We start from the raw sequence: 72,089 nt of genomic DNA, 5'->3' as shown, positions 1-72,089 counted from the left end.
GAAATTGTACCACCCAAAAGTAGACAATGTATCATAGTTTAAGAAACCTTGATATACTATCCTCATTTATTTTATAAATCAGTATGTATTCAATTAAAATGTTTCTTAATTTTTTTTTATTTCAAAGAAATAAAGAGAGAAAGAAAAAAAAATCATAGATAGAAAAAAGTAAGACTTGCGTATTTATCTACGGAAAGTTTAATTAATTAATAAGTAAAATTCAAAGGAAAAACGCTCATGCAGATATTTTTCGATTTCGTGCTTTTAATAAACAAAAACAGTTGAAACAAACTCGGGATACTAAAAAAACTTTTGATTGATATGCTATGCACTTCATCTCCCGCTTCGCACGTGTTATGATTTGCAAGTTTTTTTTCTGAGGCAAAGATTTCCTCATTCATCGGCAGTAACTAACCCGCTATATTACCATTATTTTATCACTTGAGGACCGATAAGTAAGTTTGTTTAAATTGTTACATCTTTAATTGTAATCGAGATAGTTTTATGGTTGGTTTCTTGATAAATTTAAACTTCAATTTCTAATAGGGATTCAGGTGCTATTCTCGCCATCTGATCATGGTTCAAAATTACAAGATGCACTCTATAATAGCACTCCTTCTTCTTCAAAATGTGTTTTAAATTATAGCTAAACTAACAGATAACACTGTAAGCATGTTTCGAAAAGTTGCCTAATAATTAGATAAATTAAAACAAAATTTTACCCCTTGTTAATTAATGGAAATGCTAAGAAATCAAAAATTATTTCTAACTTACGCTTGATTCAAAACGTTATCTATATTTTATAAAAATGGTCATAATAAATGGCAGAAGAAAAAAAAAAAGATGTTATAAAAATAATAATAAAATACCAAATTCAAAATAGCTTTAAATAAACTTTAAAAAGCAATTATAATGTTAAGAAATTACATTACGTAAAAACGTAATAAAGCATCGTAACGTGCGTTATAAAGCTTACATAAAAACATATCATAATATTTCATCATATGCAGCACCACGAATCTAAATTTTGAAATATTTGGAAGTAAATAAATTTTTCTCAACATATGCCGATTTTTTTTTTCTCATCTGGTATGAATATATGACCGCATGTTTATACCAGAAATCGTAAGAGCAATGTTCGTTATTGGTTGTATCTTCCTGCTCTAAAATTTGCAAAATTGAGATATATGATGTGGCTTTTTAAGCGACGATAAATGAAAATAGATCAAAATACATTATGTAAAACAAAAACATAAATAAAGATATTCGTTTAAACATTGAGCATGCGAATTAATTTATCGAACATGCATACCCTTGAAATATAGAATTAAAAATCAGATTTAAAAAATCTAAATAAAATATCAAACGACGGCAACGGAAATTTTTACCGTCGTGTGTGTAAACCTTCGATTTCTATGAGCGGTAACGGTAAAATATCCGCAGCGGGAAAAAAACGCTGTGTGTGTAACCAGCCTATGACCGCATGTTTATACCAGAAATCATATGAACAATGTTCATTATTGGTTACTTCCTTCTCTAAAATTTGCAAAATTGAGATAAATGAAAAAAAAAATCAAAATACATTACGTAAAACAAAAACATAAATAAATATATTCTTTTAAACATTGAGCATACAAATTAACTTATCGAACACGCATAATCTTGAAATATAGAATTAAAAACGCTGTGTGTGATTCAGATTTAGAAAATCTAAATAAAATATCAAACGAATCTATAGTGTTTGAAAAATTAACCCTGAAAGATATAAGAAAATGAGTAAGAATAATTTATTATTGAAATGATGCTTTTAGCATAAATTAAATACTTGATCTAATATATGCTAATGTACTAAACCTCTCATTGTTTACTTTGTCGAAACTGTAGTATATTTATTTGGAGGTAAATTACTTAGAGAGTGAAAATATGTTATTGACAAGTAATGAATATTTTTTTTTAACTTTTCTTCTAGCAAAGTGACTTAAGATGTGTTTACATAAGAATGTGAAAGTTTAATGAAAAAATTTAACTGTTGCATTTAATTTTTGTATGTCGAAAATTAAAGCGTGCCGATTGATAATTAGTAACTGATTTCTATTTACCTGCACATATTATTTCAGAATATCAAAATATATATATACACATCAAATCATTTCTTTACTTTAAAAAATGAAAACCGTTATGCATTTGAATGATTAAAATACCCGTGCTTTACAAAAGAGACATCAGGGTTGTACTATGGCTACCTTGTAATAGGTAAACAACTTTGTAACCATATAATTTTCATATCAATGCAATTTTACCCGTGTCTTTGATTCTTAAAATAAATTAATACCCAAATGCGGTTTGAATTTGAAAACAATTAGTTGAATGTAATTATATCCCTGTTTCAAAACATTAACATGGCTTTTAGACAATGCAAAGTAACTAGGGTAAAAGAAAAATAAAATACTATTTTACGAAAGAAAATATTACGGTGAAGTACTTCTAATGATAAAATAATTTAAAAAAAGTAAATGTTAGAAAAAGGTAAGTCAATGCATACTTGATTAAAACCGTTTAGTAGGAATAAATTACGAGCGATCGTCCAGCTTTCGAATACCAACTATGTCCGACAGATTTAGTGGATTTGTTTACATTCTGACGCTGCCATCTGTTGAACGTTAAGGGAAGCTATTATAATTTATATAACTATTTTTGTTCGTCAGGTTTATTTGTAGAGTTTAGCATAAATGTTTCCAATTAGCCTGAAAAGCGATGCAATTGGGAGTTTTTTTTAAGAACATGAAGAATATTTAATAAGAATATCAGATCGAAAAATAGTTTGATAAAAAAGCGGAAAGATATCATGTAGGAATGGTTCTAATGTTCGTTACGTTACGTCATTTCCGTTTTTCTTCTAGTAATTTTGAAAAAACGTTATTTCTGAGTTTGATGATTTTTTTTCATTGTAAACAATTCAGACATGATTCATTTGTCTTATTTAAAGTATTTTAATATTTTAAAGTACAGTTAACGAACCTTAATTGGCGTTATAACAATACTATACGAATGAGAATACTTTGCAAGAAAAATTAAGTTTGTAGTAATTAAGAATATATATACTAAAAAACACAAAATAATCTTATATGAGTTTAATTTAGTTTATTTAAATTCATGTATTGGTTTATTTAACTAGTTAGACATTTCTGTCATATATCAAAAATGTTACTCTATAAATAATGGCATTTTAATATATATTTAAAATTACAAAACATTTTCAACTTTTATTTTTGAAAAATTTGTTGCTCATTTCTGCATTTCCCTTTCTTTTATGATTTTCCTACACAACATGCTGAAAGTTTTTATTTATAATTTACCAGATTTTATTAATTAAATGCTCTTTCCGTAATTTTTCCTTACCTAACATAGTGCCTTTTGTATGTTGAATTAATATAAAAATTTTCTGAAGAATAGTTTATAGGACCCAACCAAGGGCTTGAAATTGACCAAAATTTTCAAAATAGTCGATAAATGGGTTTTGTGATTTTTTCGAAATTATCTTTTTACTAATTTTAATCCCGTGCTAAAGTTTTCAAATTTCACACAGAAAATTTTTTCTTAATCAAATTTTTCACTTAAATTGAATTCCTAAAGTATAAGGCATCAAATGAAACTAGAAATGAACAATTTTGGCTCGAATGTATTTCAAAACTAAATATTTAATGATGGCTCCAAATACCGAGATGAATACATACATATATTATTTATTTATTTAAACAATGATTTAATGTATAATTAAAATTTTCATGAAGTTTCTATTGCAGCCCTCAAAAGAAGTTTCTGAATTTCACACAAAAAATTTTTTTTGACAGTGTGATTCTTGATAAATCCTAAAGTAGCAAAGTTATTGAAGTATCTAGCTGTCAGTTACATATTTTTTAGAAAGGATATGCATTTTTTAGATCTCCCAGCATTAAATCAAAGAACTCATATACTGATTATATAAAATTGTATTGTTGTGAATTGAGAGGAGGTAATAGAACAGTATTTATAATAAAGTTATATTCAAAAAAAATTCTAAATCAAATTTTTCAAGTTTTTCTTTTAAAATGTAAGTTAGTTATTGTCATACATCCGTTGAATTCGAAGAATAACATATCTGCTAGTTATAAAATTTGAAAAAAAAACTTTACTGTTGTAAAATATGCAGAAATTACACTTCCTTAAATGTGAATTAATTAGCTTGTTTCTCGTGTTAGAATGTCAGAAATTATAGCAAAGCAGTCAAACAGAAAATTTTCACTGTTCATAAATTCAAAGCAAACCATTCTCTAAAATTTACAAAATTGAGATAAATGATGTTGTTTGTTAAGCAACGATACTTTTAGCAAAATACATTATGTAAAACAAAAATATAAATAAAGATATTCGTTTAAACATTGAGCGCACGAAGTAACTTATAGAATGAAAAATCAGATTTTGAAAATTTAAATAAACTACCAAATGAATATATAGTGTTTGAAATAGTTAATCTATAAAAGAAATAAGAAAATGAATAAGAATAATTTATTATTGAAATGATACTTTGAGCATAAATTAAATACTTGATCTATCATATGCTAATGTACTGAACCTCTCATTGTTTACTTTGTCGAAACTGTAGTATATTTGGAGGTAAATTATTTAGAGAGTGAAAAAATGTTATTGACAAGCAATGAATATTTTTTTAACTTTTCTTCTAGAAAGTGACTTAAGATGTGTTTACATAAGAATGTGAAAGTGTAATGAAAAAAATTTAATTGTTGCATTTAATTTTTGTATGTCGAAAATTAAAGCGTGCCATATATATGTAAATCTACCTCAAATCATTCCTTTACTTTAAAAAATGAAAACCGTAATTCATTTGAATGATTAAAATACTTTTGCTTTCCAAACGAGACATCGGGATTTTGCTATGATTATCTTGTAATAGGTTTACAACTTCGTAAACATAAAATGTTCACTTCAATGCAATTTTGTCCGTGGCTTTTATCCTTAAAATAAATAATTACCCAAATGCGGTTTGAATTTGAAAACAATTACTTGAATGAAATTATATCTGTATTTAAAAACATTGACATGACTTTCAGACAGTGTAAAGTAAATAGTGTAAACGAAAAGGAAAAGACTATTTTACGAAAGGAAATATTACATTGGAGTACTTCTTATAATAAAATAACTTTTAAAAAAATAAGTGTTAGAAAAAGATAAATAAATGCATACTTGTTTGAAACCGGTAAGCAGGAATAAATAACGAGCGATCGCCCTTGTTTCGAATACCAACTATGTCCGACAGACTTAGTGGATTTGTTTACATTTTGACGCTGCCATCTGTTGAGCCTTAAGGGAAGCTATTATACTTTATATAACTGTTTTGTTCATTAAGCTTATTTGTAGAGTTTAGCATAAATGTTTTCAATTAGCCTGAAAAGCGGTGCAAACGGGAATTTTTTACGTGTATGAAGAATATTTATTCAGAATATAAGATCGAATAATAGTTTGATAAAAAGCTGGAAGATATAAGATTTAGTGGATTTGTTTACGTTTTGACGCTGCCATCTGTTGAGCCTTGAGGTAAGCTATTAAAGTTTATATAACTGTTTTTGTTTATTAGATTTATTTGTAGAGTATCATAAATGTTTTCAAGTAGCTGGAATAGCGATGCATTTAGGAATTTTTTTAAAGTATATGAAAAATATTTATTAAGAATATCAGATCGAAAAATAGTTCGATAAAAAGCGGAAAGATATCATGTAGGAGTGGTCCTAATGTTCGTTACGTTATGTCATTTCCGTTTTTCTCCTAATAATTTCGTAAAAACGTTATTTCTGAGTTGAGGATTTTTTTTCATTGTAAACAATTCAGGCATGATTCCTTTGTCTTATTTAAAGTGTTTTAATATTTTTAAAGTACAGTTAAAGAATTTTAATTGGCGTTATAACAATACTATACGAATGAGAATACTATGCAAGAAAAATTCAGGGTGTCAGAAAAAAAAAATTATCACTTATATTTTACTCAACTGTTTTCCTGTTTAATACGAGGAAAAATTTTGTGAGTTTAGTGAATTTTTGAATTTAATCTCTGGACAAATGTTTCAATAACTAACATCATAATACAGACATTAAGCCACTGAATCCCACTAGAGCATGTTCATTAATAACTGCATTGAATAACAGAAATAAACATTATAACGTTTTCCTGATTTGTAACTGCGAAATCAAACATATTAAAATTATTGAATAACAATTTAAACTGATATCACCTACAGTTGGCTTGGAATCATGTTCTTGTCTCTTAACATTCTTACCCATTTCAAAATAGTTTCATGAACCTTGTCAAATTTTAAGTATTTAAATTATTTCTGTTCCTTCGAATTTTCTCAAAAGTTTTAAGTACACCGAATCAAGATTTTTTAAGACCCTTGATATGTCATTTAAATGTCATACTTTTTTTTTTCTGTCCAATCTTTATTTTTCATCCAATCTTTTGTCTCCTTTTAAAAGATGAAATTTTATTTCATATTTAAATATTTGCGTTTAAGGGCCGTCTGTAAAAATCTAAAGCTAAATTTAATTTTAAATAAAAATGCCTCGCTAAATTAGGAAAGATTTTTTTTTAAACAGAAGCGAAGAATTATATGACTGACTGGTAAATGTTTACATATTCGTTATCGACTTCCTGTCTTCCGAGATTTTTATCTTGCTGTATGAACTATTGAAGAAGTATTTTTTTTCTAGTATTTATTTATTTCTTTTATTTTATTTCTTGTGAACGAAATCTGTTTCTGCTTTTTCACTGCATTTGGTATGCGTAATACTTTATTATTTAAATCTTTAATCCGGATTTTAAACTTTTACTTTTTTAATTAATTTAGTGGGAGCTTTAGGTAAATTGCGGCCTTAGGCTGTGCAGATTATGAGACCTCTTTTTTCAATAAGCTGATCAATTGAGTTTCATATTTCAACCATTTTTTAAGGAATTAATGTTTTATTGTTCGTTATTTTTTATTTTATTAAATTTGTGAAAATGTATGTTTTTAATTATCCTTCATGCACCAGACTGATAGGCATCCTTATACACATTATTTTTGAAATAGACGTTTGGTGTATATAAATATTCTAATAATTAAATGAGCCTAAAGAGATATGTAGAATCTTGGCCAATTATATTTAATAAAGTGTTCATTTTCACTAATATTATATAAGTCTTTGTTAAGAATTTGTATTTTCTCTAAACATATTTAATTGGCAACAAGGAAAATAAAGATTTTTAATTGACCTGCTTGCGGTCCTAAGTAAATGCCTAATTCAAAATCCGCCATTGTTTGATGTAAAGAATATCTGTTTTCCTATATATATATATATTGTAATGTGTAAATATACAATATGAAACTGTAATTTTGTTTGTTTTCCTTTAATGATCTCTACAAATTAAAATGAAATAACTGATTCATAAGTTGCATAGATTTAAAAAAAGGTATCTATACCTTTTATATTTCATAATTTGAAATTGTAAACATAATTTATTCAATATATACTAATTTGAATTTCATGTTCTTTCCTCTGAGCAAATGAAAACATCAAAGTCTCAATATTAATAAAAATCATTACATAAGAAAAAAATTTAATAATTTTATTAGTAAGCTTTAAAATATTAACTTATCTAAGAGTAATAATTTATTTTGAAAAAGAACTATATTTATAAGATTCAACATTCAATAATATTTAAATAATATGTAAAAATAACATATGTAAATTTTGAAAAACACTTCCATAATCATTTGTCAAAATGTATCCTTAAAAAAAAGGGGGGGGAAGGATATGGGAAAGGAAAGAATAAAGCAGCAGCAAACGAATTAAAAAGCGACGTTAATTAAGTATTTTATGATATTCGTTCAACGTAATTTTTATCAATATAACTTTAGCATTTAAAATAAATTTCATTAATGTTCTGCTTTAAAAGTATATTGTTCAACATTATGTTTTTATTGGTGATTAAAAAAAAAACTGTTGTTTAGTATCTAGGATGTTTCTGTTGAATAAAATTGATTTCATCATTTACATTGACATTCTTGTCATGTTATATTCATTTTCTTTCTGTCTACAAAAATAAATATTGATAAATAGTAAATAGTTTTTTGAATTAGTGAGTAAATTGAAACATCCATTTGATAATATTTTTTCAAATAATTATCATATATATAATTTATCTATATTTCTTTGTATAATATAAATAAAAATTATGAAAGCATAATTTTGTTTGTTTTCTTTTAAGGATTTCTACAAATTAAAATTAAATAACTGATTCATAAGTTGCATAGATTAAAAATAAAAAGGTATCTATACTTTTTATCTTTCATGATTTGAAATTGCAAACATAATTTATTCAATATATACTAATTTGAGTTTCATGTTCTTTCCTCTGAGCAAACTGAAAACATCAAAGTCTCAATATTAATAAAAATCATTACATAAGAAAAAAAATTAATAATTTTATTAGTATGCTTTAAAATATTAACTTATGTAAGAGAAATAATTATTTTCAAAAAGAACTATATGCGTAAGATTCAACATTCAATAATATTTAAATAATATGTAATTTTTCAAAAACACTGCCATAGTCATTTGTCAAAATGTATCCTTTGGATAAAAAAAAAAAAAAAAAAAAAGATATGTGAAAGGAAAGAATAAAACAGCACCAAACGAATTAAAAAGCGATGTTAATAAATTATGCGGAAACAATAATTCCATTGAAAATACTAATTAAAATTTTAATATAAGAAATAAAATTATATAACTACGAAAATTTGGAGAAAATAATTCAAAATAATATCTTTAAAAAAAATCAGAAGTTTTTAATAATTGATCGGCTAGCGTAACATTTATTAAACAAAGGTTTCATCAACGTTATCGGCAGACATCCCGACATGCGCAGAATGGTTGAAAATTGAACAGAAACGGTTTGTTTGGTACCTGACACGTGACCGTGAATTCACCCCTTTACTAAACACATGTGGAGGTCAAAATAAAACGCAATTTTATTTTATTTTCGGCTTTTTACATCTTTAAAAGCTTTAGTTTTAAATTTAAAAAATTGTAAGCAGAATAATTTTATTTTATTTTGCACCAAATTTTAAATTGATAATTTTTTAAGAATCTCTTTGGAAAACCGCTGGCGAATATATTTGATTCACTAATCTTGATTGTGATTATTATAGATTTCAATTCAATATGTTCTCAAAATATAATTTAGCTGACTTAATGTAAAAAAAAAAAAAAAAAAAAAAAAAAAAAAAGCTAAAATGCAAGATCACTGGGGACTATACGATTTTATTCAAAAAAGAAAGTTAACAAAGCATTCTGAAAAAATGTGTTTAAATGGCATTTGGATGGACACTAGGGATTTTTTATTTGCTTGGAAACTCCATTCCAAGTAGTGATATTAATTATTAAATTTGTCGGTTATCGTATAATTACCATTTGTTATAATTTGAATTTAAATTCAGCTGTACATCGTATAAGATTCTTAATTAGTTATTATGTTATTGTAAAATGAAATTAGTCTCTGCTTTATTTTTAGGAACACAAAAGAATATATACAGGGTGTTGCCGAATTCAACCGACAAATTCAGAGAGGTGATAGTAGGCATCAAAGAATTACCATACAGCATGGGGTCCCAAACGTCGTTTAGGGGCTGAAAATCGCAAAAATGTAGGGAGTCGTAAAACTGTTGGAAACTGTAAAAAAATAATAAAAAAATAACTCATGGTGTTTCAACTATGAATTATTTTTAAGTGAAAGCACATTCTTAAAGACAATTTTTCATATAAGTAACATGCTGATTTGATGAACCAAGGGGTCGTATATTATTGAAAATGAAAAAGTAGTTTAGAACCCTTATCTGCAAAAATATTAAAACTTTAAGAAAAATAAAAGCTTGAAAATATAAGGAATTTTATACTCTTTAAGTCTGTAGTGTGAAAACTGAGGAGGCTTTAAAATATTCAAGAAAAACTAAAATGTTTGCCTTGAAACATCGCTGCAACATCGGCACCAATGTGTACAGAAGGTATTACAAAATTCTGTCGAAAAATTCTGAGGAATAATAGCATGCATCAAGGCAATAAGAATTTTCAAAGAAATATAAAGTCGCAAGTGACGGTGAAAATTTATTTGCTGGAATGCAGATACAGCATACATTTACAGCACATACATTTTAACATAAGAAAGGAGACGATGAGAAACTTTTATAAAAATTGCTCAATGTTGCGGTCGCGAAAGTCATTACACAATCGACACCAACGTTTAAAGAACCACCGGACGCGCTCAAACATACCAGGTGTGCTTGCGATTTCCCCAGCAGCGACGACGATCCGTGCTACGAGATCTTGCAATGTATCCAAAGGTGTCTGATAAACAAGAGATTTCATATGGCCCTAGAAGAAGAAATCCAGGGGATTGCGACCAGGGGAACGTGGAGGCCAATCAACAGGTCCTCCACGTCCAATCCATGTCTCAGTATATGTATCATCTAGGTAGTTACACACATAATTAAAAAAAAATGCGCTGGTGCACCATCATGCATCCGGAAGGACTTGCTTCAAGAAAACAATGTACTTTGTGACACTGAGGCGTTCGAACCCTGCATTTGGCCCCGTTGTTTTGAAGGATTCTGTCTCTCGGAACTGTCTATTAATATTTGCAAAGGTTCTGTGGTGTGGACAACGCCTACTTGGATATTGCTATTTGTATATTCTGTGAGCTAGCCGTCCATTACCATCCGCTCGGTCGTAAATTAAATGCATATCCGGATATTCGTCATTCGTGAAATCTGATATGTTGTTTGCGAATGAAACTTATCCACTTTCAATTCTGCACTGCTCTTTAATGAATACAAGCTGCTTTTATATTCCTAACCATCAATTCTGCAATGCTCGTTGCTTTTATATTCCTCGAATGCATGGAAAATTTAGATACCAGAAAGCTTCTTCTTCTCGACTACCCAATTCCAAATCCTTGCATTCTTAGTGCCATTCTCTTCACCAGGCTAATTGTCTCTTCGATGTCTGTTTTTGCGATTTTCACAGAATAAACATCTCCTGCAACCCTATGTTTTTTGATAATTTTTCATCTCCTTAATGCCTACTGTCACTTCTCTAAATTTACCTTTCGAATTTGGCAACACCCTCTGTAAACATCGGTACCGATGTTGCAGCGATGTTTCCTGGAAAACATTTTAGTTTTTCTTGAATATCTTAAAACCTCCTCAGTTTTCAGACTACAGTCTTAAAAAGTATAAAATTCTTTATATTTTCAAACTTTTATTTTTCTTAAAGTTTTAATATTTTTGTAGATAAGGGTTCTAAACTACTTTTTTGTTTTCAACAATTTACGACCCCCTGGTTCATCAAATTGGCATGTTACTTACATGAAAAATAGTCTTTAAGAATGTGCTTTCACTTAAAAAAATTCATAGTTGAAATACCTTCTGTTATTTTTTTTATTAATTTTTTACAGTTTCCAAAAGTTCGCCGACTAATTATATTTTTGCGATTTTCACCCCTTAAACGTCGTTTGGGACCCCATGTTGCATGGTGATTCTTTTTCCTCTTGATGCCTCCTATCACCCTTCTGAATTTGTCGGTCGAATTCGGCAACACCCTGTATCTTCATTTAATGGCAATGCAGCAGGAAATTTAGCCCATAGAAAAATTGTGAAAAAAGTTCAAAGCCTAAGTCCTTCTACGGTAAAATTGCAGATTAGTGTAGTAGAATAAGACTATTAATGAAGAAAAATTTTAATATAGTAAAAATCTTATTTTTCTGGAGGTTACGAGAAGCAAACATAGTATTCGCAACATTTTAGTGAATACTATAAAAAATGCAGTATAATAAAAATTAATAAAAATGCAGAGTAAATAATTAAGATTTTAATTCAATAATGGCTATAAAATATTCTAACAATGTTATTTTTCCGATACCATGAAATCAAATCAGTTCTACTTATTCTTAAAAATCCACATACACACACACACAAAAAAAGAACAGATACAAATATTTTAATAGCAGAACAAGAAATAAATTCACCTCATATAAAATTTATATAAATATATACACATTTTTTTCAAGAATTAAATTTTTCTACCTAATTTCGAGAAATAATTTTACAATTCAATGTAATAAAAATATTTTAATAAGTATAAACATTTTTTTAAAAAAATCATGAGATCGGGCATGAGATTGTCAAAGCAAAAATTATATATATATGCGTAAGTTTTATGCAGTGTTATATGAAACAATTGAAAAACGATTACCAATTCCCCCACAGATTTGCTGCGTTTTGAAACTATAAGACAATTTAAATTTTTCTCAAAAATCGAAAAAAAGAAGGATCTATTCTTCTCACAAAGCGAAAATTTGGCGTGATAAGCAACACCGACACTGATTTCGAGTGGCTGGGAATTAATTAGCATTCCTACTGGGCGGAAAATCTGCAGAAGGGGAAAGCAATATCTTTGCCCATAATTTGTAACACTTAAAGGTAGTAAACAATGTAGCAAATATTAAACAATGTAGGAAATGGAGAAATTCAATTTTAAAAGATTCGTATTTCTGAGTAATGCATAAATATATTACGTCATCCATTCTTAAAAATTAGATTAAAAAGACATTTAAAAAAAAAGTTTATTTTTTCAAAATACTTTTTAAAGAATAAAAAAAAACCTATAAAAGAAATATAAAATTAGTTATGCTTAGAAAAGTCCATTCATCTAATGATTCTTTCTAATTGTATAGAAAAAATGAATGATTTCATTTACAAATATCTCTGAAATAACATCCATGGAAGTATGCATTTTATATGAGAAATATTTACACGATAAGATTTTTTTTTTTCAAAATATATTTAACTAAAAAGAATATAAGACCTCTTTGTTGTACAATACGTGGAAAATAATCAGCTTTAGAAAAAAAAAATTCTTTTCACTTTATTAATATAAAATTAATCATTCTCAGGTTAATGTACCATGAAACCTCATGATAAACACTAACAATGCTTCGTTATAAAAAACAACAGAAATGAGATAGAATTATCAAAAACTGAAAATACAAATTCAAGTAAAAGGAATTTCAAGTTTTCTCAGTATTGATATTTTTAGCTTGAAATACTGAAAAATGTATTAAATAATTATTTTATTCATAATCCTTAAAAATGTATACACGACCGATCATTCTTAGGTGAATGTACCAAAAAGACATTGAAGGAGTCAGTCGATTTCAATTTTATATATGATATTATGTAAGATCTTAAAGTCAGCAATAGACAAATATGTTGTAAGTGGAAAAGGAATAAAAAGATACGTGGATCCCTTCAATCTAAAACCGCAAAGGAACAACTCCCCGTATTGACATTACACTATCAAAAGCGGCCTGAGCCGACATTTTTGAAAGAAAAGAAGGACTATCGGCTGATCCCCGTTCCTCCAGGGGGAGAAAAGGAAATCCCAGAAACACAAAACATTTTTCTCTTGTGTCTCAGTGTCCCATCCCCTTAACGGGAATAAAGGGAAAAGGAAAAATCTGTGAATGGGTTGAAAAGTGAACGGACCGTTATCATTGGAATTATCGTATCGTTGAATTGTATATCACTGAAATTTATTAGAGTGGTGATTTCACTGGAAAGTGTGAATTCACCTCTCCGCTTAATGGTAGCGGCCTTGACTTTCCGATATTCGCATTTGACAATGCACTATACCATAAAGATAATTTTTAATTGCCTGTGACATGATTTTCTGATTACATATATTTTTCGCTACTGACGCCATATATTGCTAGAATATAGAACAATTGGCGAACCAGCCGGTTCGCCAATCTTAATGTTCGTTAAAATTTTAATAATTAAATATTTTATGCAATTCCTACTTTAATAGCTTCTTCATAAAAATATTTTAAAACTTCAAATTTTGATAGTCATACAATTCACTCCTAATATTATAAAGGCCTTCAGTCATAACGTAATATGTATCTCTCTAATTTTCTGTTAGCTCCCGTTGAATTTATGCTTTAAATTAAAGTGGAAAGGATTAATATGAAATTAATATAATTATGTTTTTTTACTGAACAAAGCATTTTTTTATAGTATGATTACTGAAAACAGAGTCACTAAGCGTTTAAACTTTATGGGCACTAAAGAATATCTTTCTTAATTTATGTAATATTCCAAGAATTTGTCAACAAAATTTTCTCAGATTCATTATGAGCAGATCGATTCATTAACAACGTTTAATTTTAAATGTATCAAACACTAAGAAAATAAACAGAATCGTTTAAAATAATCGGTCGAAAACAGGTTAAAAAAATACTTAAAAAACGATGTACTTAAAACTATAAGCATATACAAAAAATATATGTAAGTAACATAAATACAATGTAATTACAAAAGTATACAACTAACCTAAAAATAATTTAAATCATGTCCGCATCCGTTGAAAGGAGTTGTCAACAATCAGAACACAATGCGCATGCGTGAATTTTCAACACCAGTTATGGTAACGCAAATGCCTGAATTTTTCTACGCCACTTGATGTAACGCTATGCAGATTAGAAATTTTTAATTTCCTTTATTCTGTTTTATTTTAACTCAAAAATACTTCAGAATGAATCTGAAAGATCGATTAATTAACAATGTTTAATTTTAAATGAATCAAACATTAAGAAAATAAATAGAATCGTTTGAAATAATCGCCCGAAAAATGTTAAGCCTAGCCTCATTAGTGTGGGGGGAAAACTGAAGCCTTACTCACTTGGCGGTGGGGAAAATGAAAGGATTTTTTTGGCGGGAAAATTAGTTTTTAATTAATAATTTTATTTAATTAATAATTAAAATTCTAATTAAAAATTCAAAAAAGGGACCCCAGTGCACATTCCCGACCTCCAAGGTATACATGAACAAAATTTGGTAGCTGTAGGTCAAACGGTCTGGCCTGTAGAGCTCCAACACACACACACACACACATTGAGCTTTATATAAGTATAGATTTATTTAAGTTATCTGTGTCAATGCGCAGCATTGATACGCCAATGCGATTATCCTACGCCCAGACCCCTTATTCTCCAGCAATATCAACTTTAGTTCCTAGATAGAAAAAATAGAAAAGTGAAATGGCGTGGGATTTTTTTTTTAATTTATTGAAACTGACACAATCAGTACTAGAAATGATGTTTATCGAAGTTGTAGAGCATGAAAATGAATGCAAAATAAGAACTAACACTGTATATTCTTCTACAGATGTATAAATACTAGATCTTATTAAAGCTGTGATGTTTTTTAAAAAAATTGAATTAATTAATAAATAAAACTCATTAATTTTAAATTAAATTTAAAATAAGTTTAATTAGTTTTTAAAGTAAAAAATGTAACTAAGAATTTCAAAAATACGCCTTTTTTCGAAATATAGTGCATACAATCAAATAAGTTATGTAGTTAGCTTATAAAATAGATTCTTGTTACAATTTATAAATTTAAATTATTTCATATCATCTTACATTAAATTCATGCTATTTATCATTAATATTTAAATCCACAAATTCTGAAAAAGAAATTTTTATCGATTTTAACGAAATAGAGAAATTTTGTAAGTTAACTTTATTGTAAAGATAATTAACAACAAAGAATGCTTTTTTTTTCAAACAATTTTGTAAGTTAATTTTCCTGTAATGATAATTAGCAACGAAGAGAAATTCCTATCAATGATACGACCATATAAAATGGAAATTTCGGAACAATCAGAACATGATGTCGCATTATGTAATAATTTTTAATCTGATCAAGCACAATTGCAATAAGATTTTCATATAAATATATTTATGAAAGTTGGTGATGTTTTCAAATTGACTTTCAAAATGCAAATGTTAAAAGAAAAACAACCACGTAATGAAAACTTTAGACAACAGATAATATTTGAGATATCGAATAGAATAAGAATGAACTTTAAAATAAAGTCAAATATTCAACGAAAGGACAGCCGGAGTAAATTGAATTTAGAATTGAAACTCCGTATTCGTGCCTTAAAAAAATACCTTTTCCAAGAAAGTTATTTTATTACAAACCATCCGAGCAAAGACATCTTTAATTTCCCACGGTATATCATTTCTGGGGGAAAAAAAACCTATGTTAATACCTTTCTCTTTCTCTTCTACTGCTTGAGGATTTAATTTTTCGGAAGCATATTTCTCCTGCTTATCTAAAAATATTTCCTTTGACCAAATACGGGCGATTAATCAAATTTCAAAGAACTTTTAAGATTTACGTTTCAGGATTTTATTCTTTTTCTAAAGAATTATTCGTAAAGATTGTAAATATAGAAACAGGCAACAAAAGATAAAACTCTTCACTGTTCAAAATGAGATTTCCTTTCAAACCTATTAAATTTTCAACGAGGCTGATGTATATCTTGATCTGTATCAATTATTTTTATAAGATGTTAATGTTCCTAGATATGTGTGAACTAGTTTGGCAGGCATAATGTTTTTGAAATTATACTGTTGATATGATAATTGATTATGATAAGAAGAACTCTCATCATTACTATTTTTTAGCCGAAAAGGTAAAGTTATTTCTTGAAGTTTCACAGATTAACCATAAATTTAGTATTTAAAATAATAAAATCATTTAATTAATTTATTTATTTTATTAATGTATAATTTATTTTTATCCCAATATAGTATTTTTTAACTGAAAAGAAAATGAGTAAGATATGCATGAATGAATTCTGAATTTTCAATAAGCATATGATTACAATCAAAATCCTATGTTTGTTTGTTTTTTAAAATATCGCATTGATTATTGATTTAATTAACTCTACATCACATCGATGATGAATATACGCATTCACTTACATTTTTTTTAATTTAATCTTGAATAATTTTATTGTTACTAAAAAAATAGTTTATGTATTCCATTTCTAATGTTAATGGCGTTAACGAGGAAATTATAGCAAAAAAAAATGTTAATTAAGCATGTACGATTACATATTAATTCTACTTATTTGATTATTTAGCTTTGATTAAAATTAAATTCAAATTTGATTTTTTAAGCATTTTTCCTGTGTATTAAGCTACACAAACTTAAACATTTCATACAAAAAAATTATGCAATGTAAGCTTGATACTCCACTAAATATAAAATGTTTATTTAATCACGTAGTATGAAATATGAAGGGCCCGTTTTATGTAATAAAAGAAGATCAATATTATTGTTATTCAATTACAAAAATATTGTTTTTGTTTTTAAAAAATGTAGTATGTCTTTTTTATTAATAATAAATAAAGTTATTTCCTCAATTTTTCCTAGTATTCATTTTTTTTGACGCACAAAATTTAATTTATAATTCGAAATCGCTCTTACTAAATGCTGATACTTAACTAATTAAAAAAAAAACTGTTGTATTCGAAAATTTCGTCATTTCCCATTCAATTTCATTTTTATTTTTATTTTTTTCTAATCCTTCTAATCCTCCCAAAAAATGGTGGGAAAAAGTTTTAAGCATCTCTTTTAGTGTCACTGACAAGACGATTTATGCATAAAAAAATCATTAAAAAAGTTCTGAAATAATCTGGGAAGTTCCTAAAATGATCGAATTAAAATAATGATGTCGATCATTAAAATGTGTCCATTAGGTGCTAAAATAATCTCTTCCTGGGGGAAATCAAGTGCCACCTGACGCTAGTTCAGTTGCAATTTTCATAACACTGCGATTAAAAGTATAATGTAATGACTTCCGGAACATGTGAGATCTCTTAATGCTTCTAAGAGTACTTTTTTCGTATATCTTAAAGTTAACTCCTTATTATTATAAAACGGAATTATTTTTAATGGGACATTTCTATCCCTCCTCTTCTGTTAGACTTCTTTGATATTTAAATTATGTTTTATCCATTTATTTACATTATTTACAAAAAGAATTCAGCTGAAAATTTCGCTAAATTGGTAACTTGAAAGATTTATAATGTTCTTTTTAACAGTTTGGCTGTTTACAGATCAGGTCTGAATAATTTAATTTAGTATTTAGTTTTGAAAGAAAGAATCTAGTACAGGAGAAAATAACATCTCACTCATGATCGTCAGGGCTCAGCACTGTATAAAAGCCACTGTTGCTAAATGGGAGATAACAATTTGATCCCTCTTACCAAAGGTAATTTGTATATTGGGACTGAGGAATTGCAGCACCAATAACTGATTTCAAAGGATAAGTTGAATCCCTCAATTTGTTTTTACACGTATTATCTAAATCCATCAACAACCTAGTCTTTCGATGTTTTCTTCTTCAGCTGAAACGTAAGGGGGAAAAAAAGTTTACTTTGGAAAATTCTCCTCGTCAGCTGTCTCCTCATAAGATTTTTCCCTTTCCGAGTACCATGATTTCTCTTTTCCCAACTTTCATTCTAGTGTGCATGAAAATTTATAAGTTCTTTTCATTTTTTTTTGTTCTATTAAGAAGATTCCTTATAGGAAGACTACCTATGGCAATGTTTCTCATGACTCGACTTTGGGAAAATTTCTGCAGATCTTCACCGATCATGGTAACTAGAACTCAAAACCACCCTTCGCTTATAGATATATATAGTATTACAAAGTGGTAAAATGTATCCCTGACATGCCAATCTTAACGACAAACGTTGGCGACTTGGCGGGAAATTTGGCGATCATGGCAATAAAAGTTGGCGACAAAAGGAATCTTCTAGAAGAATCCAGATGCTCTGAACATTGTATCAACCGAGACCAGTTTTTCCCTGAAGCTTGGAGAACGTTCTGGAACTTTCCAAAAATTACATCACTTCCTGTGGAGAGACTATAAACGATATAATCCTGGCCCCAAAATCAAAAAAAACCCTTAATGTACTCTTAATTTAATATAATCAAAAAAATTTTAATTCATCCCCCCCGCCCTGTGTCTGTTTTTCTCGTATACCTGAAATCCCACAAAGAATAAATTAATAATAATAGTTATAAACACTGCAAAATCAAATCCTGAAAATAAAATTCTATCCGGGTAACTCACTCTAATGCAAGCAGCCAATGGGAAAGCAGATCAATGCAACCATCCTCACCCTACCCCTCATACCACTAAGAGGAGATAACAGTCAACCACATACCAAAAGCAAGCTCTTGATTCGCCCACTTAGAACAATAGTTTATCCACTACAAGACGCCAAAAACTGCTAAGATCCTGCTAACCTCACCCCCTCCCACTCGTCTCTTACTAGTCGTTTCTGATTGGTCGCCGCTCAACTTCACCAGTCTTCACCAAGAGGTGAAAACAGTCAAAGTCCGTCTAGTTCTCGCCATGCCTTCGTTATATAAGCTTGCAAGTCAAAACTATACCCTATGATGGGTAAAAGGTCCAGCCTTTCTCTGAAAAATAAATTACTGCTATACAAGACCCTCATCAGGCCATTAATGAGCTACGCGTCACCAGTATGGAGGGCGGCAGCCAAATCCCATATAAACAAACTTGAAACAACGCAAAACAGAATAACCAGAGAAATAGCCAGAGCAACATGGTATATAAGAAACAAGCAAATACTCAAATACAAACAATAACGGATTACTTCAAAAAATTAGCATCCAACATTTCCATACAATAAAAAATCATAATAATCAAGCAATTGTAAATAACCCCAAATATGAGCCAAGAAACCCTAGGAAGAAAAGAAGACCCCGGACGCTCCTCCTTGATGAATGGCAAAGGCAAATGATCAATGACCGTACATGCCCTTATCAGGGCTAACAAGATCATTAACCGTGCAGCGCTTTTACTGGACCAGACAGATTCGACGAAGACGTGCAAACAACAAGTAAAACAAACAACTAAGCAATCACCCTATTAATCCAAATTATTTTATCCAAATTATATTTTGCCTTTATTTAATTATTAATTATGTATTATTGCTATTATAATTACTATTGTTATTTCTATTTATTTATCTGTGTCTTTTTTTTCTCCAATTAACAAATTCCCTTACAGATCAACAGCTAACCAGGCAATAAAATATTTAGGTTTAGACAATTTTTCTTTAAGCAAGGTTAAAATTAAATCAGGTATAAGGTTTCGGAGATTAAGGACCATCAAGTCCAGGTGCTCCGACAAAATAATCATCACGTCGTCATGCCTTCGTTAACTTCAGCAAAGTCTGAAGGTAGCCCATCTCGGGCGGGTACTTCATCAACCTTGTCATCTCAAGACCGAGGGAGTGGAGTATTGGACAGCAAGCAAGCTGCAGAGCTAGTGAGTGAATGCGCTGTGTTATTACGATTGATTGGCGAGATTTCTTGTTGTCTGATGCAAATGCTCTTGCTTTGTGCTACTTTAGAGTTTTTCTGGTAGAATTCGTTAAAATAAAGAGTTTTATTTTTGTAAGGTCCTGCTTATTGGATTGCCTCAAATACACCCACAAGGAAAATTTTGTAACAAGTGTGTGTGTGTGTGTGTGTGTGTGTGTGTGTGTGTGTGTGTGTGTGTGTGTGTAATGATATTTTTAAATCTTAATTAATTTCCTAATTTGCATCTTAATTTAGTCCATGTTAACTTCATTCTACAATGTTTTCCCTTTTCCTGATCCAATTATTTTTAACACGAGCTTAACAAAATTGCTGACTCAGTCCGTCCCACTCCAGGAACGAAATCCTTAATGTTTACAACATTCTTTTAAAGATACGTAAGATTCCCTTGCTTAAATTGGCACATGGCAAAGAACCTCTATCAGAATCTCATAGAAAATAGCTGAAGGGACAAATTTCCATCTCTTTGGCTCTTGTGTCGCGATGTAGACTGACGCGTCTCTGATCGCTTTTTCTCTGTTTAAATTATTCTTCCAGTCTGGAAATAAATCGAAGTTGAAATTCCAAAAATTCCATCTTTTCGACCACCCACTGTTAAAATATATTTACAATTTAAAAATTGACAGGATTCGAACCTATGCGGGGAACTCCAATGGATTTAGTTTACGAAAATAGGATTTCTTTATTCGAAATTAGGAAGAATGCAATTCTCAAAAGAACATCAATAAATGCATTTATATTGAAAAGCACTACAGCATGCATATAGATAGACAAAATACTATAAATTAATCATTTTTCTTGTTTCTCCAATTCGAAATCTGTAAATAGAAAGTAGAAAGTCCAAGATTTATACCAATGGCGTTTAGAATCTCCAATAATGCTCTAAATATTTTTTTGACATTTTAACATTATATCCAAAGCCAAACTATTATAAACATATGAGGATTCAATTTCAAAATATACTCCATTTGAAAAGAGTATTTGTGCAATATAATGATGTAATCACATTATTCAGAATTTGGAAGTTCAAAATACTATTTCGATCAATAGTATTATCTTCTTCTGATAATATTGAATGACTTTTCAATTTTGATTTACTAACATTGGAATAACAGTTAACTAACAGTATTAATATTACCCAAGCTGGAAACAATATTTCCATATCTATTTTCTCTGAACTTTTTCTGTGAACGACTCTCTTTTATATTATTGCCCATAATAATAAGAAATACGGATATTTTGCAACATAGGTAATTATAGCACAATTCTTAATTAAATAATTTGTCGAATATCATCGAAGTTGAAATACAAACGTCAAACAAATTTTAAAATAATGTAAGAAATAAGAAGTTGCTAAATTAAATAATGAAAAAATCTGTTACCACGCTTTTAAATTATATATGAAAACTTTACATACTTTTCTGAAAATGCACTAATACCATATTGACTCGAGAAAGACATTTTAAAAGAATTTTTGACAGGATTTTGCCTTTTTAAATACCATCTTCCAATTATTTAAATAACCATTCCCGGTTTTCAGTTTCTGATAAAATAATAAATGTCTCGACTTCTAATTAACGTAGAGACAAAAGAAAATATTTTTTTAAATAATAAATGAGCAATCCAAAACAGTCTCAAAAAATTGGGCATTTTGACAGAAAGTCAACTTTTCGACGTGTTTGGATACCTTAATCAAAATATTTGACATAGATTTATAATTTTGATGCAAAGATCATATTCTAAAATATCTCATCTGACATTTTGCACTTTTTCTCTTATTATACTCACGTTCATATGATTTGACAGATCGTCAACACATTGAGGTTTTTGATTAAAATTTAATACAGATTTACGATTCAGGAAATAAAATAGCATGTCGAATTTCATTCGTCTAGCTAGATGTATCTTTGAGATGGTTCACAAGCAACCGGACGGACAAATATACAGACTTCTCGCGGTTATATTTCATCCAAAATTTCATACAAGTCTGCAATTTTGGTAAAAGACCAAATTCCAAATTTCATTCATCTAGAGCATTCCATTTTAAGTTATCGTTCCGTCAACAGACAGAATGAAATAATTAAATAAATAAGACTGTTTCGAATTCAGGCAAATCTTAAACGCGGTTCCTTCAAAATCTCGAAGTCAAATTTCTTGACAATTAAAATACACTCTCTTTAAATATTTCTGATAAAATCTACAACTACGACTTTTATTACTCTCAACAAATAGGCAATAATCAATTTTTAAAGACTCGATATAAAGGATAAAATGTATTAGATCATCGATAATTTTAAATCATACTTGGCTGATTGGCTAATTCTAGTTTAACTGAACTACAATTTACGACTGTCATTTTGATCGGATCCTTTACTACCCACTTCACCCTGTATTAAGAAACTGATATCAGATCGTTTGAGAAAATAAGGCTTTCTCTTAGAGTAGCGGTACTTTCATTAAAGGAAATAGTTCAAAAGAAGAGATTTGATCACCATCATAAATGGGACAACAAAATCGCATCGAATGAAGCGCAAGAATATTTCTATAACTAAAAATTCTATTAAATATTTTCTTTTATTTCTTCCCTAATAATCCTTAATACTCTTCATTTTATTAATAACGCTTTATATGAAGAAAATATGGTTAGGATTATTTGAAGGACTAAATAGGATCATTGAAAGAAAGTAAAAAGGATTTTATTCGTAAATTTGAATATCAATGCCTTTATGCATATTTTAATGTTTAAGCATGCTTTTTTTTTTGTAGCACGGTGGAATGATTTTTTTATTATGTTTGAACAAGATCTTACAATATTTCATGATAAAAAAAAACTGTTCGTTCCTTTTTCTGAAAAAAACTTTTGCACATAAGCAAGCTTCATGCCGCTTTAGAATGCAGCACATTATCCTGTTGTTTGATGTTTGTATATTTTCATAGAATTCTTTTCGTATTTTATAAGTTTTCTTAAACTTGCTATTTCACTGTCGATTGTAAAAAAATGACTTTTAAACTCTTGGTATGCGCCTTTTAATTAAAATATCTAATGTCTTAAGACCTGATATAAATTTTTTTCCTTTGCTTTTTTCCTACTTCGAAACGAAATATAATTTACAAAATCCCATTATAGAAAGTATCATTAATGCAATAATATCTTTTAAAAATTCTGATATTAAAAAAGCTGAATTAAAAATTTTAACTGGACAAATTTTGTTTCTGTTTTGTAATAAGCATGCATTTCTATATTCGGAGAATACTCTAATTTTTTAAATGTTATTGCATACGATTGCTCTACAGGTTTGTCGTTTTATCAGAAAAAATAATATTCTTAACCCATCGCATCAAAATATGATTTTTAAAAAAAATCTATTTGCTACATTTGACTTAAAGCTTTCTAAATAACAATTAAAAAATAATTTGTTGCATTGCATTAGAAAAAAAGAAACTGAACTCTTAAAAGATTGTGATAAATGTTATATTAATGGTTGATGAAATTCACTTAAACGAACATGACGAATATAAAGGTTGTAGCATTATGGGTATGAGTTTTAGCATTGATTTTGTGCTTCGATTTCTCATGTATTTATGATAAAAAATGTTTTATCAAAAATTCAAAAATTTCTGCATTTGTTTACCTGTTAAAAAATTGACAGGTAAAGATTTGTATGCCTTTCTTTAAAAAATAATTATCGGATTAGAAAACATAGGTTTTAATATTTAATGCTTTATTACAGACAGTAATTCGATATATTAAAAAGTAATGCCTTTTTTCTTTCTTCACAGAAGTTCAGTTTTGTGCTTCCTCAGCCATTGGATATGAAACGGACTTTATTTATTTATTTATTTTTTCTTGTTCAAAGGTTTGCAAGTTCCTTGGCCCTAATGTTTGATGAACCTTTTGTGTATAATTAAATACAAGAATTAAAAGTTGTTAGTAAAAATAATAATTTTCAAAGAAAATTGTTTCAATTCTTTACTATACTCATAGTGTTAAACTAATAAATTATTATTATAAAGAATTAATTTAATTATTATTAATCACTTTTCATGCTGTTATTATTATTTTTCTGATAAGAAATGTTTAAAATTTATAACCAAAGTATAATAATTCAGGTTTAAATTACTTTTGTATTCGAAAAGAAAGAGGGTTGCTGAAATGCTGGCGTTCATAAAAAAAAATATGCTTTAATTATTATTCTGTATTTACTTTTATATCAACATATGCTGTCTTCACATTTTAGAATATTATAATTTTCAAACAAATTTTTATATTAATAATTATTACATTAGGTTTTAAAAACTCATTTCGATTCATAAATAAACTATTTTTTTCCAAATTATTCTTTAATTCATAATAACACTGCAATCGATCGTTGATAGCGGTTTCAGCAGAAGAAACCACGGTGCTTCCATCTGTGTTATAACATCACAAGCGATATGTCAGGCTTGTATCTAGAAATCAAGGACAAACACATACAGTCAATGAAATAGAACACTATAACATGATATTAGGCATTTATTTTAAAGTAAAAGACATTCAATAGGACTACCATAAGGTTTTAGGAAAATGAGGAGCGTCGCAATGCCTGTCACGGCTGAGTATAGCTAGAGTGCCTGAATACCGTAGAAGAGTGCCGTAACCGAGTAATGAAATCTGATTCATTTACCGCCTCTTGGTAAAAGCTCCCATGAAATTAACATATAAGGTGAAAGATGCTGCTGAAAATCAGACGGGTTTTTTGATTAAAAGACATGTATCATTTGAAAACTTTATAAAGAAATGTTCCATATTTGAATTTTATTCTAAATAATTATCTAAAAATGTGCTTTCTTCAATATTTTATTCTGGATGGTTACAGAAAGGCCGAAAATGTAATCATAAAGTTAGTTGCAGAGAGAATATTACTGAAATATTATCCTCGAAATACTTTCCTTTTAATTATTTTTACTCACTATTCTTTTTTTTTGTATTGGTTTTATTCCATACCATTATTTTAAAAGTTGTTAATAACGGCCATGTGATTGAAAATTTGGTGTTGCATTTTTATCGCCATTCTACAATATTCACTAACAAGAACCATATGTAAATATTTTTCTGAATATCGTTTGAAATGTGATTTTTTTTTCTTTTTTTTTTTGCCTTTGACTGATATTATCTTATAATAGTTATTAATCTATTTAATTTTGCCTGATTTAAGATATCACTTTGTATTTATTTAAATTACGGTAAACTAAGACAAAAAAGAAATGTAATTATTTTTTTCTGTTATTTCTTGAAAGAATGTCCTGCATAATTGAATAAATTCATTAATTGATTCTGAAAATTTCAATATATTTAAAAACTATAAAAAAATATGTATCATTTCACGTAAGTTCTTAAGTAGTTTGCAAAAAGTAAATTTGTTTTAAAAAAGGCCTTAAAAAATCTTTTTGTATTATAGCTCTTAATTAGCTCTGGGGTCTTAGGTCCTAAATATTTCAAATTTTATTATGTTTACAGAACAAAAAAGTAATTATTTGAAGCAGAATTTAAGAAAAATTCTCAAACATATATAATAGGAAACAAATATAATAATATCTCAAACAAATATAAAAGTGTGAGTATTCCCTCTATAAAAACGGTTATAAATTTCAAAGTAGTCTAAAACCCTTGCATCCTACTTCTTAATTTTTTTTTCAATATTTTATTTACGAACATTAGTCCGCAAGAACATACTAAAGCATAAAATACTGCTAAAATTCATTAGATAAAGAAATTCTTTTAAAGATCACAAACAATAAAAATAAGTAATTTATGTTCGAATGAATTCTTAAACCATCAAAAAATGATGTCAACACTTTTCTAAAAAAATATGAGTTAATTCCTTTGAACTCTTTAAATTACTTTAAAATGTGGAGGAAATCTCCTTTATAATGTTTAAAAACTTCCTTAATACTAGAGCTCAAAAATCTATATCAAGCCCGCTATGATGATCTCAAAATCGTATAGAAAAAATAAACTAATGGGTGATAAAATGCCAGAAGGACCAAATTTAGAATGCTCAGCTTTCTCACCCTGGCAACCCGATTGAGTCTTTGCACTGGAGCAGTGGAGTTTTCTTTGAATTCACGCCACTTAACCGGTTTTGGTTGGCAGTGGATCTTGTGACCTCTACCATTTCATTTATTAAAAGTATTAATATTATTCACGTACCTTTCATAATTTATCTAATGAAATCTTTTAATAATAATTTAGTTGCTTTTTTTAAAGAAGGAGAGTTTTCTACAATTCCTAAAATTATTTACCAGTATTGTTAATGAGGTAATTATTTATAAACAGATAAATTTTTTAACTGTTAGTTTAAAGTTATTATTCTCACAGTCGGATTAAGCTGTTGAAATTCCATGGTTTTGAACAATAAGAAGCCTGTATATAACGTTTCAAAATGATATAAATGATTTTGCATGCTTTCTATTTTTGTAGCTATTTCTATTAATAGTAATTAGGTTTTATAAATAGTTTATTATTTATTTCTTATCAATTAGTTTTATTCGTTTTTATTCAATAATCGGAAGCTTTGAAGCTGATCATTTAAAATTTAACATATTTTTCTAACGAATTTAAATGACATACAATTCTACCATGGTATTAGATTAAATAAGATTATTTTTAAATTCTGAATGATGAAACAATTCTCCTTTAAACTTAGCTTTCTAAAAAAAAATGTTTTCGCTTTTTTAAAATCCCTATTTTAGTGCCCACATAGTGTATGTATTAAGTTCCCGCACCATACATCGTTCATTCAGCAGCATTTGTTCTCCTGGCGCCATCTATTGACTAAATATGAAATTATAGTGAAACCTAATTTTTTTTTTTTTTTGTTAGAAAATACTTTACTCCAATAAATAAATCAAACAAATGATTTTGAAAGAAATTAAAAGTAAAAATTAAGCTTAAATACATAAATTACTTAAATAACACTTTACTTAAATTAATAAATTTTATATTAATTACTATTAATAAATTTTAATTAAAAATGTGATTGAAAAAATAGTTATTTGGAACAAACTTTTAAAAATAATAATACCAAAAATATTTTTTATTTAAAAAATAGTGGATTATGTATCTTCATCCATGATGCCGGCATCGATACCACAGATAATCCACCGAATGGTATCTTTCAGTTCCACCAAAGTGACTAGGCAGCTCTGGTACGCACAATATTTAAGTATCTCTAGAACCAAAAATATGTTGGGTCAAAACAAGCTAGATTTAATCAAAAAATCTTTTTTAAATCATTAAAATAAAAGCTGGGATAAAAATCTACATCCAAAACATATTTACTTTTCATCTTATTTTTATTAATCTTTTAAAATATTATTGAAACAATCTTTTGTTAAACGGAGATAGTATATCATATATCATTGCTTAATTTTTTTGCTCTCAATACAATTCAGGAATAGATAGACCACCATCACTTTCATAATACATCAGTAAAATTGCTTTAATTTCTACTTCATGAATTCACGTTTTGTTTTACGGTGGTTAATGGTTAAATTCAAAAATGGTTGGTTAAAATCAAAAATTACATTGAGACAGAAAAAGCCAATTCGAAATACATAAAATAACTAGTGAAATTGGTTTCTCCAAAAGTTTCGCTTATACTCACCAATGAAGGTTTTATAAAACTGTGGAACTTGAGTAAGGCTGCGAATTCCTTTCATGGTAATGGTGAACATAGTGATGAAATATAGATCTTTCGCGTAAATTTAGCATATTTACTGAATCGATCACAAAAATATGGATTTTGGGAGCGTTTCTACTGGCAGATTAACATCGAAATTCGACTCAAAACTACTGTTATAATCATAAGATAACATATTAAATTTCATTGATTGAAGTCATTTCGTTTATGAGTTATTGCGTTTATATGCATGCAAAGTAGAGACCGTCAACCGTTTGACGAATTTAGCTCAAAATTTGATATCTATATTTTAGATGCTAAATTTGTATCTAAATTAATTTAAATAGCTCTGTGCATTTTGTATTTATCGCGTTCACTTGTACAGGAAAACAACCACACAGATAGACTTCCTATGAATGAATGTCGTTCAAAATTTGATAAAACCTACAAATTCGGTCTTAATTCCATATACCAAATTTCAGCTATCTAGCTCAAAGCGTTTTTGAATTATCGTGTTCACAGACAGATGGACTGACTGACAGATAAAAAAATTTCAAAAATGTGGAGATTCGTCAAAGTTTCGACTTCGAATTTTTTGACAATTACAATACTTATTCTACACTTCGTATACTAAAAGTAAGAAGTAGCGATACATAATTGAAGAGATATTTTCAGAATCATATTTGAATCAAAACTCGATATTTATATAGCTTATCTTATTCTTTAAAGAAAAGAAAAGTCTGTTTGAAATTTTTTCTGTTCAATCAATGCCATTTGAAAGTGGCAGTTTCTGTTCAGCATCAAAATTCCAACAATTCTTTGGCGACAGAATAAGATGCTGGGACTCTAAAATAACTTCTTTCTACAAAACAAAATACATTTTATATTTTGTGAAAAAACTGACTTGTGAAAAGACAGCTGTAATTATCCAGTGATTTGTTTTTTATATGGTCACAATCACATTTATATTAAAAAGAATGCCTGTTATTATTTACCGCAAAAATATAAAGCAGGTAGGTATCCGTATATAACATTCATCCTTAAAACAGCACTGGGAAAACTTTCCTTCAGTAAATAGACATAAAATTCTTCCAATTTTGAACCAACAATACATGTAAATAGAAATCTCAATTCATGAAAACATAGAAAATGCGAAACTGCCTATTCAAGGAATACTTCCCTATCCTTTACCACCTTAAGATACACAGAAACGGGCTGCGAAAAAGGCTACTATCAGAGATAATTAAATCCCCTAGAGTTCTTAATACCTTAGCCGATTCTATAGACCAATCACCCCCCCCCCCAAAGAACCAGGGCATCCGAAATTTACCGTCTCCGATAATTCCGTCCGTGCTAAAGAGGCGAGTGTTTTCGGATGTTTGATTTTCTTAATTTTCCCACTTGGCCCAAAATTTAATCTTTACATAAATTCCAATTTTATTTTACTTCATTACTGTTTCCCTCATTTCCCCTTTAGCATAAATGAAGATATATTCTTTATTTTCAAGCAAAATACTTTATTTAAAAGTCGGAAAGCGTGGAGCTAGGTTTTAATTATTAATCAAAAAAATCCATAAGAACGTTCCTTATAATGCCTTCTTTATCCTCGGATCCGCCTTCATCCAGATAAGCAAATTTGGAGAATGGGCAGCAGATATTTGTTACGGAAAATTGCTAGTTAAATATTTCTCCCTTTTTTCACTTGCACGTTTACAGAAATCTAATTTATTGATATTAGGCAAATATTTAACAGTTTCGAAAAGAATATTAATAATATTTATTATTATCATTATACCAAATTTATTGAAAAAAGATGTCAAATTTTAGAAAATTTGCAAAGTAATATCGTTCAACCACCAAAATCGAAATTTATTTCCCAAAGTTGTAAACCACGTACTTTAGTAACAAAGGTAAATAACACTTCATCAAAGTGTCCTGCTTGTCGTCTACCAGCAAATCATCCGATCAATAAATGTAAAAGTTTTCTTGATTTAAATGCTGTGGAACGTTTTAATATCGTTAAAAAAAACTCTCTGTGTGTGTGTTGTGCTTAAAACCAGGGCACAAATTAGCTTTTTGTCGCCAATCTAAGTACTTGTGAAACATCTGCAATGGTAATCATAATTATCTTTTGCACAGACATAGCAAACCTTCGATCGGAGGAGAAAATATTACTCATTCCGAAGCAATTCCTTCGGAGCCGAGGACTGATTTATCCCCAACAGATGTGACTTCGGCCGCTTCACAGCATACTTCCTCTGCCTGCTTACTTATAAAAAATAAAAGAGTTCTACTTCCAACTGCAATAGTACTTATTCAGAATATTTATGGCCACTTCTCGAGAGCTAGAGTAATACTAGATAGTGCTTCTCAGGCAAATTTTGTAACAAAGCAGTTTGCTGACAGCGCGAATTTAAGCAGACAAAAAATAAATACATCGGTTTCTGGATTGGGAGGAATTTCTACTTCGATGAATATGAGGCTGTTGCTAATATCGCCAATTTTAATGGATCTTTCTTTTTGTCACAAACCTTTTTTGTAATAGATAAAATTACGGATATTGTTCCTGCAACAAATGTTAATTTGGAGAATTTAGAAATTCCACAGGTCATGCTTGGAGATCCGGAATTTATACGGAGTTCCAAAATCGATGACCTTTTGGGTGCTGAAACCTTCTTTGAAATTGTTAAGGGTGAACAAATACGTTCATCTCTAAATTCATTAATATTTCAAAATACTGTATTTGATTATGTCGCTGGTGGCTGTGTAAATACAATCAATCAGGAGCCATGTACTAATAATTTATGTAGCTTAGTTTCTCGAAATGAGAATATAGAAAAGGTAATAGAAAATAGAGATGCATAATCCACGATTTTTTGAATAACAAATAATATTGCTATTGTTATTTTAAATATGCGTTCCAAATATCTGTTATTTCAATCATATTATTAATGAAAAATTATTACTTAATATTAAATATAAAATTTATTAATTGTAATTAATACTTAATTTACTAATTTAATTAACGTATGATGGAATTAATTTATCTTCTTCAGCTTACTTCTTAAATTCTATTTTTTTTCTCAAAACTATTTATTTAATTTATTTATTAGAGTGAACCATTTTCTGGGAAAGATGAGTTAAAAATATATGCATTTCTTTAAAATGTTTACTTTAGTCCTATATTCTACCAATAGCTGGCGCCAGCAGTAAACAGAGTACATGTAATCAAAGTCAATCATGCCACGAGCAATTAAAAATGATCTGTATGGAATAGCGCATCATCAAATACGAATATCGGTCACTCCCGTAAAGTAGAGCGGTGACTTCGCACTTTCCAGTGAAGCCTCGCACTTTCCGGTGAAATCACCACTCCGATAAATTTCAGTGATATGCAATTCAATGATACGATACGATAATTCTAATAACCGGTCCGTTCACTTTTCAATCCAATCACAGATTTCTTTCGAGAGCTTCCATTGGACAGATCGTATCGATTCTTACTTTCCAGTAAAGTCACCGCTCCGGCAAATTTCAGTGATATCGTATCGATTGTTACTTTCTATCGTGATCCAAAACCTGTAATCGAAATACCACCAGTAAGATCGTATCAAGGATTTGAATCACATCCCTCTTTGAAAAGTATTGATCACTTGTATTTGTGACTTTTTGATATTGGTTACGCAATAACCGCTCTTAAAATATTCGTCATCCCTAATAGAAAATTTCTGGTTAGTGGAATATATTAGTGAAGAAAATACTATTCTTAGTACTGCAGAAGAATTTTGCGAGGCGCATTTCAAAGATCTAGAAATAAGGATGGTTGATTCGTAGTCAAAATGCCGATGAAAGAAGGTTTGTTGGGTGATTCTAAAGCCTTAGCCAAAGTTAGACTTAACCAAACAGTTAAGCGATTGCATAAGAATCCCATGATGCAAAATTTATATAAGGAATTTATTGCAGAATATGAAAGTTGAGGTCATATGGAAAAAGTGAGTAATGACCTTTGTGAAGGATCTTATTATTTGCCGTATCATGGAGTTTACAAAGACACTTTCGTACTGAGTAATTACGGGGTCGGTGAACCTCGATGAAATAAAAAGTTGGCTTTCGAATTGTCGTTTGATTTTAAATACGAATACAGTCCACTTATTAAAAAATTGAAATGAACCAGCTTAAACTTATGGTAAATTCGTACCAGACTCATATTGCTAACTTTCTTGATTTTTTTAAATAATGTTTACCAAATGGTTTTTTCCAGACTGTTTTATATGGTCATAGACTACATGTTGTGAAAAATGATAATTTTTATTCAAATTTCCCACTTCAATATTTTAATTAATGCCAAATCTTCTTTCAATAGATTCTTGTTCATAAAAAAAGAATGAAAATTTTCAATGCTCTTCACATTTTTTTTTTTTTTTTTTTTTTTGATCTTCATATAAAAAATTAAGATCTCATCCAATCTCACTTTTACGGTATGAAAATTATTGAAATCGAGTAAAGGTGATTTGACTAGAAAACCTATAAATTCCATGGAAATAGTATCTTCAAACTGTCTTTTATCCTTTCTGATGAAAGTACAACTCGGAACAAGATTCATTTTTCCCACTTCCTTCTTCTCAGCCAAAACATTTGTTAATGATGCAAAATTTATTGAATTCATTATGCATCCCAACATTTTTAAAATAAGCTACTGACAATTATATTTGAAAAGCATATAAAAGCATATAATAAACTTTCATTGCTTTTGTGGAATGAAAGCTTTTCAACAATTTCTCCCATCCTATGTCTGCACTCATCTTATCATTTGCAGAACAAGATAAATTGTTAGAAAAATCATACTAGCATTAGCAATTTAATGAAGAAATAATTTCAACTGTGAAATTTTTTTTCAAAACTTTAAAAAGCATTATTGTTACTTATTAACATACATATATCATATACATAAAAAGGCAAAATTGGGACATCACTGTTACATATGAAGAAATGTCTTAATACACTCTGCCGTAAATCAGCTGAGACTGTCTCACCTCTTCTTCATTGCATACTTCTTAATGAAGATTATCACCCCTCCATCTAACATAAAAATTAGAAACCTTAAGCAAGGTTAGGAACGTCATGAGTACACAGATTTTTATTTTCAGAGTACTAAAATTTTATAGCCAACCAATTAAATTCAAAATTTATGACGGAGTTACAATTTTAGAAACAAGATAACTTAAGAAATTTCATTTATCTAAGTTGCGTATTTTTGTGACAGTGTTTGCATGCATATAAACATATAGATGACCAAATGGTCAAATTCTTGACTGATTTGATTCAAAATTTTGATATTCATCTAAATTTTAGATGATAAAACTGTGTACCACATTTTTCCAAAATACCACTTTAAATTTTGAAGTTATCTTGTTCATTTGTACTAGTGACAAACAAACATACAGATAAAAAAAAAGGATTTTGTTTAAAATTTTAGTTGAAATTTGTAAATTTAGTATGAAGAAATTCCAGTATTTTTCAAGTTATAATGTTCATGGATAGACATAACATGAAAATGTGTTATTAGAACATTTGAATTATAAAGATAGGGTAAAATTGACATTAATTTGGCAATTACAATTCTTTCTCTTTAAATAGTTTGCATATTAAAATGTAAAAAACGAATTTTATTAGCATCATGAAATTTTTTTTTTGAAGCCTTGAATCATTTAATATATTTACTTTTAAATATTCATAATGAATCAAATGCACATTTTCCAACATACTGTTAAATCCAGTTCTAAACTGTTGCATAAAAATTAATTGAAATAAAAATACTTAAATAATTCACTAATGGAAAATTACTAAATGACATTGAAATATAAACTAACAAATGCTCTACAAACAAGTGACCATGTGTAAAAAAGCAAGGATCAGATGAAGTTACTATTAAAAACGTAACATGAATACATAAAATTTATATTACCTGTAGATTCATTAAATCCATTAAACATTGAATGATCCAACGTTGCATAGAAAATACAGACTATAATTGGGTAGATCTAACATAGTGAAATGATTTTTTCCCCAATCAGAAGAAAAAGATAAGCACATGGATAAAAAATAAATACATTTAAGGCCTTATATAAGGACCATAAAAAATCAGTAGCTTTTAAGGGCTTTTATAATCTTGCTACACACCCTGTGCCATATCTTGATGAATTTCATTTCAAACTTCAATTTTATGTTAACCTCTTGATTACAGAATGTCACAATGATATTGTAATTTCCTCATTGATAAACAGAGAAAAATGTATCAACATTTGTCTTGGCATTCTCAGCTAATGCAATTGGACCATTATTAATATAACAATAATTCTTTGAAACACATTGAATGTATTGCTATGACTTCCAGGTATATGTAGATTATTATCTTCATCAGTACTAACATTATTATATTCAAAATCTGCTAATTCTACAATTTCAGGCTCAACATTGCTGCATGAAACATCAGATTCACTATTAAAATCCATCGATACATTAGAATCTTTATCGAATAATACAGCATATGCCCATTCAATGGTCAAACAGTCATTATTTCGTTGAATGGTCAAATTCAGATGAAACCTAATAAATAGCAGGAACTAACTAAGTGAGGGAGGCACCTATATTTGCTTACATGGAAATGATGTACCAGCACCACCATCTACTGTACATTCAAGAGGGTGCACAAAATAATTCGTTCAAATGGAACATATTAAACTATTGGAAATTTTCACTCCCAAATTTGGTTAATATGGTAACATTTGCAATTTCTATAAACGAACAAACAAAACATACTATGCAGACAAAATTCTGAAAGGTATCTTAAAAGAATTTCAAAAAATAATTTTGTAATACATTTCTTTAAACACATAAAAAAAAAAAACAGCTGGGGTCAAACTGACCCTATCTTAGTATTACAAAAGTTAAAAGGATAAAGAAAACATTTGCAGAAACATCTTGTAATCAGTTGAAATTATGTCCGACTGATAAACATAGATTAAATAGCGAAAAAAAGATTAACATGTTGAAATATGCAGGTTTTTATTTTCTTTAGACTATATCTGTAAAGGGGAAAATGACACAAAGCAATACTTAAATAATTTTGTAAAAGTATCATGTTTTTTAATTAAACTGCTGTTCCCCTCAAACCCTCTCAATTTCCAAAGGCAGTTTGGAGTGCTTTGAGAATTTCGACTTAACACTCAAGGTGGTTTTTGTTTGCCTGTTTTCTTTAGAGGGGAGGTTGGTATGAAAAGTGGCTACTGTGTGAAACATTACAGAAAAATCTATATTATATCTAACTGTTGTGGCTTTTTCACAGCCCACTCGCATGCACCTTAAGGTAGTGGAGATCGGGAAGGCATTAACTAAAAAAGTAGTTTACATTTTTTTTTTAATGTTTTAAAAGGTTGAGTTATTCATGCAAAATAGAAAAGATTTTATAGCTATTTACTAAAAGAAATGCACACCATTAGAGTGCACTTTTAACAACAAATAATATATTAGGATTGCAATACATTCTTTACTTTTCTGATAAACACCAGATATTCTCTATAGCATTACGCTTACTATAATAACATAATAGAAAACTATTGGATTATTATTGCTGCGAATTCATAAGGGAATTTCCTCAAGAAATGTACAGCGACTCCTGTTATTGTGGAAGCAAGTAATTCTGGATTAACACCATCTTATTTCCCTTTTTTTTTTTCTCATAAATAACGAATTCAAAAGGTACTCTTTCAATAATCTGTTCTTTGGGACACATGCAGAGAATTTGAAGTCTTTGATGCCGATTCTCGAGGCAAATAAGTTCTTTTTTTTTTTTTTTTTTTTCGAAAAATTTCAAAATTCAGAACAATTACGAAATAGATAAACTGCCATAAAACAGCATCCCGTAACGATTATTGTGGCAAACCTAGACCCCTAGTGAGTAGGATAGAAAACTTCCTCAGTCCTGGCAAAACTGGCCGATAACATGCTTTTGATTGGTTGAGTGAATAGGAGAAAAGGCCCATATCTTAACATTAGATTTTGAAAAGAGTCATACTAGAGCTTCAAGCTGTCGTACTAGAGCATCTTTACTTACATCGTTTCAGTATGCCAATTGGGCGTCTACTACTAATACAATTAGTTCCTCCAGGTTTTGGCGCACATGCGGAAAGAAGCTGTGAAAACTGTATTTAAACACTTGTTTCTGACTCGAATTATGAATTTCTAAACGAATATACTGAATCTTGAAATTTATTTTAACAATTCGCCCGCCTGTCAAAATATCTAAATTTTGTTACAGTGTTCCTTATTCCCATATTCTTATTTGAGATAAGATTTATAAACAAATCCAAATTATATTATTATCTACATTTTTCATTTGCAATTTTGTGTTTATATGTTTAGTGAATTAAACATTTATAGCAAGCAGCACAGTACGTTTTTTGGTTAGTTCACAAGTAACCCATTTATTATTATTATTTTCTTTGTAGCTTTTTAGTAATGCTATTGTGGTATGCAAGTGGATTGCAGAGCTCTGCAGGAGGATGTGTCGATTTTCGGTAGCGGTAAGCGATTCTTCACGTTTTTGTGGCATATTATTTGTATATATTATGAAGAATCGTTAATAATTTAACATTTCTTCATGCTTGGATCGCATTGAGTTAAGCAAATATCACTATATAACAAAATTTGATAGGATCAAATATTCCTTAATTTTTTTTTTTTAATTTGTTAATGCTCTAAATATAAATAATCAGTTGTGAAATCATTAGGCTCATATCAATCCTTTAGTGACTAGTCATCACAAAGTTCACCAGAAATATTGTTCATATTTACACTTTGGAGATACAAATGCTAACCGAATGTTTAATCGTAATCTTTGCTTGTTTAAAATTTTTCAGAAAGTTCTTTTGGAGTTTAAAAAATAATTTTTTTTTTTTTTTGACAGTTAGATGCAAAAAGCTAATATATTTATTTAATCTAATCATTATATTGTTGTCGAGCTTTGCTTGTAGTAAAACTTGCGGTTTTGTACTGTCAATACATATATAAATATGTTCTGGGTTTTTTGTCTGTTTTGACCATGGTTTATAATGATATGAACTGCTTATTTTGAAAATAGATATATATTTTGTGGAACCAGAAAATGTAAGTTTATAATCCAATAGTGTTTACAGTGTTGATTAAAAAAATAAGAGTTCCATTATAACTAAATAGAACTTGTTTCACTTTCAAAATTAAAGAATTATTGCAATCATTAATTTAATTAGGAAATAATATTTCAGTAGCATCAGCCATTATTTAAGAATAAAAACAAAATACTATTCAAATTTTTATAAATATTTATTCATTTGATAAAAAGGGAAACAAAACCAAGAATATTCTAGTAGAAAATATAACATAACAATTCAGTTTTATTAAGAATTTCAAGGAAATTATGTATTTTAGTTTATACTTAGGTATAATCAATTTCAATTTCATTCAAGATTTAACATTTTAAAAAATTCATGATGAATGGGAGGTATATGGTATTAAATCCATTATATCCTTGTATTTTTCAGATGTAATAAATCTCCTTTTTTTTTTTTTACATAAAAGATAATTTTATATTTCTGAAATTACTTGGAATTATTTACCTTCCTTGAAGTGTTGACAAATCGATTATTTTTAAATTGAAAATCTCGTTCTATCGAAGTTTTGTTGAACATTTTGTATGTTGCATCCCTTGTAAATCTGATCCAGCATATAGTTAATCAATTCACGGTTTCTCCATTGGTATTTTTCTTTCTTTTTAAAACTGCTTTTTCCAGAGGTTGGGTTGAAAATAAATTTCAATGTTTAATTTCATATACTAAAAATTTATTATGTTTCGACAATTTTGTATTATTTTGTAGTAATCCTGGGAAATATGCAAGGAACTGGTTTCTGGATTGAATAGTTACTGGATAGTCCCACTCCAAAATCACGATTGTTTGGTAGAAATGAATGCCCTAGCATTAAAAATTTGTGATCAATTATATTTATTTCGTTGTCACTGGACAGAATAATCGGTGATGGAAGTAAACATTATGATCGACACACAAAATTAAAATATACTTTTTATTATTTATAAAATACTGTACAACCATCTATTTTCAATATCAAAAATAGATCAATAGAAACATTCTAGATTTCAGACATGATGTCAAACGGCCATATTTCCTTCACCATAGAGCAACCGGAGCTAAATTTTGCCGTAATATAGTCGGTCAAATATAATTTCAATCTAAGATGGAACTTGCACTACTTTCAAAATAAACAGCTCATATATGATACAATTCTTGAGCAGATATTTGTATGTTGAGGATAGTAAATATATAAACAAAAGTTGTCCTTTATTTTTATATATATTTTTTTGTTTGAAAATTTTTTATATTAGAAATTTTATTGGATATCTATTTCGCTTGCTTGCTGATGACCACAGATATCTTAATGGCAAATATGTATTAAGAAATTTTCATACTCTTTTTTTAAAATTAAAGTAAAAACTTCTTGCAAATGTTTTACTTTCATGTTGGATAATTACAGATTATCAGTAATCAATAACAAAATTTGCTTTCAGAGCATGCAAAGGATGCTTGATTTCAATACTCCATCAGAAGGAGATTCTGGAATATTCGCTACTTCTAACAATCATCGATATCTTCTCAACTAATCGCTTATTGTGAGAACTTTATAAATTACTTATCCCTTCTAATTTTCTATTTCTATACTCAACCCCATTTATGGAAACTAAGCAGTGACACTTGTCATGGATTTGCTTTTCCTCATTAGTATAAAACAGGTTTGATTTTTTGTTCAGTTGACAAAAGTTTCTTTGTCTAAAGGCAGTTATATATTCTAAAAGGCAGTTATATATTCAGTACAAATTATTCTATTGTAAATTAGTGATATACAGATTTAAAATTAAAGTTATTATTGTGGAAATAAAGAAACTATTATGTATATTAGCGTGTAATAAAAATATGGGTTGTAGTGATAGAAAATATTAAATACCTAATTATACAGAATATTTTTATATATTATGTAATACACTTTTGGTGTATTTTGTTTCATCAGAAAACTATTTAGAATATATTTTAAAATCATTGCATCTTATATTTATTGATAATGGAAATATATATAAATAAATTAGATAAACTATTTATGATATATGGTCTTTTCATGGTCTTTTTTTAAAAATTAAAGTAAAAACTTCTTGCAAAACTTTTACTTTCATGTTGAATAATGATAGATTATCAGTATTCAAGAACAAAATTTGCTTTCAAAGCCTGCAAAAGATGCTTGATTTCAATACTCCTTCAGAAGGAGCATTCTGGAATATTTGTTACTTCTAACAATCATCGATATCTTCTGAACTAATTGCTAACTGTGAGAACTTTATAAATTTTTTTTCCTTTCTAATTTTCTTTTTTTTATACTTAACCACATTTATGGAAACTAATCATTGACACTTATCATGGACTTGTTTTTCTTCATTAGTACACAACAAGTTTTTATTTTTTCCAGTTAACAAAACTTTTTTTAAATTTTTTTTCTTCTTTTTTCTGGAACAAAAATATATGATAAAGGCAGTTACATACACAGTACGAATTGTTCTATTGTTAAAATATTTATGTACAGAGTTAAAATCAAAGTAAAAAGTAAGTATCAAAGTAAGTGTGAAAATAAAGAAACTATTATGTATATTACAGTTTTATAAAAATACAATTTGTTGTGATAGAAAATATTAAATGTCAATGTGTTTCATTTTAATGATATATATGTCTCTACCCGTAGTACCGATATATATGTACCCGTCTCTAGAATTTAGCCAATGATAATTATTTAAAAATGCTACTAGAATAATATTCCAAAATTAAAATACAAAACAATATTTGAATTTAATTTTAATAAACTTGATAAAATGTCTTTTTATAATTAAATGAAAGCACAAAATTTAATAATTTTCAAAAATCTGCATAGAATCTCAACCGTGAATCTCCAAAATTATGTGGCCCTGCGGCAATTACCTATTTCATAATTCTGCTCTATATGTGAGTGTTATGATATTTAATGCACTTGCCTGTCTTCACTGACAATACATTGTTTTATTATTTTAATGCCTTGCTTGTGGCTATTCCCTAATGAGGAATGTGAGGGAACATTGTTTTCAAAATTCCATAAATTTTATGACAATAAATTTAAAGAATTCAGAAAATAGAAGAAATTTTCATGAAATAGAAATTTTTTTAATTTTTTGATGATTAAATTTAAAAATTTTTTAATTGTTTTTATTAAATTTGCTCAAAGTATTTTTCCTATGATTACCATTTGATTTTGATTGATATAATTTTTTAATAAGTGGAAGGCAAAATAACTATAGAAAATGATAAATAAACTATACAAAATCTTTTGGATGCCTAAATTCTTTTCATTAAATTCATTATTCAAATTAGCATCAATATTTTACTTTCTAAATCTTTACAAGATGTACATTTTTGTAACTCTTTATATTTGCTTGTGTGTAGTGATGGCTTTAAAAATTTGCTTACTTTTCACCAAAAAAAGTGGCAAATCAAAATATTAATAAATTGGTAAAATCATCCTATTTGATTAATAAGCTAGCATTTTATTGAAATCATGTCCGGTTTGGCGGATAGACATAAATTTAATGTTTTTAGTTCCATTGAGCAAGTGTGTAATGGTATGCTGAAGAATAGCGAAAGCTTTAATCATGAGAACTAAAAACTGCAAGATATAAAAATGGGAGCATCTTTTTTTGACAACAAGTTGCCATTATTTTTTGTTTATTTATAGAATAATACATCATTTTATTCATTTAAGCATTTTAAAAGCCAACTAAAAATAATTTATAATTTGAGTTTTTTTTTTCTTTTTTCATTGTAACAATGTTTACAAAATAATTATCATTTACATGTAATATCTGTAATTTTCTGAAGTTCCAAAATAACGAATCCAAATATCATAACTATGTACACATCTAGAAAAAAATCTGAGGTTAAAGTATAAAAACATTATAGGAAAATAAATTAAAATGGTACATAATGTGGGACAGCAGAAGCTGAAATTATAGAGAAATTAGTGAATTCTATGTCTGTACAATTCAATATGCCTGAAGATGTCCAATAATATTTTATAAAGTTTTAAATTGCAAAAACTTTGCAATATATACTGATTTGTAGCAATTTCTTTTAAATATTGATGTGAATTTTATTTTGATGGTTTTTAATAATGGATTTTCTGATGAAAGTTTTACTATCCGATGAAAATAATCTGAATTTTTTTAAAGGTAGAATAAATATATTGTGAAAAAAAATTATTGTAAAAATGCAAAATTTTAGTAATCGAGTATTATTTCAATAAAATTTTAAGGTGCCTATGTATTTTGGCAGTCATTCTATATTAGTTAGGTACTTATGTTAAAAAAAATTGGATATTTATTAAATTATGCTAGGTGTTCATTATGTAAAAAAATTAGAGAATTAATCATTAACAGAATGTTAGATTTTTTAAAATTAAAACACAAAGTTTTCAAGTATTCCTTTTTCTCTTAATATTTATTCTGTTTGTAATCTATCATTTTTCTATATATACTTATTGAAATTATCAATGCAAAAATTGAAAATAAATTTTGTCATCATGTATAACTAATTAGTATTTTCTCTGGTTTCGTCTGGTCAAGGATTCTCTATATTAGTTGTATATCATATTTGATATCAGAGATATTGGAAAAAAGTATGATGAATTTTTTTTAGATTTTTATGAAACTTTTAAATAAAATAATAGATAACATAATCAATAACTATATTTTTCTAGTTCCTGTATAAATTCCATAAAAGTTTTAAATAAAATAATAGATAACATAATCAGTAACTATATTTTTCTAGTTCCTGTATGAATTCCATAAAACTATTATTTTAGCATCATCATTTAATGAAAGTTATTAATAAAAACAGAAATACGTTTAGTCTAAAAAAAGATGAAAGAACTCAGAAAAGTTTCTTATATACTATCATCTAGCTATTTCAAATAAACTGTTCTTTTCAGTTAAAAATACAGAATTCAGTAGAAGTAAAAAGCTATTAATATTAATTGAGTTATACAGCCTGTTGTACATATTACTGTAATCATAGTTTATATTTAGGGATTGCAATACCGGTATTTTAAGCCATTTGTACAATTTTGTAATACCGGTATTCACAAGTTTAAATACCAGTTTTTCAGTATTTACTAGAAATTTTTAAAATTGTCTCCGCTGTATGTTCAGGTATCGCGACCATAGCAATATAGTACACGTTTTTGTTTTTATGTCTCCCTAATGGGCAAAATTAATTAGCTAATTAATTGCTTAAATCTAAATTAGCAAAACATGGATTATCCTTGAAAGAAAATATTGTATCCATAACGACTGATGGAGCAACAATTATGAAAAAAGTTGGAAAGTTGATTGGTGCAAATCAGCAATTGTGCTATGCACATGGAATTCAATTAGGAGTAATAGATCTATTATACCAAAAATATAAAGGACAGAAGAATTCAAATACTGTGGATATAGAAACTTCGTATACCAACTTTGAAAAGAGTGAGAGTGATATTGACAATGAAGATAATGACAATGTAATTGTTGAAGAAGATATTGCTAATGAGGATGAAATATTAACCTATCAAGAATTGCTTCCTATAATTTATAAAGTTTGAAAAATTGTTAAAATATTTAAACGTTCCCCTATAAAAAGGATATATTACTAAAATATATACTAACTGAAAATAAAACAGAATATATGTTAATATTAGATTCTAAAACATGTTGGAACAGTTTACTCCTAATGATGGAACGATTTTTGAAACTGAGAAATCCAATCCAAAAAGCAATAATCCACTTAAACCTGTAAATTAATTTTCCAGATAGTGAGTTTGACTTAATATCCAGAACTATATCAGCTCTACTTCCAATAAAACTGACTATAAAGGTATTATGTCGGAGAGATTTTAATTTATTAACAGCTAATGCAACAAATTTCATGTTGCAGTCACTGAAAGAACAGCACACATCACTATCTGAAGAATTATATATTACATTAAAAAAATTGCACAGATGAAAGGCATACCGAAATAGAAAATGTCTTATGGTATTTACATAATTCTAATGATTTTAAAAATGAAAAGAAGAAAAGAAAATAACCAATTCAAATCTGATTAAGTTAGAGTAAAGTTTCATAAAAAATTTTTCCCACAAACCTATCCACATTCAGAATTCGGATCAATTATCAAAGATTATGTTGTCACTACTGTCTATAGTGAAAAGGAATTGTCTCTTGAACATAATTAGAATTAGCGATAAATAAAAAAATTTCAACGAACCAAAATACTATACAGAAATCAGCTATATCCAAAACCATCTGACGAGAAATCGATTTATTTGAAGATGAGGGATTTAGAGATAAATACACGGAAAAAGTATATCAGGCATTGCCAACAGTACCACCAACTAGCGTAGATGCCGAAAGGGCGTTTTCGAGAGCTGGTAATTTTTACACAAAATTACTTTTCAGGTTTAATGACAGTACAATTGATGCATTATGTTCTTTTAGATCACTTTTCAAAAATTTGCAATAGTACAACAAACTGAATAGTGATATTTACACTTTTTTTGCGATTTAAATAAATAAGATGTTTCTTTACTTTTTTGTGATTATATACTATTATAATTCATAAGTTACAAATTATTTTTTGTGATATTTACACTCTGTAACAAAACTGACAAATAAAAAAAAAAAGAAACACATGTGTTTTCTTTCTTTTTCCAAAATTTCTAATACCGGTATCCCGGTATTAAGATTTAAAAAATACAGGTATTGAAATTTTGGTCCGGTATTGCAATCCCTATTTATATTGTTACTTCATTTATATGAGTAATTTTTCATATTAATTTTTTACTTGTTAAAATGTGAAGAATTTCCTTTAAATATAGCTGATATAATTCTTTACATTTTTAGAATAATATAAGTAAGAGATGTTTTATTCAGTTCCATATTTGCTAAATAAAATGTACTTTATTTCCTATTTTAAGGTATGATCTATGTTAGTTTAATGGAACTTTATATTCTATTTTTATACCAAACATTTATATGATTTTCAATGAATGATTGCCTTAACATTTTGTTTTAAACTTTTTTCTTCGTGTGTATTTGTATGTATGTTGCTTGCAATTATTGGTTAAAGGAAGAGATGAATATAAATATATTTCTGATAAGGTAAAAGGAAATATATACTTCCCTGTCTTTGCACGACTGGACTTTTAACAATGCTGTTAATTAAAATAAAAATATGAGCCAATTACACTTAAAACTAACTTATGTAGAAAAAGCCTGACATATTGGAACTGGTTGCATTGAAAATCAAGCACATTATTTTTCATTAATAATATTTGTAAATAGGACATATTATTTTTTGACAAAATGTAATATATATACAATATTTTTATGTAGTAAATGTTTTATTTACACTTATATGATATTAATATTTTCTTCTTTGACTATCTATTCCTTTGACACTGTCCATTTCAAATTATTTGAATTTTTAAATCAGAAAATACTTTTATGATGACAGTAGATTTTTGATTCTTATTTGCATGATATAAAATTTAAAAAGCTCAAGACTAATTTTTCTAATATGGCAAATGAACATAAGGTTAAAAAAAAGATTGTTTCATTACATTCCTTACACTGAAGAAGCAGTTTATCATATCAGATAACAAGTTGTCATGTTTTTTGCTAACAGTATTTATGTTTAAACATTAATAATTAGTATGGTGTAAATATTACTGTAATATTTATAGCTATTTGAGTTTTTAAATCTATTTTTTTTTTTCTCCTTATATAACATTTATGCATATGTATTTTTTCCTTATGTAACATTTTTATATTTTTTAGAGACCTTCTGATTTTTTTTCTTTCTTCATGCATAATAAAGCACACTCATATCTTTATTTTTGTAGATGATGACTAACCAGATCTTGAACTTGGAATTCCTATGGCTACTCAATAGAGAAGATTCTTTAGAAGTGAATACGATTATTGATGCTAGATCAGGGGAAAATTCTCTGAAACCTTCTGGACCTTTGTTAAAATTAAAAAGAGATCTATCTGAATATTGTGGATTTCCAGTTTTTATAAAAGATTGTAAGAAAAGGGTTGAATTTGCTGAATCTAACAATCAAGAAAATGAGAAAAAAAGTAAAAGTGACTATTCATTGTTTCATCTAGAATGTCTTTTTCATGTCTTTTGTTCAATTGACTTGGAAAAGAACCCAGAAGTTGATTTTAGACGATTTGTAAGTCTGTTTTATTCTACTAAATATGGCCATCTTGAGTCAGAAGTATACTTGAGATCTACTTCTGTTCCTTTTACTATTGAAGATAATCTTTTAACTGATGCTAATACTATTGATGCTATAAAATTTTCACTTGGTAATTTTGTAGGACTAAATAAGTTTTGTGAACGTTTTGACAGTAAGGTTTCTGTTGAAAAAGATAAATATAAAATAACTCAAGTTAAGCTTTTATTATTACATGATTATAAGAAACTCATTTTGTATTTTTTAGTGGGCAAAGATTGTCCCATTAAAAGGCGTAATAAAACCACACATAATTGGTATAAATTTGAACTGCAATATTCATCTATTTATTCCATTATAATTTCGAAAAGTGATGATTTAACGTTATATTTCCGATTGTTGCTGCCACCATTAATGTATTCTATGATCCATGATAGTGAAGAGGAAGATTGTATACCTTTTTATGAAATTGACTATACTACTTCTTGGTTCAGAGCTGTTGATCTCTATGATGGTCGTCCTCATCTGAAAAAAGAACTCACTATGAATACTGTTCTAAAACTTGATCTTAAGAGAGAAGATTATGATTTTTTATTTCAAATAATAGCATACTGCAAAAGCATTCAACTCTTTTTTGCTCCAGTCTCTGTTATTAAGAGCTCAATTCCTCCTGTAACATTAACATTTTTCCCGAATTCAAAATCTAATGCAAATGAAAAGAAGCAGAAAAAAGAAGATAAAGAAGCAGAAGAAAAGAGGAAAAAAGAAGAGTTTGAGTGTTTTTATGCTTTACAGTGCATCCTGACTCACAGTTTTGAAATAAATGATCAACTTGTCTTTAGGAAAGAAAGTGACCTTGCCAAATTATTTGTGCAAGAAAAAAGTAAAGAAAATCCTACTGCATTAAGTCGTGCACTCTATCAGATTTATGATTCTATTATTAAAAGAAATGTAGTAATGTTTATGGAATCTCTGAAATATTTGTATGATTGTTTTAAAAAAGAAGAACCTAAAACAGTTATTGATGATTTTTTTTCTAGGAATCAAAGCCATTTGCTTTTAATTAAACGAGCTATTCTTACACCAACTCATGTTGTTCTGTTACCACCTCAACCAACTTTAAAAAGTCGAGCTTTACGAGATTGTGAATTTGATTACTCTTTGAGACTATCAATTAAGGATGTGAATATAGACTTCATTCATTTTTCTGTCAAAGCTTTTGGTACTGATTCCATGGAACGTCAGCGTAATTTTTTCGATACTTATTACAGAAGTACTTTGCTTAAAGGATTCAGTATAGGTAAACGCAAATACAAATATGTTGGGAGTTCAACTAGTCAGTTGAAAGGTCATGGTTTGTGGTTTTATGCTCAAGATAGTAAAGGCAGGACATCTGAGGACTTAAGAAAACAGTTTGGGTCATTAGAGAAAATCCGCCTGGTGCCAAAGTATATGGCTCGTATGGGACAAACATTCTCCCAGTCTATGGGACATATTCGAGTCCCACAAGATTGGACTAATGTAAAAAATCCGGATGATGACATTGAAGGAGGTGTCATCACTGAATTTCTTACAATTTATGAACAAAAACAGAAAAAAAAGTTTCTCCAAGTAGAGCCAGATAATGAAGATGTTGAAGTAGAGGACAAAGTTGAGGAAAATCCAACTGAGAACGTTGACCGCTATAATTTTTCTGATGGCATTGGTAGAATATCACCTGAGCTTGCTGATGAGGTAAATGATTGTGAATATTTAAATTTTCTATAAATAAGAATACTTTCATAATTGTTATGAAAACATAACATCTTAATGGAATAATTTTTCATTAAGCAATTTAATTATGTGGAAAATATTTTATTTAACTGTAAAATCAAAGAGCTGCTTAAGCTATTCAATTTCAATCCTATATATAAAGAAAAATTACAATAACTGCATTACATTTTTTTTCTTTTTTCCATTACAATTATACAGGACCTTATACAATATTTTGTTCCCGTTTTAGATTTTCCAGTTAAGTGTTTAAGAGGTTAAACTGTGGGGTTCAAATATGATTTTGCATTATACAACAATACTAGATTTTAGATGTAATAATGTGCCAAAAATGTATGAAGAGTTTTTAGAAAAAGTAAAGAAAAATTTTTTAATAATTTTTGCATAATGTATGAATTTGCATGACTATACCAGATCCTTGATTGTCATTGGTAAATGGCATCAAGGCATGATTAGATTTTAAAAGATTCTTGACATGTTAACTATGGCTACTGCTGATAAATGCAACATTATCATTTGGGGAATGGTTTTGATTTATAGGATCTATGAATGCTCTTTTAGAAAAAATTTTCAAGGCAGGATAGGTTCTTTGATCATGCAAGCCAAATTTTGTTGATCCTTTAACTTTTATATTTGTGTTTACATCACCTAATACACCACTGTCCATATAGCATGTGAGTTGACAAGCATCATGGCTGAAAATACATGGGCCTTTGTTGTGCTGGAGCTATAATTTATGAGGGAATGACTGCTGGATATGATATCCATCTAAAGGTAAAGACAAAATTACCTGAAATATTTAGTAGTTTAGTCTGTCCAAACCAACATGCTTGGGTTCCAAATTTATTAAATGGTATCCTTCATACCAAGCCACCTTTTTACCAGAATTTATTTATGATTTAAAATATTCTGTTATAAATTTTTAAAAAAATAATTTCATTCAGTTATTCATGAATTTTTAATTTTCTGCTTGTTGAGGCAGAATCTCTTCCATTATTTATTTTAGGAAATGAAAACCTGCAAAGTGGACTCCTTTATTGTGTCAAGATTAAACTTTGAATTTAGTCTGAATTGGTTCACAAATAAAGCTAACAGATTATTAGTGAACTAATAGTTACAGAATAACCAGTTATTTATTATTTTAAAATTTTTTTGTTTTTAATTTTTTTGTTTTTATTTTTGAATTAGCTAAGAATAGCATATAGTATATATTTAAAAAAAATCAAAGTTTTCAATTACTTCTTTCAGGTGTACAAAGAGTTAGATGTACTTGATCAAAGACCATCAGCTATGCAAATCCGGTATGCAGGCTGCAAAGGTATGCTGGTTGTTGATCCTACACTTGAAGGGAAAGTTATTAAATTTCGCAAAAGTATGAAGAAATTTGATTCAGATAATGACTCTTTGGAAATTCTGAAATTTAGTGAGAAACGTAAGCATGTGTAGTTTCATTCTTTTTTTTTCTGTGGCTTTTCTTTATAATTGATACCTATCAAATTATTCTCTTTAATTTATTTGCATTGTCAAGTACTGTTATAGAAATATTAAAATATAGTGCCTAATTAGAAAAGCAAACTACTTTAACCCTTTAATATTTTTCATTAGAAGTGTAGATTTCAGTAAATTTCTTAAAAATATCAACATTAAAATAATTGTGAAGTAAAATTAACTTTCCCCTCTTATTTTAATCATATATTTCAAAATAAGTCAATTTTTGTATAAGCTGAGAGAGCTTTACACTCCCGAGATTCGGAACTATCCAGCTTTTATACTATCGAACCTAATTTTCTTTCATCATAATTAAATGAGGGAGGCAAGGCGTTTGCATCGGCAATATCGCCAAGGCATTAGAGGCAGGTGTCTGATGCGATCTTCATGTGTGTCGTGCGCAAACACAAGTTGCGAAGGAAAAGAGCAACATTTTGCTTATTGTTCATTGTGTAGCAGACCTCAGTTGCAGTCACTGCTTCTGATTATAACTGTACAGTATTCATAAATTCATATTCTACGTGATTTGACATAAATGGTGAGCTTAGTACTCATTAAGAAGCGAGAAAATATGTATTATAACAATGAGATCTGTCATAAAAACTTTGTCTTCTGGTATTCAAAACTTTGTCTATTGGTGGTCTAAGAATGAATTCAAAGAACTCTGACCTATCCGGCTGGTTTGTTATCAAGCCTACCCTTCCGCCACATTAGGCCAGATGCTCAGGAATGTACTATATTTCTTTTTTTAGAAAGCTCTTCAAAAAATGGTGTAAAGGTGTTAAAACATTTTATTTTTTTAATAGATATATATTAAAATATATTTAAACTTGGCAATTCCTTGCAATATTATCTCAAAAATAAAGAATACAAAAAATTAGAATGATGACACTTTGATTTGCAAATTTGCCTTATAGTTATTATAAGGCAGGTAAAAAAAATATTCAGAAGTTTGGGAATAAATAAGAGAAAGTAAATAAATATATAAAAGAATAGATGGAATGTAATGCTTTCTGTTTAATCATAAAAGTGAAATGCGACTGTCTTATAAATAGAATATTGTGCAGTAATAGGTTAAACTAATTAATAGTGAAATAAAATGTAGATGCTTTTTTACCTGAGAAGTGAAAATGCCTATTCAAAGTTTTCATTTCATTTGTTGTGGAATTATTGGAATAATGTTGATTTTGAATTGCTTATCATTTTATAGTAAGTGATTCACAAATGCCCAATTTGAAATTTCTAAGTTATGAAAAATCATTTGAGGGAACTATGTAGGTTTTTTTCAAAAATATATTATGTAATTTTTCTTTACTCTTGCTTGATCACAAAAAGATGCATGACTTCAGAAGGAATTTTTTAATGCAATTCAGTATTGTATATTCATAATAGGTTTTCTTTGAAAGGTAATTATTCTCATTTTGTTTTACTTTTATCTTTTTTTTTTTTTTTACATTTATAAAAATTTAACTGTTTCACTTGACAAAGATATATTTGTCAAGTCAAATTATTAAAAATTTTGGAATTGGATGGATGTTAAAAGTATTGTTTTATTAGAATTATAAAATTAGTGCCAAGTTCATTTTCAATGCATGTTTCATATATTTTTATCCACTAATGTTGATTTGCAGTGCAATCTGAAAATAATTTGAAAATCTTTTGGAAAAAATAGAATGCAATATTCGATATTAAAAGGTAGTTTTTTAAAAAAGAAATTCCAATTTAACAAAATAGCTGATTTGCCTGTACATCATATGTTCATCAAACTATTGTATTTTGAAACTTGTTAATGAAATTTAAATATCTAAATATGCTATAATTTGATATAAGAATTGATTGACATCCATTAGCTTGATAAATATTTTGTGGAATTTTAGTTGAATCAAAAACACAGTATGCTTCAAATATTATGTAATACAAAAATTCTTCTAATTATGTCATATAAAAATAAACAATTAAGTGGTTAATAGGAGGAACCTCTCATACTTGTAAAGGCATTTTAAAACCTGTTATCCATCCAATATTTTTTTTAAGTATTATATAATATGTAATTTTTAATTTTACATTAGAACCTTATTTACTGGGTTTCTGTAAATTATAGTCTTTGATAATCAAGTTAGTACAAGAAAATCAAACTGCATTTGTAATGAAATAATTGAATTTTTAATGAAAAGGTATCGCAGTTAGCTTTACTTTTGATTTTCACATAATGAAGGCTTGAAAAACTTTTCCCGGGCCAGCCACCCAAATAAATGTCATGTTTGTTAATATAAAATATAAAGTGCAAGTTTGCAAAGGAAATAAAAATATACACACACACAAACATAGTGTCATTCTTATGCAGTTGCTTACGAGTGTGAGCAAATTCCACTGTAAGTATGGTAAAATATCTCACCTTATTGAACAGAGGAAAATATTTTTTTGAGTAGACCCTTTAATAATCATTGTTGGAGATGTAAAAGAGCAGCAAAAATGAGTAATTTTTACTATTTCTCTCATGAAAATATTAAGAAAATGCATGTAATAAATTTCAAAATTAATAAGAATTTATGAAAATGTGTATATGTGTAATATTATAATTTCAATAAACAGTTTTGGAGACCCTGCCGAAAGAAAAGATTTGAAATTTTGTCTGTTACTTGAGTTTTCAACTATCCAAAATGATTATGACCTAGTCAGTGGTATATTTATTCTTAGGTGGTTATGACTGCCATACAGGTTGAAATAAAATAAATTTCTGTCTTCCTTATTTAGGTTTTGCAGAAACTTAATAAGGTTACTAAAAAATTGCATAAATTTTTTTTCTCCCTTTTATTGACAGGATCTTGTTTCCTGAATCGTCCCTTCATTACCATTTTAGAACAGTTAGGTATAAGCAAAGAAGTATTTCTTAAACTTCAGAAAGAGATGATTCAGAAACATATCTGCAGTATGTTCCATGAATATGAAGCGTATGAATTTCTCAATTGTCACTCTTTACTTCGTTTTGACTTTTTGGGCATGCGCAAGGCTGGAATTCATTTCACTGAAGATCCACTTTTTCGTTCCATGATTTACTCTTTGTTCCAAAAGCAGATAGGTATGTAATCCGTTTTACTTTTTTTGAATGTGTATATTGAGTGAATCAAAATGAATAGCCTGATTTCAATGCATTAATTCACAGTCAATAGTTGTCCATGAAATCCTATTAACCTTCATAACCACACTTACAAAAAAGAAATAAACTGCCCTTCTCTATATGATTGCATTTACCATGTAACATACATTCTGACATATATTCCATAATGATCCATCTATATGCCATCACTTTCATAGTAAAGAATAATGCATTTCCAGAATCTGTGCAGTATTTCTGGCATCATAGGAATGATGCTGGTTACACGACAGTTTTTAGCTATGTAGATTCATAAAGTATATTGTGTCACAGGATACCATTACCAGTAAACTCAAGAATGTATGTTTCGTGATAATTCATGCACAGTAAAGCTATTCTCCTTATTCGTTAGAAGTAGTAGGACTTTTTTACCTACTTTTGTTTCATATTTCAGTAATGGAGTTTTGAAATCCCATGATTATTTGAAAGATATGTTCTTCAAAATGCTGTGTGTTCAAATTTTAAATGTAAACTACAGCATTATTATTAATATGTATCATTATTGTAACATCAAATCTTTAATATTTTAGTCAGTCTCTCTGAAGAATGTCTCTATCAATACTATTAATATCAGCAGTAAATGAATTTTTAATTCTATAATGGTCATGGAGGCATTGTCTAATTAACATTGGTGTTTTGGTTGCTTAGCTCGCGGATAAAGAATTATTACCTCATCACCCTAAATTATATTTTGTATAGTTTCTTTTTATAGAAATTTGTAGATTAATTCTGAATATCTGTTATGTATTGCATATTGCATATTTTTTATGTTTGTGATCTGAAGATTTGAATATATTACTTCCTGAAAGATGTTTAGCGTAGTAAAATTTTGAAATTAGGCCATTCATTTTGATTTGCCCTAAATGTAAATGCAAAACATTTATTTTTAAAAATTGTTTCTCAAGTATAGCTAAGTTTTATCTTTCAGTACTTATGAGATGTTTGTTTCCCTTATATTTGATCTAAAGTATATTCAAAATCCACTGAATTCTTAGCAGTTGATATGATATAAATCTAGAATTTGCAGTAATTATATGGAAATGGTATCCCATATATTAAAATAGTCAATTAGAAAACATTTTTGAAAATATTAAATAATATTTATTTTCTAATTTTTGTAGGATTTCATTGTTTAAAATAATTAATCAGATTTAATATTACATAAGTGTATCAAACTGTTATCTTTAGAAGATCCCTTAGTTCCTCTTATGTTTTTTAACTTCTTGAGAAATTAATTTTGAAAAATGATACGATTTACTTTTTTATTTGATTATGTTTCTTCCCCCTTCTTATCAATTATAGTTTATTGAGATAAAAAGGAATTTACTTTCCTGAGTTTTTAAGCAACAGATTTAATTTAAATTTAAAGGAAGACTAAATATACTCATATAAGTTAATATTTCAAAGTAATAAGAAGTTAACTTTTCAAATCTGAATACTCTGGAAAGCAATCTACAGTGATAAACAATAGTTATAATCAGTTCCAGAATCATTAATATCCAGATCTAATAAAACTTGATCTTGAAAATATAAGAGTCTATATAATTGTGTTCACTTTTTGCACAGATTTGCATGCATATACATTATTATTCTTTTTATATAAAGAATATTTGTAACAAAAAAAGAAAATATATAATGAATAGAAAATGAAGCCTTATAAAAATATACGTGAATATATAATTTGATTTCTGTGAAATTACACTGCAAATTATTATTGTCTCATAATCTTTAAAGAAATTTTCCACGATTTCATTGTAAAAACAGATATATTAAATCTTTCTTTTTGGGAAATTTTTTTAAATTGCTTTGCTATTATCAGGTTTTTTTTTCCTTGCATTATTAGTAAAATTTCATTTGACAATCTCCTAGCATTTAAAATTTTTCAGTTGTTTATAAGAAAATATATAGGGATTGGTTTTAATTATGTCCTAATACTTAAATTCTAAATGGTTAGAAATAGACTTATAAATGTGGATGAAAAAAGTTATTTGGATAATGTAAAGCTTCATGTGATCCAAATCATGTTTATGTTATTTGATTCAATAAATATACTGCTGACAAAATTATAAGATCTAAATTTTTATGCATCATTGGTATACTGTAATGGAAAAAAAAAAAGTTTTGTTACTTATATTCAAGGAAATATCTTTGGTTAACATTTTAAACTCGCAAGCTCCACTCCTCTGTGAATAAAACTGACCGATTTATGATGCAAATGTCTTTATTTTAAACCAATCAGTAGTAACCTTTTAGAATTAGTGATTGCATGGTCTTCCTTATGGCAGTCATTGAAATAATCTAAAATAATGATATTCAAATGTTTCATTAAAATTTAATTTTTCTCTAAAAATAAATGATATAACCTAGAATTTTTATAAAAATTTAGGTTCCATCAATTTTTTCAGCAATATATTGCACATTGTTGACTTAAACAATTTAAAATATAATCCATAGCATCATTTATATATATATATATATATATATATATATATATATATATATATATATATTAATGGAAGTAGGTTCTGTCTAAAGGTTTAGAAATTAGGTACTAGACTATAATTAACCCCTATATATTGTTATGATTGATTGATCATGCTTTTAGGTTCATTTAAGTTATAATTTTACATTGTGTTGCATTTCTGCATGAATTTTCATAATAATTATTTAATAAAAATTTTTATTACATTTTTGATTAGTCATAAATGAGTTTTTAGCAATTAACTTATAACTAAGAAGTTACTGATTTTTAATTAAAAATCTACACTCAAACTAACTTTTTCTCTGCTATTTTTCCAGTGATTTAAATATGATTAAAAATTAAAAAAATCAGGGTATATTAAATTAATAATAATTTATTAAGATATAAATACAAATGTAAGTAATTATTTTTATATTTATTTAAAAGAAAAAGTTTATAATGCAACATTTTTTATTGATTTTGTTTTCTGGAATTATTTATTATAATTTTTTGTAATGTTGGACTTAGAAAAAAAATTTATTACACTGAAAAATAATTGAAGCATCATTTCTAAGATTTTATTATTATTATTGACAAGAAACTGCTCCTTATTATTGTATAAGCCGAATGGGATTAAATAGCGATCGGGCTAAAATGCAGGCTTTGAAGAAGTTCTTACTCTCATAAAATTTTTACTTCTTTTTTCTGAAAACTCAAATAATGCATTAGATTAGTGTTGAAATTACCTACTGCATCAAAGATTAAGGTATTAGGAACCAAGCTAATAAACTAAAAATGAAAGGAGTGCTATAATTTTGTTATGTTTATATATGAACTATCTCTTTTTATTACTATTGTAATTTTATTTTATTTTTTATTTTCTCTCATCTTGTTTTGCTTATACTCTGTTATTTTCATATTGAATTTAAGAGATAAAAATCATTTGATGAACTTTGAATTGGAAATATTAACAATCATGACATTAACTGAATTTTATTATTAAGGGAACTAGTAAGACTCTCCTTATTGGCAGTTATAAGTAGGAATGCTAATAAATACTGTTTTTTTCTTTTTACTTAAATTGTGGTTTTAGTATTATTCTTTTATATAATAAATTTTCTTCTGTTCTCTATATTTTTAATCTTTAATAATGCATTGATAAAATATCTTTTAGAAAATTTGTAGTTTAAATTATAAAATAAAGTCGTTTAAAATATCAAAATGCAAACATTTTAAAGTTAATTTTAAATAAAATTGTCAGATAATTGCTATTATTTACACTACATATTTTTAAAATTTAAATATGAAATTAACTAAATTTTTAAATTTTGTATGGGAAGAAAAGCAAAAAAATGTATTTTCGAAAAATAGTTTTATCCTCTTTACTGTATTTCTGGAGACATTCCATTCATAGAATAAACCATCTCCAAATTAATGCCAACTGCAATAAGAATGTTTCATTTCTTCTTTAATTATTTACTATAAAATTTGTTATTTTTGTTGTACACTTTTCTTTGATACTAAATTTCTCTTTTCTTTTTTTCAGAACTGCTTAAAAATAAGGCTAATATTGAAATTCCTGTTGACAAAGGTCGAAATATGTTTGGTGTAGTTGATGACACATTTACTTTGGAATATGGGCAGGTATTTGTGCAATACAGTGACTGGGAAACAAATAGACCTATTGTTGTTGAAGGTAAGTTGAAAGGTTCTTTAACAAATTCAAACATTGAATTTACAATTGTAAGGTTTTGGGCTGGGAAATAGATCAGTCTGTTGTTGTTGAAGGTAAGTTGAAAGTTCCTTTGACAAATTCAGATATTAAATCTACAATTATAAATTTTTTTGTCTGGGAAACAGATGAACTTATTATTGAAGGTAAGTAGGAATTTCTGTTTTAAATTCAGACATAGAATATGCAATTATGAAGTTTTTGACTGAGAAACAAATAAACCTATTATCGTTGAAGGTGAGCTGGAAATTCCTTTTACAAATTCGTGCATAGAATCTACAATTATAAAGTTTTTTTGTTTTTTTTCAACTTGTTTGAGAAATGTATGGACTGCCTACTTTAATTCCGATCTAACCATTAGAGATATGTACAAATCCAATTTTTTAAAAAATGCTTTAAATGATGAAATAAAGATTGATTAATGATATTTTATGTTGTTTGAGATATTTGAAAAAATTTTCACAATTTAAATTTTAAATTGCTCACCACTTCTATTAGTCATATTTAATGAAATATTTTTTACCACTTTAACATTTTAGAAAAAATGCTCTATCTTTAATAATTATGGTTAATTTTTGAAAAATTTTATTATTTTAATACTTTTTTCCAGTTAAATATATATTAGAAATTTAAATAAATCAAAACACATGTATTTTAGAAAGTTAGTAAAAATAAAAAAAATTAAAGTATTAAAGTATGTTTGCCTATTGATTAAATTAAAAATGTGTTGAATTTTGAAACTAAATAGGCTAGCTAATTATTAAAAGAATCTTGTGATATACACTATCTGAAATGTCTAAATCTGCTTCTTCATATATCCTGCAACTATTTGTAAATATGTGGGAAAGTCAAAAAGTAAAGGGACTTTTGAGAAAAAGTGCATTTATTTTAATGATAGAAAACTGAAACATGCATTATTTTCCTACATAACCACCCTAGACTTCAATGCATTTTTCCCAACATTTTATAAGTTTTTTTAATATCATTGAGGAAAAAAAGTTTTTCTGTTGTATCTGTAACCAATTTTTCAATACATCAATGACTTCTACATCGGTTGCGAATATTCTTTCCCTTAACGCTTCCTTTAGTAAACCAAACATATGAAAATCACTTGAAGCCAAATCTGGACTGTATGGTGGGTGTTCCAGCATTTTGAATCTCAATTCCTTTATTGTTTTGGCCTGTCTGTTGAGCAAAATATGGACTAGTGTTATTTTGCTGAATATACTGTCCAGTTACTGATATGTAAAGTATTGGCAATTTCGTCTACTTTGGTTCATCTGTTTTTCATCACAATACCTTCAATGACTTTCAAATTGTCCTGAATGGTTGACGTTGATGGCTTGTCTGATCTTTCGTTATCACATAAAGAAGTTCTTCCCTGTTTGAAGTGCTATCTACTCATAGATCTGGCTTCGTGATAAACAGCTGTCACCATACTGTGCTTGCATTTTATGAAAAATTTCCCCAGGGTTAACACCTTCTGCAATCAAAATACGAATCACTGCCCACATTTCTTCCTTGGTGCAGATCGACAATGAAGCTGCCATATTTAATGGTCTATTACACATGAACAACTAACATGGGAATAAGAATGACATGTAACATAGAAGTGTTGCCAACTACACCAATTCAGTGCTGAATACCAGCAGTGTTACCAAGCCTTGGAAAGAAAATTACAAAAGTCCCTTTACTTTTTGACTTATTCTCGTACATCATTTTCAATGAGTTAAATTTGCATTTCGTATTATCTAGTTGTACCAATAGGGTTAAGTAATACAATTGAGAAATAATGCTGAGTGTACGATAAATACTATAAATGTTGGTAAATGCATATTTATGCAGATTGGATGTTGTTGTTTAAAATGGGTTCAAAATTGCAAATAATTAAATAAATTTAGTGTGTGTGTTTGTTTGTCTTAAATTTTTTTCTAAACCCTTCTTTCATACACCATATACTTTAAGCACTTTTCTTCTTTACTCTGGTTTACCTACAGTTTTAAACTTTATATGTTATTTACATTGTTATATATACATAGCATAATTTTAACAGCTGTGTGGCCAAATAAATGGCACTTTTGAAATAAACTTCAATTTATTTTTATCATAGCAGGCATGATTTTCTATACAAGGGAAGCGATAAGGTGATGTATTCTTCTACATCACAATACAAGAGCAGTAGGAGAAAATTTTTTGTTTGGTGATTTTTATTAAGAGACTCTGATAAAGAACTTAGTGTCACTTGTTAACTTAGGAAAGGGAATCTTCGATATCTTTGAAAGGATAAGGTGTTATGGATTTTTATCCTTTCACTCATGGCATGAGAAAAAAAAAAGCATCAGCAGTTTTTTTTAGAGTGCCTGTTGGAAATAACTGGGATTTCAATCAGGAAATAAGAGAAAATTCTAGAATAAAGTAACATGGGCTAATAATTTAAGATAAAATTAGGAACAGGGTGCATAGCGTCATGAAAAGTGCTTAAATTTCAAAACCATTTTTAAGCACCTTAAAAGTTCTTAATTTTGAGAAAAGATCCTTAAAAAGTGCTTAATTTTCTCATGAAAAATGAAGAAAGTTTTTTATTTTGTCTTTTTCCCTCATAAGTTGATTATGATAATTCGAAATTGTGATCTTAAAGGCTTGTTTACCGGATGTACCATAAAAGAAAACAGAAAGGAAGAATTCGAAGAAGGAATCCAGGAGTTCCAGTAAATATTAAGACAATGCTTAATGATTCCTTTTCTTTTCTTTTTTTTTTTTCAACAATTTACATTGCCATTTATTAAAATACTAGAATAGTTATCCGGAAAGGACAGTAAGAGATACGTACTGTGTTATATTTTATGCGATTTGAAAAACATATGAACTTCAATTTTTCATGTTTTAGATGTTGATGAATTTTTTTTAAAGTTAAGCCTGGTAAGTAAGTATTTAAACTTTAATGTTTTGTTAAAGAAGAAAATGTAAATTGGTCCGATTAATGTAAAATAAGAAAACTGAGAGATAAATTTAGTGCATTGAAAAGTATATTGAACATAAGAGAAGCTGCTCTAAAAACGCTTATATATTCTATCATCATTCTCATTAATATGTTGTTTAGGAGCAATCATTTGAATGACGTGTTACAGGTATTCACTACATTGAATTACATTGCAATTGAATTACATTGCACTACATTGAATTGTAATTAATTGCGGTATGTAATTACAGTAGTCAATCGTGTAAAATCTAGTATAAAATTTTAACTTGAAGTCATAAGTTTTCAGTGATCCTGATATCTTTCGTGGTTTTTTTTTAATGTCCCCATCCATTTGAAAATTTTTATTTGTTGGGCCAATCTCGTCAAATTTTAGTTTTGAACAAAGAAAAAAAGAAGCTGGATCTGGTACTTAAAAATTTAAAATAAAAGAAAATTCTTCGAGATATTATTATTTTTCAGGGCTTAAATTCTATCATTTTATAACGATTTTTTCTTTCTTTTTATAATTCTTATAGGATTTTTATTAATGACGCCTCTCTTAATATATAAAGGTTTGTCCTCAGTGACGCGCAGCATTGAAGTTAGGAGCATTAAATTCAGGAAGTTATTTTGGTGGCATTAGAGGCACACTAAGAAGGGATTTCTCAAACTTTTAATTCGAAGTTTAATTTAGTGTTTCGAAGTTAATATAGTGTTTTAACGTATTTTCATTATAGCATGAAAGCACATTATCTCACAAAAATAATTTTAATGTCGTTTTAGAAGTTGCAAAAATAGCATTTCAATTATAAAAGCTTTATTCGAATGAATGAATTTTTTCTTTAGTTTTAACAATTTTTGAGAAATTAGTTTTGGTCACAGTTTATACATATACGTAGTTTATAGAAAGTATAGTAATTGCAAAAAAATATATATATATATATATGAACTTGAGATTTTGACAAATCTCCACGTTTTAGACCTCCCTGAGCTCGAAAAACACATTTTTGGAAAATGTATGCCTGTGACAAAAATATCTTTAAAAAAAAAAAAAAAAAGCAAGACAATTGAAATTTGATATGCAGTCTTTGCACCAAATTTGCAGATTTCTATGAGATGATGCAGATGAGATTTTGTGACTACAAATGCAATTTTGTGTCAAGTCTTTGTTCCAAACATGAGAAAAATGTATCCAAAACAGAAATTCGATATTTGGATACCATTAGCTCATGGCACAATAGATTCAGTAATAAAGTTAAATTCATGCCAAAAGTTAATATTTCGTAACTATTGTATGGCAATGCCATGTAAGGCGTTCTCTGGCATGACAAGTTTATTAGAGAGTTTGCGAGAAAGTTTTAGTAGACCATTCCTGCTGCTTATTATAATGAAAAACAAAATAATATCATTGCTTTGTTGAATCACTTTATTCTGTGGGTGTTAAAATTGAGATAAAAGGAAGAAAAACACTTTCTTTGCTTTTATTTAAACTTGGAAAATTTTAAGGAAATTCATTGAATAAAATTCTTTATTTATGAGTTTTGTTAAATTTTAAAGCGTTGCAATATGTTGTCTCGCGCCGCCTTAAATATATATATATTTATATATTAAATGCTCTACTTGCATTATTACTTTCTCGTATACAAAATATAAAGAAATATTCGAGATTTTGACTAATCTTTCATGTTTCAAACCTCCTTGAATTCTAAAAACGCATTTTCGGAAATCTCTCTCTCCCTCTCTCTGTGAGAAAGATAACACAAAAACACTTTCAGTTAGAATCATGAAATTTGGTATACGACCTTTAAACCAAATTTGCAGATTCTTATCAAATATAAAGCAACATCCATTTAAAGGATGACTGTTTATCTATCTGGCTGTTCGAATGATAACTACAAAACAAAGAGAGCTAGATAGATAAAATTCGGTATACATATTTAACATCTATAATATAGACATCTGTCAAAGTTTGAGCCAAATCATTAAGAGGTTCATCGTCTGTACTTTCAGAAACATGAAAACGCAATAACTCAAAAATGCATTGCCTTAAATATCAAGTTACATAAATTTTTGTTTTAATCAATTAAAAAGAATGCGTCCAAAACCAAATTTGCTTTTCGGGTACTTTCCACCGCATGTCAGGGATTAATCACCAAAACACTTGCCAAGGATCACACCACAGAATCGGTTAAAATGTTTTATTCATGCCAGAGGTTAATATTTCGCAACTTTTGTACGGAATCATATGCAAGACATTTTCTGGCATTATGTAAAAAAGTGTTTAGAAGACATTCCCGATGATTTATTTTCGTTCTGTTTCTAACTGCAGAGCTTTTTTTTTTTTTTATAAGTTAAAATGCAGGTGTTTTCATTAAATGTTGGGGACATTAAAGGTTCAAGGAAGATTTTTATTAAACTTTAGAAGTAAGAGGCAGTTTGACAATTTCTATTTAGTCAGATCATTTGGGAATGCTGCTGTTATTATTTATTAAAATTATTTTTAAAAAACTCATTTAGAACATGGCATTGTTCTATTATCAATTTCATTACTGTTTTGCCAGTTGTACGTTGATAGCCATAGGAATATTTTAGTTCTTAGTTTTATAAGATCGCAAAGAAAATTATTAAACAGAATGAGTTAGAGCAGGAAGAAATTTGCTGTTTCCAACCCAGTCATGTTGAATCTTATTTGTTGTTGCCTGCATAAAAATCAAATACAAAATTTTGAATCATGCTATACTTCTACATCGATACCAGCATTTTCAGAAATATTTTATCTATCTGAAAGAATTGGTAACTTATTAATTTTAATAAATATTGAAAAAGATTACAGATCTTTATTATTAATCTTATAAAAGTTGAATCAATTTTTTTTGTTATTGATAGTTTTTTTCATTTTTATGTTTTTGTCAAAATTAAAAAAGCATAATTTTACAATGAAAGGTGTTGTGCAAATACAGAAATAGATATTAAAATGTGATTAATAAGCATTTTTCAAATCAATTTTCATTGAAAACTATGTAATGTATTATTATAAAGTAGAAAAAAAATCCTATGCTTAAAAAATATGCTGTTTACATATGAGTATTTCTATTTTTTTTTTTTTTTTTTTTGGCTAAGGTACTTAAAAATACTTAATTATTGCAGCAGTTTTACACTATGCACCCTGTAGGAAAATTAAGAGACATCATTACATATGTATTGTTGTTATATTATTTTTTTCTCCTTCGAGTGTATACCATTTTATCTTTCTCTCTCTATATATATAGTGTTCTCATACACAAAAATTTCCTTGTTTGAGAAATGTTCCCTGTGCTATACAAAGCGATTAAAAACAGTTCTGCATGGTATAAAAAGACCACCAAGTTATGTTATTCCGAAATGTTGAGGAACTAATTAATATATGATTATTTTGAGCAAAAAAAAAAAAAAAAAATTATTCTATGTAAAATTAGTGCACATAATATTGACCTTCAGTTTTATTTACTGAAATATGTTTCCCAAAAATGTAATATTTTAAAGATTGTTTTATATTTTTACAGTTTGATTTACAAACTTCTCACAATTGTACGTCCAAAAAATCAGAACAATTTTACAGGATTCTTGCAAATTAAATGAAAACAAATCTGCAATTAAATAGTACATCATACAATTTTTATACCAATTTTAACAATAAATAATTAGCTTTATTTGATTGATTGTATTGAATTGTTATTGAAGCAGTACACTTTTTTATTAATTATGATGAAAAGTATTTTGAATAATATTTGATTTCTTTATTAAAATATTCTTTTTACCAACATTCCATTCTTACAGTTTAATTATTTCTTTACATTGTTTCGCTTGATATATGTCTTCTGATGAATTTCAGTTATAAAGAAGCTGTAGTATTAACAACTGTAATCCATTTTTGTCATCTCTTTTTATGTCTATGGGATTTTTTTTTCTTTTAAAATGTTGGAGATTTGTACATCATCTTTAATATGCATTTCATATAATTTTCTTGTATTGAAGTTTTTGCATATGGGCCATTTTAAAATATAAGATTTAAATATCTTAAGATATAATTTTTTGCAGTTTTTCTATGACCTTATAAAATTCTTTTTTTTTTCTTTCTATAATTTAAAAGATATATAACTAATATTTAGAGGGAAAATTTGCATACTTAATGCTGTAATTGATTTTTTTAATGTTTTATTTGCATGAAAAGCATATTTTTTATTTTGGAATCTTTTATTAAAATTTCTGAATTGGATATAATTTTTTATTTATTTATTTTTATATTTTAGGAACAGTAGTTGTGACAAAGAACCCATGCATGCATCCTGGCGATGTTCGAAAATTTGAAGCTGTGTATGTAAAAAGCTTGCTGCACATTAAAGATTGCATTGTTTTTCCTGCTAAAGGGCCACGGCCACATCCAGATGAGATGGCAGGTAACTAAAAGAAAATTATATCATATTTCTGGAAAATAAATGGGGACAAATTCTGGACATTAGGAATACTCTTAACAAAACCCGTCCTTTTAACTTGAGTATTGTAATAAAAAATAAGCATATTCAGTATTCTACTCAAAGTCAACTTGGCACTGAGGCTGGAAATTTTCTTTCTTTCACACATTCTTTGTTCATACTAAGGCTTTTCCCAATCAAAATTTACTTTTTTTTTTCCTTGGATAATTATTTAGTATTTTATAACATTTCTTGACATGTGAGAGTCCACAAAATCTTTATTCAGAATGTTGTACATTAATCTAAATAGTACCTATTCTAATTTGTAGTTTAGTAGCCAACTTTAAAACCATACAAGATAAACACTAACTTCCAAATGAAAAAATATTTCAAACACTGTAAGTAATAATTTTAGTCAATAAATTAATAAGTAAAGGAATTAAGAAATTTAAATTGTTACTTGTTGGTTGTAATGGTGACCAAAAAAGTTCGAAAAGAAAAAAGTTCGCCAATTTGGCAATTTAGTGATGTCGTACGTGATTTTGTCTATATTTGTGTACATATATATGCATTTGAGTATATTTTTCTAATTTTGGCAAAAAATTTTTATTGACGCTTTTTGGTCAACATTAAAACTGACAGGTACTAAATTTTTATATATGAAATGAATATGCGAGTCCCTTGGTCTTATTAGTCACATTTAATAAAGCATTCTTGACTTTTTATGTTGATCAACTCTGGTTGTAGAAGAGATAAATTTATTTTTGTACTATTATTTATTTTCAAAATATTTATGAAGTAAATTTCACATCTAATCTATTCTAGTAATGTATATGCATTAGCACTCTACATGTCTGACTATTTATCCTATAGCTATTAAAATTGGCACAATTTATAACTTAGGAGTTGAAAATGTGCATATCAGAACAATTTTTTAAATTTAATTTGAAATGAAGGTGAATTTTGAGGTTTTCTGCATTAATTTCTGAAAATACTAATACACAAAAATGGTTTTCACAAATGTCTTAAAATTCAAAGAATTGTGTTTTTAATTTTATCAGTTTAATACTTCTGCAAATTTGTTGTGATTTTTGGCAATTTTTAATGTAGCAATGCACTAAATTGTTGACTTACAATTTAAACTGTTGTTGTTTAATCAAATAATTATTTGCTAGATTTTTTTTTTTTTTTTTCTTTTCATTGATGAAAGCTGAGAAAGATAAATTCTGTTTAATGTCTATGTAGGTTACAAAATGAATTTGTAATTCCAAGAAAGAAGAAAAATGCACCATTCAGTTGCATTTTTAATAGTACTATGATGTCATGAAACTGGTCTTCATTAGGAATGTTTATGTATGCAATGAATAGGAAATATATAAAAAAAAAAAAACATGGTTTTGATATATAAAAATTTGATGGCCAGCCGGTTGCCAAAGGCAACTAGTGAGTAAATAAACAAAATAGTTAAACAAAAAATTTCATTGTTTTGCATCCAAATTTCATTTAGTTAGGAAACTTAAGATTTCATTATTTTTAAACCTATAAATAGCTACCACTTGCTCAAGGCATCTGCTTGTTGGATGATCTTCTTTCAAGTGACATTGAAATCATCTAAATGAATATCCAAAGTGTCATAATGCAGTTAGCAATTGAAAAAAGTGCCCCCCCCTTATTTAAATGTTTGCTTATCAACGATGATTTATTAAAAACAACTAATGTGATTGAAATAATATGTATAAAATTCTAGGCTTCATAATTTTTCAGCTGTAAATTTTTGTGGAACAAATATAAAATATAATTTTTTAAAATTATTTTAAGCATTTTATAGCTTGTAAATATATGTTTAACTCTTTCATTTTAAAAATTAGACCACAATTAAAATGGATATCCTATATATTTGGTATTTCTGTATTTTTTTTTTAATTTATTTATTTTTTTAATTAATTTATTTATTTATTTTAATTAAGGAAGGTATGTAGTTAATTCTTGTTTCACAGAAATTTGCATTGCTGCGTTATAGCAAAATGTGAGAATCTTGTTGTGTAACTTAATTCACTTCAAATTTGTAACTTTTATTGTTTTTAGGTGTATAAGCTATATTTATAATTACTGTGATGAAGTTGTTCAGTTTATTCTCGTTTTTCAATCAAATATTTTTTGTTCAGTTTTTTTTTTTAATTTCCATTATTTATTAATTAAAAAAAAATTTTTAATTAAGTTTCTGTTTTACTACTTTACAGGAGTAACTTTCCTCTTACAAGTTAATCCTTATTTAATTATAAAATAATTTTTTTTCAACTCTCTATTATCTAAAAGTATTTGGAGCATTCTCCTTACTTAGAAATGGTAATTTAAATATCTGTAAAATAGAATTTCACAAAAATTAATTTTATTTATTCTTTCGAATAAAATAGGTTCTGATTTGGATGGTGATGAGTATCATGTAATGTGGATTAAAGAATTGATTTTTGATGGTGAGAACTATCCTCCTATGCACTATGCTGTCAAGGACAAAGCTAAAGAACTTGACAGGCCTGTCATGGTAAGTGTAATGTTCAGAATGATAGAAAATTGTAATCAGCTTTTCACTCCTTTATAGATTTGGAAATTGTATATTCTGTATGAAAATTCATTCTTATGATATTTCCAGAATCTAATTAATAAGTTAACTAAAATTTTATTTTGTATCAGTAGCATCTTCTAGTATTGAATTTTAAAAATTTTGAATTTATGAGTTTGTAATATTTATAATAATGAATTGAAAATAAAAGAATGAAGATTAGAAAATAATTAAAATAAAAAAAAATTGTTGTCTTTTTTTTTTATTGCGGTGATGAAAGTGTATTTTTAAAATGTTTTAAATTATTTTAATATCTTTTTTCTATTATTTATTTAGAATTCAGATTGATGCTCTTCACTTTGTAGAAAAGATGCAGTGAAATTTAAATAATTAAAAACTTTTATTTTTGCTGGTTAATGGGACAATAAAAATCTACTTTTTGCAATAGAAATCTACTTTTGAATTCCTAAGTTATGTTTGTGATACTAATAAAAATTTTAACCCCCCCCTCCCCCATGGACCTCTTTATTTATTTTATTTTGCAAAGTCAAATGAAAAGGAATTTTGAAAATTTTTATAAGTGCATTTTTGCATGTTTTTCATACCAATAATGTAGTTGTTGATGTAACATCTGAAAATATCACTGTTTGGTTTTATTTTTGGCCAACAATGACCACTTTGTAGAAAAATTGCTCATTGCTAGATCCTTCTCGGGGTGGCCGTTGAAATGTTCTAAAATATTGATATTCAGAGCTTCATACTGAGATTATTCACAAAGCAGTGGAATTTCCTTTGTTATTGTGCCAATAATATTTTATTAAATATGATGTAATAGACTAGGAGATGAATGAAAATTTATTTGTAATTTTTTCAGCAATGTATCTGTTGACACAAAAAACATGAATTATAGTTCTCTATGCCATTTAGAACAAATTTTGCAAGTAAAAGCATATAGCTAAGCTAACACTTTAAAAATGAGTTATTTGAGCATTGTAGACATCCTGTATATAAGAATGCATATAAAATGCTTATTGGTTTCCTTATGATTGGTATGTTTCTTAATAAGGTTGCACATAAATATGCGACAATTGTAAATTTCTAAAAATAATGAATTGTTTGAAAGACATTGTTTTAAAACTATATCCAAATTTATATTCTTACTAACTACCTTTGGATTTGCTAGTTTACTGGTCTGTTAAAAGCTTCTTTTGCAAAATAGATTTAACATTCACTTTAATTCCTGCCATTTTTTAATATTAATTATGCGTTATTTTCTGTTAGTTCCCTTAAAAATTCGTAAGAAATGGATTTTATTTTTAAATGTTTTTTTTTCTACCTTTTCAATAATGTAGCTTGATTCTACCTAAAATATTGTAAAATTTAGCATTCTTCTTCATGTTGATGATGTCTTAAAAATAAATTTAAATCTTTTATAGATTTTTTTTTAGAATTATATAAATATGTCAATTACTTTCCTGAAATCTGATTTGCCAATAATGATTTGTACTATGGACAAAAGGGCAATTTCACTATTTTGCACATTTCAGCATTTTTTTTATATTAATATTGATAATAATTGTTCTATATACATTTAATATTAATTCAAAATTCTTAAATGTTTGTTGAAAAATATATAAAAAAAATTGATTAAATATAGAGAAAATTTTATAGCAAAAAATCAGGTAATTGAAACAATTTTTTAAATTTTAAAATTGGGTAAAAATTATTTTTTGTACTTGTATCATTTTAAGAAGTTGTCTTGAAAATTTGCCAAAATTTTTAATTTAAAAAAAATTACTCCAAATACAAGTGTCCACCCTCCAAAATATCTCTGTGCCAAGTTTGGTATCTCTAGCTCTGACAATTTAACCTGTAGAAAGCCAACACACACATGCACCCAAATATGCATTCATCTTCATTTTAAGCAAAAATAAAAATATATACTTTTATTTTAAATTAATAAATCTTAAACAATAATTTTTTTATATATTTTTAGATATCAGATGAATTGGACCACCTGTGTAATTACATATTCAATGATAAAGTTGGTCTCATTGCAACTGCACATTTAGTGTGGGCAGATCAAATTAAGCAAGGTATTTTCAGTGATTTATGTATTCGCCTTGCCAAACAATACTCCCTTGCATTAGATTTTGCTAAGTCGGGAAAAGCAGTTGCAAGAAACCCTAAAGACCGGCCGTACAGGTATCCTGACTTTATGCAAAAACTTGATGAAAAGAAGACATATTTATCACCTAATGCCCTTGGTATCCTCTTTCGCAGTTGCAAGAGATTAGAATTAGGTTTGGACACTGAGCGAAATGAAATAGATTATAAGTTGGACAATGCCCTAATACATGAGAAATGGGATAAAAAGTATAAGAAGTCAGCTATAAGAATTTATAAAAGGTACTGTGATAAAATAGATTTTTTTCTGAAAACGTATAACTTTGAAAATGAAGGCCAGTTTTTAGCTGGAGCCCTAATCAATCCACCAAAGTATTATGAAAATAGGCATGACCTTGGTAACATCATGGCACTTATTGAGTTTGAATCACAGTGGATTTTTCGAGATTTACAGAAGAAGTTTTTTGAAGAATTTGGTGGAAGGCCACAGGATGGGATATATACTGATGAAATGTTGCAGAAGGCTAGTGCATGGTACATGGTGACTTACAGCAAAACTGAAAAGACAGGTTCTCATTTCTTTGGAATGCCTTGGGCTGTTTCAGATGTCTTGGTGGAATTAAAAAAAAGAAATGAGCTCCTAAATAAGTCATCAAATATAGCCTCCAAATCCCTCTTGGAAGAAACTATAGATAAAGCAGTCTCAAAACACTTTACAATGCTTGATGCTGATGCTGATACAGAGGTAATACATGAAAATCGTCTATCTGTTCTAGATGTTGCCTGTACAATACTTGCTAAATGGATCAAGTCTCAGAGGGAATATTTTTCAGACCCTGATATTAAAAAAATTGAGAAATGCATTGATAAAGAATTTTCTGCCATAACAATGGATATTGCAACTAGAGATTCCACATACATAGAGACACTGAAACGTGACATGAAAATTAAACGAGCGATTTCTCCTGCTCACAATGTAATTGAGACAATTTTGCATGTAGCCAGCATTGGTATTCAAAATCCTGAGAACCAGCTGTCTGATATTAGACAAGAATTGGGTTTGCTGGCTTGGGTGACACTTATCAAATTAGCATGCACTTACAACCCTCAGTACCTTGGAGTGGCAAATGTAGGAAGTGAATATGCCAATACAGTCTTCTATAAAAGTCAAGACAATATAATTGACACTCTTCAGCTTCCCCTGTTTGAAAAAGGTAATATAACCAATTTAAAGTTCAGCAAGAAGGTGGTACAGCAAATAGATGGTGTCAAAGAATACTTGAAGCAGCAAACAAAATTGAAAAATATTGATTTCCGTATTGTTGCTGGGAGTGACGGGAATTACTTCATGAGATTGACTGTACAAGGAACTAGGTATTCCATTGAAAGATTAAAAGACATTGTTGTCATGGATGAGTTTTTTGATGCTGTGATTTCTAATCAACCCATTTCTTCATAGGTCAAATAGATCTTGTGAGAAAATCCTGAAGCATATCGCACTGAGCAAGTGAACTTTTTTGTTGTATAATTATATTTGAAGCTATGATTTCTGGTTACTGTTTGTGTATTATTATGTTTCTCTATATTTTAATTTTTAAAATTCCAGACTTTTCTTGAAAATCCTAAGAAATCGCAATCAGTGTTTATTTTATTTTATTGCAAAATTTTAGACCAAAGATACTTCTGATGTTCTGTTAGCTGTGATTTTACCTTTGTATCTATTATATACATTTTTCATGTTATTCTTAAAAAATGGTCGAGAGTTTTTTGAAAAGTAAGTTGTTATGCAGTGTCGATTATCAAGCACACATACTCTACATTTCATTTATAATGTTATTATGAGTGATAATGAAGTAAATGAGCTTTAATGATTGATTTTATCAAAGCATTCAATGTCAGAAATCTGTATTTTGGATGCAGATTTTTAAAAAATTAACTGTTACTGAATAATTGGTAAATATATTAAAAGATCCAGATAAGTATGAGAAAATTCATTTGAAAATTAAGTACTGAATTTTCACATTAAATACATTGATTTTGAACTAAAATGCATAATGAAACTGTATTTATATATTTTATTAAATGTTTCAGTTAACCTTCTTACCCTTCTAGTACATAGCTTTTTGGTAATTTGTATTTAAAGCTGAAATTTTAACTTTCTACTTAACTATGAAAAAAGTAATAGTAAAATTAAATTTAAAAAGTGTGCCAAAAAATGTGCTATTTGAATGTTTACTTTTTTTTTGTTTGTTTTATTTCACTCATGTTTCAATGTACTATTTTTTACTTTAACATAATAACAGTCATAGTTTCATTGTTATTGAAGAAAACTTTATTAAGAAAATTTTGCTGTTAATAGGTATTGCAAAAGGCTGTAAATCAAAATTTAAATGAAGTTAGACAATGTTTATTAAATTTATGTGCTGCTAAATGTTAAAATTGTTTTGTACTATATAAATAGTACAAGGTTTAAAATATATACATTTATTAGTTAAGAACATGTTTAGACATATTGATTTTTTTTTTTTTTTTTTTGTATTTAAAATGTTAGCAATGTTACATAGTTATTATTGTCAATATTTGTGTATAGATATGCCCCTGCTTGCCTGTTTATTAAGTCTGTTAATGAAACTAGTAAATTTCTTGTTCAACATGATAATAGCAATTTTTTAAAGTGAATTACTATTGATGAATATGATTACTGAAATGAAATTCTTTCATTTTCTTAATTCAATGAATAAACATGTTTCTTAATAGCAATAATTGCTTCTAATGAGTATCACCTTCCTTTTATTTTAATATCTTATTTAAATAAATGAGAAAATCTGTTTCCTCATCTATGGAATAAAGATCTGTTTTCTTTAATTTATTCTTGAAATCTCTTTTTTTTTTTCCCCTAGTCATATGAAAGTGTTTTCTTTATAATTTTTTAAAAGTCTAAATCTTTGTTTTCGTTTAGTAGCTTAACTGTCAATCAAAAATCAGTTGGCAGGTATATATATCCTATTATTATTCTAGTCCTAAAATTACCAAATAAAATGAGGGAGATTTTTTTTTAAATTGAAAGTAGTTATTAGCTTAACTTTTGTTCTTAGAAGCTAATAGTTGATACTTATCTCCTATTTTAAAAATGGTTTAATGATAAATCAACTGTTTAACTATAACACATTTTTTTATAATTTGTCAAATAATAATTCTAAAATTCTGTGTTGAACTGAATTCTGAAATTTAAATAAAGAAATAATTTATAATAATGGCAAAAGTTCAATTTATATGTCGTTGAAGCTCCAAAGATAATGCTTGCGATACTCTAAATTATCTGAGCATTTGATTTTAATTGAAATGTTTTGAAACATGAGAGAAAGATACTTTTTTTTTTTTTTTTTCTGAACTGCTACTTAACAATTTAAATACAGTGAAAAATTAAAATATTTCAGATTAAAAAGGATATATTTTTGTGAACAAATACTTACTATAGTATCAAATCATAATTGTGCCAAACAGATATGGAATTAATTATCAAAAATCATTGTTTTGTTTTAGGAGAAAAACTTTATTTGATATTTGAGTAATTGTCAAATTTCATTTTCATGTACTGTGTGTTTTTATTTTCTCATCTTAACAATGTTTACATTTTTTTCATTCTACCATTTACAATTTTATTATTCTCTCCATTTCATTTTTTCTACGTGTGTCTTGCTTTTATATTAGTGTAGATACTAAATTATTTTCTTTTAAAATTGATATAATCACTTCTATAGTATTCTTATTGGCAATCTATTGTTTTATTTAAATTTGAATTTTCAAGAAATTTGACATTTATATAGCTTTCGAGTTGGAAGAAGAAAAAACAGTGTTCACCTTGTGTCATTTTGGATATTGATTTTTGAATTATTTTCTTCATGATTGTCTGTTGATATAATATTAAATGTGTTATAAAAATATGTTTATTTCTATGAGAAACTTGAAAAA

General features: G+C 27.8%; 1 protein-coding gene across 2 annotated transcripts; it reads left to right on the top strand.

Annotated features, from left to right (window-relative positions):
• The first annotated feature begins 36,291 nt into the window (after positions 1-36,291).
• Positions 36,292-70,298, top strand: LOC129959075 (uncharacterized). 2 transcript variants are annotated; one of them, XM_056071873.1, is made up of 9 exons: positions 36,292-36,602; positions 38,639-38,740; positions 45,077-47,149; positions 48,434-48,617; positions 51,495-51,752; positions 55,835-55,984; positions 63,269-63,415; positions 65,845-65,972; positions 67,987-70,297. In XM_056071873.1, the coding sequence occupies exons 3-9, from the start codon at positions 45,077-45,079 to the stop codon at positions 69,574-69,576; spliced, it is 4,530 nt and encodes a 1,509-aa protein (XP_055927848.1). In that variant the 5' UTR covers positions 36,292-36,602; positions 38,639-38,740; the 3' UTR covers positions 69,577-70,297. The 2 variants fall into 2 exon arrangements, with proteins under 2 accessions (XP_055927848.1, XP_055927847.1); XM_056071872.1 differs by lacking the exon at positions 38,639-38,740 and having other exon boundaries at positions 67,987-70,298.
• Positions 70,299-72,089: the final 1,791 nt, after the last annotated feature.

This window comes from Argiope bruennichi, chromosome X1, assembly GCF_947563725.1.
Source record: "Argiope bruennichi chromosome X1, qqArgBrue1.1, whole genome shotgun sequence".
In the NCBI taxonomy this organism is placed as follows: Eukaryota; Metazoa; Arthropoda; class Arachnida; order Araneae; family Araneidae; genus Argiope; species Argiope bruennichi.
The sequence above is the reverse complement of the archived record's forward strand: the minus strand, read 5'-3'. Positions and strand labels throughout refer to the sequence as shown.

Bases quoted from the DNA above. Each gene is read 5' to 3' on its own strand.
- LOC129959075 (XM_056071872.1), top strand. From the start codon at position 36,582: ATGTGTCGATTTTCGGTAGCG. The intron at 36,603-45,076 runs GTAAGCGATTCT...TTATTTTTGTAG, and splicing joins TGTGTCGATTTTCGGTAGCG to ATGATGACTAACCAGATCTT. The intron at 65,973-67,986 runs GTAAGTGTAATG...ATATATTTTTAG, and splicing joins AACTTGACAGGCCTGTCATG to ATATCAGATGAATTGGACCA.